This window comes from Oreochromis niloticus, linkage group LG23, assembly GCF_001858045.2.
Source record: "Oreochromis niloticus isolate F11D_XX linkage group LG23, O_niloticus_UMD_NMBU, whole genome shotgun sequence".
Lineage (NCBI taxonomy): Eukaryota > Metazoa > Chordata > Actinopteri > Cichliformes > Cichlidae > Oreochromis > Oreochromis niloticus.
Window position 1 is genome coordinate 32,301,530 of NC_031986.2, and position 69,519 is coordinate 32,371,048.

Below are 69,519 nucleotides of genomic sequence, written 5' to 3' on the forward strand. Positions count from 1 at the left end.
TTACTTGTGGCTTGTAGATATTTGTAAAAGTACAATCAGAGGCAGAGCCTTCGGTTTTCAGGCCCCTCTTCACGGGAACAAGCCCCCACTTAGGATTCAGGAGGCAGACACCTACTAGCCTTCAAACTTTCCTTTTTGATGAAGCATACAGTTAGGTTTGGATCAGGTGACCATAAACCCTGAGTATTTGTGTTCCACTCACCTCTTTTAACTCCTCATGCACTTATATCCCACTGTTGCATGTCATTAACATGCATGTGTGCTGTCTCATAGACTGTCTTTAATACGCTGTCAGAAAGTCACCCGATTTAATGGTGGCTAGTAAATGGGTTTGGCTTTGTTGTGAAAGAAAAATGGTGTGCAATAAAAGATTACATCACATAATACAGCAAAAAATTTGAAATACTGCTTTCATCTTGTCCATTTTCATTTTCTAATCTGAGACAGAGGGCTTTTTATTAACATTTTACTGTTGAACCGCCTCTAATCTCTGCTCTGTCTGCTTTCAGTTAACAAAATACCGCTCTCATGTTCCAGTATGATCCCACGCTTGATTTAATCACACACGTTTTGTTTCATTTAAACTACATTTAATGCTTCATTGCTTTCCACAAATCAGAACTACTTAAGTTTAAATTAAAATTTTCTTGTAGACACACCTTTATAAAATCAGTTGTTGATTAACAGCCGAGACACAACTGGGTCATGTCCTGTGTGTGTGTCTTTTATATGATGTGGATGGAGGCAGAGGGGCGGTGCTTGTGTTGTTAGAGCTTATCTCCGCCTTTCACTCCACAATAAGTTCCCTTAGAAGGAAAGCCTGCAGACTGTAAACTGGAAAGCATTTTTTACACTCAGCGTGGCAGTAAGTCACCAAAAGTCAGTGAAAACATTTTCTACTCACCGAGAGGTTAAAATGCAGCACACTTAGGATGTTGGGGTTTTTTACCTTCTCGACATAGTATTTCGGGTAAGTGCGCTTCAATGATGTTTGATGTCCGCACACCTTTAAGGATTCATACACAACTTTTCAGGTGTAGTCCCAAGCTTCTCCTTGAAGTCTCCATCCTGGGGTTTCGACAGACTTTGATTGCGTTTGCACCCTGGAGCTTTATCCAGGCTATCAAAAGATATTCACAATCTAATCCGCGTGTTTGTTCTGCAGGATAATCTCCACAAGTCTCCATTTCTCTTACCAGAGAGACGGGGCAGAAGGAGAAGGTTCGAAGAGGGGGGTCCACTGGGGAGAAGCAGCCGCTGAGCGAGGCGGTGGAGGCGGTGAGGTGAGGAGCGCACTCAGAGGAGGGTGACGGGGGCATGGAGATGTTGCGTCGCTCCTCTGTGTTTGCCTCTGAAGTGTTTGACCGCTCGCCCACCGACAAGGAGCTGGTGTCCCAAGCCAAAGCACTGTGCAGGGAATACATCCACTCCAGGCTGAACCGTGCCGGGATCGGCTGGTCCAAGCCTGAACACGGACTGGCTGCATCAGGTGGGACACTGGGAGAGATATCGTCGGTCCTGCTGTGGCTGGGTAAGTTTTCGGGAAACGTTCGTGCGCTTTTTGCGCACAATAGTACACTTAATTCAAACAGAGACCCGCGATCGCCTTAAAATGTGTGTTTAATATTCAAAAATGTGTCGTATTCCTGGTGAATCCTAATATGGTTTCCACTGAGAGCCCTGAGTTCACGTTTCACGTTTTTGTGCAGCCAAGTTCCACAATATTTATATTTTAATCATTTAAATTGATAGATTGGGATTTATGATAAAGATATAAGTCTTTATTTTACATTTATACTTATAAATGAATGAACACGTAAACGACTTTATCGGAGAACATCTTTATTATATAGAGAATCATGACGTGATTCCCCATAAAAAAAGCTAAGGTCACCGTTTTGTTTGCGTAATATTTTCCTTTCCGGATGCTGGCCCAGTATAAAAACTGGTGTGGTGGATTTTCTTTCTCTGGGAGGATTCACTTCGCCATGCGTGGGGATCTTCCCACCTCCAGATAATTCACTGGAACTTCACGTTGAAACTCGACTGCTCAGGTTTGAAAATCCTGAAAATCCTGGAGGGGGTACACTGTTGCTAAATAGTGAAACTGAACAAAACCACTTGCGCCCTTCAAAGTCTTCTAAGCATAGAGTTACAAAACACTTCGACATTAGTGAGACTTTTTTCATAAATAGTTCAACATTTTTAATAGCAGACTAATATCTGGCAAAATAACAGAAAAACTAAACAGAGAGGACCAGTTTAGCCATGTTCTGACCAAACTCACTTAATTCCAGCATCTTAAAAGCTCACTAACTGATATGTCATATCTGGTTTGTTTAATCTCAATGAAAACTATGTTGTGTAAAAACATTTATGTCACAGAGTTTTTTGGCCGGGTCAGAGACTCCAGGATGTTATTGGTATCTTTGGAAAGTTTAGCTCTTTTCCTCTGCTTTCAGTCTTTCTACAGTGCTCAGTTAATACTTTCACTAAAGTGTTTACTATTAAAAGGGTTCCATTAAGATTCAAACAGATGATAAACCCGTGTTTTATTACTGGGCAGTGTCCCTTTGTTTCTCAGTCAGACCCGGTGCTTGGCTGTCATACCCTGATTTAAAACACAAAGATGGGAACAGCCAAGAGGTAAAATGAATGTATGTAACAGATAGAAACAGCTTCTGGGTTAGAAAAGTGAGACCAACACAGAAGTGCTTTAAACCGGATTCTTTTGAACAGCCGTCTGGTTCTATAGAAATCTATGAGCAAGTGTCTCCGCTGCTCTCTGCACCTATGACTTCTACAAACACTTTCCTGATGCATTTATGAAATTAATCACTAGTTTCAATTCTTACTAAATACAACATGATGTTCATTAGATAAATTATGATCCACACTGGAGTCCAAAAGGACAATAAAGCGTGATATCCTTTAGGGCATGGCTGTGTTGTGATTGTCACCTCTTGCTTGTCACTTATAAATGGTGACGGTGAAAATGCTCAGGTTGAAGCTTCACAACTTCACCAAAGAATTTCTGAAAACTCAGAAACTGACTGACTGGCTTAATAGGGGGTTGCCTGCGAGATAGTCCAAGCTCAGCTGAACGCTATGTAGTTGTTGCCTGTTAATATTAATTTTATACTGTAAACATTTTTTTTTCAATTTTCCTTATTTCTTTGATAGAAGAGGTTGAGTCTATAGATTAGATTTGTTACAGTGTTTTGATTGCAGTAAAATATATTTCTGTGAGTATTACGGAATCACATATAGGACACCAGGCACCAAGATGATTTCACACCTCAGGTGAGCAGGCCATTTTCAGTACCAGCCTACTGACGACCGGTCAAACCAGCTGCTTCTTATTAACATGTGACTTCCTGTTTTGATGTAGCTACACTCCCAATATATTTGTCATAATTATTATTTGAAAACAGTTCCATGAAAGGAGGCCCTGTTGTGAAGTCTTAACCGACCAATTGGCCCAGATTAGCAGAATGTAGGCTAACCAGCAGTTTGTTGGTGATATCAAAATCCCTGTATGAGAAATTAAGAAACATTACTATTGTTTGCTTTCAATTAGGCCGCATAATTTAAACTATTTTAGGTTTTTTTGGCCAGAAGTAGATTTGCATTCAGTGAGGTCAATTTCAGCCATTTTCAGGAACGACATGATTAAGGAAATGGGTCTCCTTACACTGGGTTCAACTTCACAGTGACCTTGTCCATGTTTAATATACGATCTTTGCTCTTTGACCAAGCCAGGGTGTCTACCTGAGCAAAAGTGCTTCCCCAGTAAATCAAAACAGTTGACAACATTTTTCCAATTAGATCAAATACAAAGTATTTTGTAAAATGCTAATATTTTATTCACTAATATCTCTCAAAAGTCATATCTTTTATACGGCATTATCTAAGGTGGTCAAAATTGCCTTTATTAGCCATATGACCAGCTACTAGACGAGATAGCTCTGGCTTATAACTGTGTAATAGTTAACTTTTAAAAGCCACACAGCTTTTGAGAGTTTTTCAAAGTGGGAGCTTTGACTGAGTTTGCTTTCTCTTGTTTTGGACAGGCGATGAGTTGGAGTACCTTCGTCCCAATGTGTACCGTAACGTCGCCCGACAGCTGAACATCACAGTGGCATCGGAGAGCGTGGTGTCCGACGCTTTCCTAGCTGTCGCTGCAGACATTTTCTCCACAGGTAGGTCAAAATCTGGAAAATCAAGCCATGCAGATCTGCATCACAGAAACTAATGTTGGTGCTTTCTTAACTGGTCTAACCTGTACTAACTTGGACTTCAAAATGAAAGAAGGGAACTTATTTTGGTTATCACTGGGAAGGAGGAAGCCTGAGGCAAGACAAAATAAAGATATACTGAAAGTTTGGAGAGCTGAGTTACTTTACTTATTTTTACAAATTACAAATGACTCAAAGATTTTGCTTAAGGGTTAATGCCGCCCGTTGTCATGTAAACACTTCTTATTTAGGCTCACCGCAGGATTCTCCATTAGTGAGAAGCATTTTTAGGGCTGCCATTATCCCCCTCAAATGAAAGGAGCTGGAGGGAAAACTTTCAGTCCATATTAGGTTAACACGATGGTGGAGCGAGTGATTGTTACAGACAGTTTGGACCCCACCCAAGGAGTTCAGTCATGAGTCCCAGCTGGGTTATTCTTCGGGGAATTTTAACAAAGCAGTCTGATGAAAAGGTAATGAACAGTCGGCTGGAGACGAGAAAAAAATCCAGTCAGTCTGGTCCTCAGTAATGTTCAGAGTTACTTAGTAATTCAAACGTAGCGAACTTAAAGATTATCTTCCTTAATTCTCACAGTTCACAACTGATTATCTGTGTCCTGTGTACTGTTTGTTTGTATATGTGTCTTTCTGGCTGCTGTTACAACCAAATTTCCCCTTGTGGGACAATTAAAGGATTATTCTGTTCTATTACAAAGGGAATTCAATACCACGAGCGAAAAAGGGGAAAAAAAAGTCTCACGTCTCATGTTGAAAACTTGCGTATCAGTGAATACAGTGTAAACATGGACAAACCGCAGTGCCGACAGAAGAAGAAGAGAACAAAGAGGAAGTCCTGAGCAACAGCAGATTATGACCACAAACTTGTGTAATCTGCACGAGCACAGTTAGAAATGTCATTTGGCTTCCCGCACGACAAAGATAAACTACAGCAGCAATATATTCAGGCATCGTAACGCAACCCGCGCAACAGTGTAGTTATAGTCGTCTAGCCGTGTAGTCGACACACACACACAGACTACACGACTACACTTTTACAATTTCCATTTCCTGTAGTACTAAGTATATATTAATTATATAAAAATAAACATAGATAATAATATGATAATACATACACACATAAAGACAGTTTTGCATCTAAACTGTAAAAAGAATCATTTTGTTAAATTGTCTGAAGTTGTTCTTTAGGTTTTTCACAAAGGGAAAATACTGGTGGTGCTGCCAGCACAGAGCATGTGTGCTACAAGTGTGAACTGATTGTTTTAATTTACGAGTGAAAATGGCCTCCATGCTCAGTGGGATATCAGCTTTGCAAAAACAAAAGATTTAGTTCAGAATGATTTGCTCGAGTTAGGTATTTTACACCCCTTCTGATGTTGTGAGTCTTACTGTAAAAGTAACCACAAGTGAAAGCCTTATTTAACTCCAGCTGATTTCCTCATTCACAGCACCTAAAACTGACATAGTGTTGTTTTTGTAGCAGCAGGGAGATCATACTTGAGTATGGCTTGATTGTTTTTTTTGGTCTACTTCCTTTACTTCCTATCGAGTATCGAGCACAGTTTAATTTCCATTATATTTTACCTTCATCCTATGTCCTTTTTAAACATTTAAAATCTTTTCTGAACAGTTTAAAAAACTAAATTCCTGACCTGTCAGATGTTGATAGTAGTATGAAATATGCAGAAACTTTAGAGTATCATCCTGCAAGTTTCCAGATTTCCTTTTCAAAGAGATCAGACGACAGTTAGAGGAGATGGATGAAGCCGAGGCTCGGTTTGTATGTGTTGGACATATAAACACGACAAAAATAGTCCGAAGCACTGACTGTAAATGGTGTGGCGGCAGAAAGCTCTACTGAGCACGCAAGCTTAGTGGGAGAAATGATGTGCTCACTAATCTAGCGAGGCGTTCTGCCTGCCTGCCGTCCCAGGTCTTGTGTTTGGGTTTTCCCCGTTGTGGGACAGAAAGGCATGCAGGCCTCCTGCTGAGATTGGATCATTTGTTCATCCACCTTTAAAGAAAGCTGCTGACAGACACATTTGCTGAATTAAATCCTACTGCAGTTATTCAAGTGGAGAGCAGGGTCTCTCCATTTATGAAATAATGACTTTCAGTATGCGCTCACACATCAGACAGCAGGACATTGATGCTTCCATAGGTTTAAGTAAAGATGTGGTTTATTTTCTCTCATAAGGTGTGACATGGGGAAAGGTGGTTTCCTTGTACGCTGTGGCGGGAGCCTTGGCGGTGGACTGTGTCCGCCATGGTCATCCAGCAATGGTCCATACCATTGTCGACTGCATGGGGGAGTTTGTCCGCAAGAGCCTGATTTCCTGGTTAAAAAAGAGAGGAGGCTGGGTAAGGACGACTTATTATTACTTGTTTGTATGTTTCCGTAAGTATGTGTTAGTCTGTACGAATGTACGGCTATGTGGCATCTATGAGACAAGTAACTGAAAATGACAGCCGGCATCTGTGGGTTCGGTTAAGTGTCAGTAAGAGCTCATAAAACCAAAGAAGAGAGGAAGCCATCAGCTAGTGTAGTCTGTTAAGTTAATGCAGTTCCCCAATGACTATAACTTTAACCAACCACAGCCTGCTTATGCGTTGTGGTTTCTCTTTGCCGCTCTTTTCAGTCTTCTTTTTCCCCCGGGCAAAAAAAATGACCGCCCCTCCCTGATCCTGATTCTAGTGAAGCTCTCTTCCTGATAAAACGGAGTTCTTCCTTCTTACTGTCACCAGTTTCTTGCTCATTTATAATCATCTGATTGTTGCATTCTTTCTCTGATGTTGTAACGACTTTTTCTTCCAATATAAAGTGCCTTTAGACAACTATTGTTACCTAGTGCAATATTTCAATTTATTATTTAATATTTAGCTGTTCTATTACTAAAATGGCTTTCCTAAATGCAAAGTAAGACCTCTGTTACATATTCAGGTATCTGTGTATGTACATTAGGAAACCACATATGCTGAGAAATATTTTATTCTTTGTAAAAATGTACTGAACTGAGACGGTGAACATGTAGAAGGGATTTATGGTTGTTGTAAAAATAGTGTGACGCTCACCTGCCCCTTTTCCCACGCTATGTGTGATTTACTTACATGCACTCAGAAACTTTGCTTTAGGCTGTTCAAGCAGGGTTGAAATTGAAACTGGAGCCTTGTGTGGACATGTAACTTCAGAGTCCCGCTTTTCAGTTTTGTGCTTTGAGTTGACGTGAGGCGATTTTTTTCTCTTTTTTTTTTTTTCTGTTCACACAGCTTTTGTGATACCTCTCAGTTCATCGCCTGCAGGTCTTTTCTATTCGTCATACGCCGACAAATGTTAATGAACAGTTGCATGTTTTCAGAAGCTTTCTGAAGATTTAACAAGCTCAGAATTTTCCTGACAGCTTGATCTCACGTTTTCACTGAGAGCGCACACCCTCCTGTGCTGGGCGTGGTGGTTATCATTCGCAACGTGTGTGTGTGTGTGTGATTCAGCGTACAGTGATTTTTATTTCATTAGATAACAACTTTATTGAAGCAAATATTTATTTTAAAGAAAGACAGCACATGCACACTTTTAAATCTAAATACTCCCACTGAAGCAGCATTTTCTTATCATTCGGTCCAAGCTACTGCTGGTCTCCCTGGCTCAACCTCACTGCTTTGTGTTTTCACTCACAGCTCTTCCTTTTTTGAACTTTTTGGCATCCAGGTCAACTATAGTGGATACATAAGGTCAGTTACTCCTAAGGCCCTAGCAGAGTAATCACAGCTGATCACATTAATTGTGAGCATAAATCAGTTTTAAATAAAAACATTTTTGTTGGTCAAATAAACTTAAGAATTCCCTTAACCCTTTCACACATAGTGGTCACTACAGCGGGCAGCTATTCAAAGGCTATTTTCTTGTATTTGTGTCAGTTTTGATGGTATACATGCACATAAACCACTACATTGGACACTGATGTGTCACTCCATACCCTGCCACCCACTGGTCGTTTAATGTTACTATAGATGCATGATGTGTTCAGTTGTAATTATTGTTATTTAACCCTGTCATGCATGAATTATGACAACCTCAATCAGGATTTTTTTCTTAAGTTTCTTCTTTTCTTTTCATCTTTTCTTTTTCTTTTCTTCTTTTCTTTTATAATTTCATCATCCTGATTGAGGTTGTCATAATTCATGCACAAAAGGGTTAAAGCTTGCCGAAAGTCTGACTGTTCAACTACTTTTTTTTTTTTTATTGCGGGCATATGGACATAACTTTTGATTTTAACTTTTTTGATTTTAACCTTGATTTTATCGTGTGTGTGTGTGTGTGTGTCTTTTGTTTTGTTGTGTTTTATACGATCTGCTTTGAGCAAATTGCCCCTTGACGAATTTGGCTTAATTGAAGTTAAACTAAAAATATTGTATTTAATAAATCAAATTAAATTCATTTCAAAAAGAACATTTTTATTTTATTTAGCTGTGATGAAGTTTGTCACAACAGTAGCAGAGGCTGGCAAATCAGTGAAACTAACTATATTTGATTGTTATTAATCCTCTCAGTGCTTGCCTAATTTTAAAACGGCATGCTCCGCCTGTGATCGGTGTGTCATATCGTGTTACAGCCACCCAGATCAGAACTGCAATATCCTTTTGTTTTAAATTAACTAGAATTCTTTGTTTACAAAAAATGGCAAAACCTGGAACAGATGGTTCAAAGAGAAAGGGGATGATCTTCTGCAGAATTGTGTTTACAGGAATAGCCTATCTGATAAAGTCCTGGACAAACATTAGTGTGTGAAATGGAACGATGCCTGACAACGTGCCTCTGTCCGTGTTCTGCTCTGCTGGTAAGAGCACATTAATGCCTTTCCAGCAGAGCGAACCACAGGCCCGTGCGCTCTGAAACATGGCACCCGAGCCTGTTTTGTTCAGAGAGAAGTGGAGTGTGACGAAATGGAGAGCGATGCATTGTATAACTGACCTCCTGAGTGCAAATGAGCGACCTGTTTTTCACTCTAACCCAGAGACGTCTGCTCTGACAGATGATGTCAGTGTGTGGGGAAAACCTAAATAACGTTGTGTGACTGGGAGAAGCAGCGCGAGCTGAAGGAGGAGAAGTGTTTAGTGTCAGAGCTGACACTAAACTGCAGTCTCTGTGGTATTTCATTGTCTGTAAAAGTCTGTTGAGTAGATGGCCTCGTATTGTAAGCAGTGCTCAGAATTAAGTGTGGGCTCTGGCTTTAAAATGGCATTCTTGTGGGCTAGCTGCATATCTGCAGATTGTCAGATTAGTGGAAAATGAAGGACACATGTTGAAATTGTAAGGTCTTCTTGTGTCTGTTAAATCCTGTGAGAACCAAGTCATCATTCACGAGGAGAAACTCTAACCATCTGTTTTGGAAAAAAACCCAAAAGCACTCTTTGGGGAAAAAAAGTAAAAATAGCTTTTGATGTGTGTCAGTCAGAAGGTTTACTTTCGTCTATTCGATTTATTTTTGTCCCCTGATTACCGAGACTTGGGAGAACAGCTTTCAAAAATAACATACTCTCATAGCCCGGGGACCGTGTAACTTAGGTTTCAGAGGGTTAAAACAATAGACTGTAAATAAACGATGGATATAGCCACCGTGACATCATGATATGTGAAATTCTGCTTTGAAAGAAAGCTTAACAGCCACTGACAGCTTTGATTTTTTTTGAGCTAGAGGTGTATTGTGCCAGGTTATTGATTAAAGTTAGTTAGCTGATTAGCAAGGTCCAGAAGGCGTGTAAAAAGCTGCAATCAACTGAAAAACAAGTCAGCTTTATAGCACTAGAAATGCTGCTTATAGCCTTCTCCAAAACAGTTTGGCCCTCTATGGACAGTGTTTAGTTTAAACTCTTAACTTTCCTCTGCCTTATTTCAACTGTCTCATCCTCATGATTAGCCCTCAGCATGTGAGTGTGTTGTCTCTCCTTTGTGTTTTGTCAGTATGTTGTCTTATGGACTTTGTATTTTTGGGACTGCTTATCAAACTCTCTTAAAGGTGTGTTTTGTGTTTAGCGCTCCCTGCCTTAGAGTTGGCTCCTGGGTTGTAAACCTGCATCATATGACAAGTATTTTATTAGTCTGCTGCTTAAAATTAATAGGCAGGTATTTGTGTCTTTGCTTTGCACCCATACAGACAGTGAGGTCAAATGCACTGCAAGTTAAGAAAAGACCAGAAAATACAGCAATGCTGTAAAAGCACACAAAACATAATGAAAGTTAAACAAAACAAAATAGAGAAAGGGGGGAAAAAAATTACGAAACAAACCCATAGTGTTTTTGGGGAGACAATAATGTGAAGGAAGAGCTGCGGAAGTGACAAGCTAACAGGAAAGGGCTAATAGCAAACATGTGTCTCCAGTATTATATGAATTATGTGATTATAAAACACACGTTACCTCAGATCTTTTTCTACCACACAACAGGGACGAACCTTCTGCTTCTTTTAAGCATGTCTCAGTGCAGTCATTCACGTTTGCATTTCTGTCACTTGCAGCTGGTCCGTCATGTTATTGTGTCCCCAGAAACATTTCCATGGCATTTGTTAGATTTTGTTGTTTTCTACTTCTGTTGTATTTCATGTAACTTCCTTTGTGTTTTGTGTTGTTTTACAGCATTTTCCTATTTGCTGGTACGTTTTTGAGTTGCAGTCTGTTTGACCTTTAAGGGCTACTGTACATACAGTATATGGATGCAGCTTGTTGAAAGCTAGCTTTAGCTAATAACTTAGCACTACAGTCTTTTATTCAAATAGGGTCTCTTCTAGCTTCAAAATATTTACATGGTGGCTTCAAAATGCCAAAACAAATGGTTGATGTTATGGTTGCTACATTCATCCTTTATATACAGTTTATGACTCACAGAAGATGCATCTGGAAGACACAAAAATCTACTTGTTAAATCTAAGTAACACAAAAAATATTTACATTTGACTCACCTAAGCAGTAGCACAACCTTCACAAACAGCTAAGATTGAGACTTGTCACATGCTGAGTGGGCCGGATTGTGACAAAGTGATTATAACCATACAACAGGTGAATTATGTAAAAAAATAAATAAATAAATAAATCAGTTGTTATAAGGGGGGAAATTGGCTCAAACTGTTTTCTGCAGCAGGTGGTGAAGATGTTGATTTCTCCTGAAAAGTTGGATATCTTGGTCGGCTTTTATTTTTAGCCACAACGGTTGCCACTTGTGTGAAACTTACTTATCTTTATTCCTCTGTGTCCCCCTGCAGGTGGATGTAACAAAGTGCGTGGTGAGCACTGACCCAAACTTCTGTTCTCACTGGCTGGTGTCTGCTGTCTGTGCCTTTGGACACTACCTGAAGACGGTCGTGCTACACCTCCTCCGCGAGAAGTGAAAGAAAAAGAGACGCAATGGATTGTGAGCACACTGCCCGGCACTGCACACCACCAACACCACTAAAGCACCCACTGCTTTGGAATATGTTTACACTTATTTGCACTGAGCCTCGTTGATGAACACCCACCCATTTCACAGACAGTGAACTTTCCTCACGTCTTTGGCTTCCCCTTGTCTATTTATTATTAATGGTTACATAATGGCACACATCGGATGCAAACGTATAAAAACTGCATCTGTGAGCAAGTTTAGCTTTTCATTTTTTGTCAAACTGCACAGCTTCCAGTCTTGGTGCCTGTTTTGCAGGGATTTGGCTGCTCCTAGTGGTACCAAATGGTAACTACTAGGCCTATTGAGGATAATCTGCGAGATCCTGAGGCCATTCATGAGAACTTGGTATTAGAGGAAATCTACACTTTTTGCCTGGACTGTTAAAGTTCATGCTAGATAAAGAGAAAATTGAACATATTTTTGACCAACTAAAGACTGTACAAAATTCCTTGATATCGAGTGATCAGAAAAAAGATGGTTTGTGTATTTTTTTTCCTTTTGACTTTGCAGTCTGAAATGCTCAGAACAGCACATTCTCCTTTATTTTTCTTATCATGATTGGCAGCAGCTTTGACATTTTCTCTCCATTCCTACAGTCACTCTTCAACATTGTTCTGAAAGCATTTAAAGTGACAGTTCGTCCCAATGTCAGATTGACAGATTTTCCTCTGGCCCTCTTATGCTGTATGTCAGTCTACATTATTCAGGCGTGAGTTGCTGTTTTTGGAGGTGACAGGTTTAGATATGTCTGCTTTCTCTTGAAAATAATAAATTTAAATGACAATGGCCCTTTGATGCTCAAAGCATTGAAAACTCAGCAGCAATGCCTCTTACGCTAAATCATCAGCCCTGTTTCACTATTTGCTTTTTACTAAATGAAATTTTACCATAGCATGAATATCTCATCATCGCTAATTCCAGCAATACAGTTAACAAATGTTAACTGTAAAACAAACAAACAAACAAAAAAACAGTTAACAAATGTAACCTTGAAGAAAGAAAGTCAGTCTCTCATCAAACTGCTCACAACAAGGTTTGCAGATAGATTTTATTTATTTATTTAATGAGTAACCCTGTCATGATTTCTGCAAAACGAGGCATGGTGTGCTGTTATCTGTAAAATGGCAAATGTGACCTTGGCCTTGATAAAAAAAAATTTGGATGGAAACCCATTAGGTGAGCATTGTATTTAAGTGTGATTACATTCTGATCAATACTCCAGGAGGAGTAATCCTCACTGTGGCATAAGCTCGTTGGTTCTACAGCTGGATGAAACAGGTGGCATTGATCCAAACTCTAGAAGGATCAATAAGACCACAGACCAGAGGAAGTCAATGCAGTTTTGATTTTGGGGTGAAATGTACCTTTGTTAGGGTAGACCATACATTTATTCTAACTGGTGAATCCATAGTAAACATTAAGATTACAAATGTTGAAGCTGAGATTAAGCTTTATCCCAAGTTATTTATGAATACTATTATATTAGGATATAAAATTAGAACATTTTAGTTTTTTAATGGGCTTTGATGCTTACACCAAGTCTCTATGTAGAGCCCCTAATTCATCTTCAGTGGTCACTGTGAGGGAGTTTGTTATATTGCTGTACCGAAACTGCAGTGAGTTGCAACATGTTTTTTTTTTTCTGAGCACTTTCATTTCATGAGTAGAATTTATTCCATGAATAATTTCACTGTTTATATGGCATGTTAAATACATAAATGTTTGTGAATGGTCTTTGACTGTAAATATGTAGACATAAATAAAATATTCTTAAAGCAATCTGTAAAGTCTGGAGCCATTAATGATGATTTTCAGCTGTTTTCCAAAGGACAAGCGCTTGTAAACCCTGAATAAATGATTCCTCGTTACAAAGTATTAATTAGTGGTCTGTGTGCATGAAATGAAAACACCTGTATTCACAGGTTTTTTTCAGTGTTTATGTTTCAGTCTTTTTTGTTTCATATCCCAGGACTGATCTCTAGTTGTACATCATTTATTTGTTTTCAAATGTAAACTTACTGTTGTATGTGTAGGCTGCAAAGAAACTGCATAAACACTGAAAGCTACTGTTACCGCTGAACCACGTTCAGTGGGTCAAAATAGCATGCATTTTTGCAAGCAGTTATTTGTGTTAAACTGTGAAATATCTGTTAAACTCTTTTAAATAAATAAAGTCAGATTTGGGGGTCTTCATTCACAGGGAAACCTTTCAGAAAAGAATTTGGCCTCATTTGACTCGATGTAAGCTGTTTACAGCCCATTCACCTACACCAGGGGTGTCCAACTCCAGGCCTCGAGGGCCGGTGTCCTGCAGGTTTTAGATATCACCCTGATTCAACACACCTGAATCAAATGATTAGTTCATTACCAGGCCTCTGGAGAACTTTAAGACGCGTTGAGGAGGTAATTTAGTCTGTGTTGGACCAAGGATGCATCTAAAACCTGCAGGACATTGGCCCTCGAGGCCTGGAGTTGGACACCCCTGACCTACACTCTTCTACTGATAACACTACTACTACAATTTTCATCATTTATAAGTCTGTATTTTCTATATAATCAACAAGCTTACAGTTGGGTTTATTTTTTTAATTAGTTTCCACATAAACCTCTAAAGACCGTGTCTCTTTAGATGATTTGACATTCAGTTGGTTGCAGTGGTTTTCAGTAGCCATCATTCTGCTACATCATTGCCTTAGAATCACACATGTTGCCCATTAAAAATATTGCTGATCAAATTGTTATGAAGTATCTTCCGCAATTTTTTAGAAATATTTTCAATTTAAAATCTCTATTAATATAATAAACTGTGTTATTATTAAATATTAATAATAGCTGCTCTATGGTTATATACAGCAGGGAAATAAGGGTCTCTCCTGAACGCACCTTTAGTGTTTATTTGTGTACGTGAACGCACCATGAAACCACTTTCCACGGGATGGTTACGTCACGCACTCCCGATTGGTCCTAAAGCCGCCACGCCAGATTCGATTGGATATTGACAGAAACGTCCCGGCTCTTTCCGGATTCCGCAGCAGGTTTCTCTTCCCATTGGTCCAGCGTGTCCGAGTGCAGAGAACAACAAACAAGATCGGGTGAAGACCGTCGGGATGGATGCAGGTAAGCGAGATTTTACAGGAAAATGTGATATTTTACTCCCATAGCAATCTCGTTAGAAGTCATAATGACTACAGCATCACTCTTTAACACCTGGCAGTGGCACTTCTGCTCTGTCGCGGTGGGATTAGCGTCGCCAGCTGGCAGCCTGCCTCGGTGACGCTAGCTGCTAAAGTGATGACTAAAGCTAACTGCTAATTACCGTTAGCTTGCTGCTACTGTTGCTAAATCTCCGGGATTCCCGCTTTGACAGCTTGTGGTGTCATCACAAAACGTTCATTAAGGTGTCGTTTCTTGTGATGCCATGCATTGCTCTAAATAATTTGTCCTCTATACATCTTTTGACTTTTTAGCTAACATTTTGTTACGCCCAAGATGAGCATCCCAGCTGATGCGCTGTCACCATCACATCAGTTATCAAGCTGCTGTTAGCCTGACTGTTGTTAGTTATGTGGGCAACACATAATGGTATTTTTAAAGCTCGGTGGGAATATTAAGTCATGTTAAGATATTTTCTAGTGTATGATAACAGGTTTAGTGGGAGTTGTATGCTGTTCTTAATAAGAACTCGATCATTTATTGATGTTTGTTACTGTTGTGCTGAAGTTTATCTTGGCTTTGAGCGCAGTGTTTCCAGCTGCAGTGAGAAGCCTGAATCTAGCCTGTTATTGTGGTTGGACATTGACCATCCTCATCAAGTCTTTAGGGACAAAAATGAAATTTTATGTTTTTTGTTATTCAGTTATTGAAAGTCCCTTAACAGTTCCTTGTATCTGCTCGTTTTATGTTTTTAGCTTTTAATGATAGAAACTCCCTCAGCAGCATTGTTAGCACTTGCTCCAAAATCACGGGGGTTAGGCACAGAAATTTGTGCTCAGTCATTATTAAACATCTTGACCAGGTTTTATCTTTTGTGTTCAGGAAGTAGCAGGTCGTCACTCCCTTGTAACCCACTGTAGAACAAGTAGAGATATTTAAAATCCTGCATTGTATAAGCTATTAAATCCCTTAACTTTTGCAGTGGTCATTTAGAATAACTTCGTTTTATGATTACTAATTTTTATACATATTTCTTTGTCAATCTATTTAATTTTTATGTATTTTTTGTCCATCTTCTTCACTGTTTATTGCTATTTTGCAAGTAGGTTGTGTAGGTAAGTTGCAAATGAATTGCTTTTTTTTGGATCAGTAAAATTATCTGACTCTAAGTTTAAAATAAGAGCATGGAAGAATCATTTTCAGGCTCATGGATGAGTGTTTTTCACTGACTCCATTGGCATGGCCTTTTAAAGTAAAGTCCTCTCAATATAAAAGTGACCTCTCCATACCGGTTTTCTTTCAAATATTGATTGACTCGTTGTCTCCAACTTTGTTTCGCATTTAAAATGAAGCACCGGAAGTTTACAGGATCCAGATGGTACCTGCACTTTGTTCCTTTTTAGCTCCAGTTACCCAAGTCTAGCTCCCAGCAAGGCTGTTACTTCCAGAGTTTAATTCAGCTTCATACATTTTCTTGGTGGTTACTAGCTGCTCATGACTCAAAAGGCAGTTTTCTGGTTGTTTTAGAGGGTGTGCCAGATTAAGCTTAGATAGGCTGGTTCAGATTGGGGTTAACTGATCATCGATGTAAACAGGAAAAAACTTAATTGAGAACAGTTTTTTATGGAATTTGGCTGTGTATGTTATGTAAGCAGTGAACGATCGTAAGAAGCAAATAGACGGTTGTTAACCACATTAACCTGACACTAAACAAATACAGGGTTTCCATGTCTTGTGGCAACATTTTTCTTTCTTTCGACTGTTCCTTTTAGGAGTTCCCATATTAGATAATCTACCTCCATCTTACACTATCTCTTCCTTCCACTTCTGCCACACCAACCATCTCCATGCCCTCTCTCACTACATCTATAAATCACATCAATTGTCTTCTTCCTTTTTTCAGCCTTCCACATCTTTTGCCCATATATCTGTTGTCTCTCAGCTGCACGTCAAAAACCTTCTCAGCCTTACTCTTTGACTTTGTCTCCAAACTGTGACATGTACGCTGCCCTTTTGACATATGTGTTCCTAATCTCATCCATCCTGGTCACGCCCAGTGAAAATCTAGCGTCTTCACATCTTCAGCTCTGCCACCTCCAGATCACCGTCCTGTTTTTTCATCAGTGCCACAGTCTCAAAACCATGCATCTCAGCAGGTCTCACTACCATCTTGCTAACCTTCCCTTTTGTTCTTTCTGCTACCCATTTGACACAAACCACTCCAGACACTTCTCCACCCACTCCGTCCTGCATGCACTCCCTTCACCTCTCTTGTGCATTGTCCATTGCTTTGGATTGCTGATCCTGTGCATGGCAGGCAATCTGCAGAACATTATATGTTGACTTAGAGAAGTTACTACAAACAAGAGGTTTTTTCCTGTAAAAAGGGAGATTTTCCTTTCCGCTGTCACCAAGTGCTAAATCATAGTGGGTCACCTGATTGCTGAGATTTTTTGTGTTATTGTGTGGTCTTTACCTTACAGTTTCATGTGCCTTAAGGCAAGTTTTGTTGGGATTTAGGTGCTATATAAATTGAATTGAATTGAATGGTTTGGATATTGTGCTTAAAGGCAGGACACTGCAACAAATGTGAACACTTGATTTAATCAGTTTCTTAAAAGCTCCCAAATTTTTGTTCCTGGAAGTGGTTGAGAGTCCACTCCAGCAACTAATGGATACTCCATCTGAACTCCCTGAGAGATAGCTTCATGTTTATCAGCTGCAATAAATGGGCCGTGATAATGCTGGTGATCACCTGACATTTCCTGACAAGTCTGAATATTGTCCTCACTCACATGCACTGCACAGCAAGAGATAAACCACCTCAGCTGTCTGCGTGTAAGCTGCCTGAGTAGAGTAGAGCGAAAACAGCTTTATCTTCCCTCAGACTCGTTCTTTTTTTTTGCAGCTACCTTGACATACGACACACTTCGCTTTGTTGAGTTTGAAGATTTTCCTGAGACCTCAGAGCCTGTGTGGATCTTGGGTAAAGAATACAATGCACTCACAGGTGGGACTTGAATCTTCTCGCATGAAAATTTCAAGCACATCATAAAGTCAGCCACTGTGTTTTGTCATTATGATGTGGATATGTTGTAATATGGCGATGTCTGTATTGTAGAGAAAGATGAGATTTTATCAGATGTCACTTCACGGCTGTGGTTCACATACAGAAAAAACTTCCCACCGATTGGTAAGTTCCGGTCTTCATCACTTCTGTCACACGTTTCTAATGTGACCTCTGGCTTTCAAAAGGAGTTATGGATGACTCCTGAATGTGTTACAGGGGGGACCGGACCAACATCAGACACGGGGTGGGGATGTATGTTACGGTGTGGCCAGATGATTCTGGGCGAGGCCTTGGTATGCAGACATTTAGGAAGAGGTAAAGCGGACTTTATCTCTGCGTGGCACCAACAGCCCGTCTCCAGTGAATAGAAACGAGGCTCGTTTTTGACAGATTTCATAACTGACCTTTTTGTTTTCAGATTGGAGATGGGCCAAAGGCCAGAAACAAAGAGACGAGTACATCAGTCTTCTCAACGCCTTCATCGACAAAAAAGACAGCTATTATTCCATCCATCAAATTGGTAAGTAGTGAGCTTCAAACCACTCCAGTTACACCAAGGCTTGAGTGAAAGACTTCACAGGAAATTCTTCTTCTGTTCTTATTAAATGCTGCAGCTCAAATGGGAGTTGGAGAGGGAAAGCCTATTGGCCAGTGGTATGGACCAAACACAGTTGCCCAGGTTCTAAAGTAAGTACAGGAAAGTACCATAAGGCCCCACTGTGGACTTAATACAAACACACAAAGCCAAAATGAGCAAGAAATCCCCACATTTTGAAAGCTGGAACAAAGGAATTACTGGCTCTGTGCTCTGTGAATTAAAGATTAAAGCTGTGCTGTGCAGCATTCTTGTGAGCAAACAACAGGTTTTGTGTTCAGCATTTCTCTTAAGCACACATTATTTGTGTCTTTAAGGCCTAAAACATTTTTTTTTTTTTTTTTTTTTGTGCATTTCTGCTGCTCTCAAGTTTATGGGGTAACTGTTGACTCCTTGACAAATCTGGGATCCACCTGTTGCTACTTGTTGGTCTTTAATCCATTAGCATTTTTTGCAATATAGTTTTTCTGGTCATCGCTTAGCTATTTATTTTCATTTTTCAGACATTTATCACTACTGCAGGAAAATCAAAAAGAATCCTGGTAAGAACAGCAAAAAAAAAAAAAAACGAGTAAAAACCCCCCAATGAAATATCCCACTCTGAACCACACTCGTGTCATGTTTCTGTAAGAGCACACATCACTTAGTGTGCAGCATACCAGTGTGGTATTTCATTATTTGCAATTCAAATTCCTTGAAGTTGACTTTTATATGTAACAACAGCTAAAATAGTTCTTTACAACTAGTTCTAGACAAAAAATACATTTTTTTCAGTATAAATAAAACATCTGAATTTAAATTTAAAAAAAAATCTAACTTTTTTCCCCCCCCCATAGTTTTCTTACAGTGAATGGCAAGTGCACATAAATACCAGCAGTCTCCCAATGGATGCTGATTGGTTGGTTAATCATTTCTAACATGAAGTACCCCTTTGATGGTGTACATTTTCCAAACAACAAATAGAAATACTGGCGGTCACCAGGTCTACCCGTTGATGTCTGAACTTGACCTTGAGTTCAAGGTCACCAGTATTTGTACTGGTCCGAGATTTTTCATAGATGCACCTGCCTTTCAAAGTCCTACATTGACTTGTTTTGGAGATATCTCATTCACAACTTTGGTGTCCACGCCACCTGCCCAGCGGGGTGACATCTATACCCCATCACCCTTTTATGTCTGAGGGGTAACTCATATGGATGTAAAAGAATGTGCTGATTCGGATTGTCAAAAGTGATGCTGTCAGGAGTTTGCTGCTAAAGTGAATTACGGTGCTGTGACATCACATATAGTCTCAGTATTGGTATTTCACGCTAATCAAAACCCAAAACACAAAAACATTAGAAACACGGAACCACCATGTTTTGAAACTTGATGAAAAATTTCCTGTTTGCCCCATGAAATTTACATTTTTGGGCTGCACCTCCATCAGACTGACTCACAAGCCTTCCAGTGGACCAGGAGGTCCAGAGGGTGGGCAGTTCTCGAGTGTTTCGGAGCGCTGGGGTAAAATTAAAACGTGTGACTGTGCTGTGCTGTTTTGCTTTCAGGAAGCTGGCGGTGTTTGATACGTGGAGCAAAGTAGTTGTACACGTGGCGATGGACAACACTGTGGTCATCGAGGAGATCAGTGAGTGCAGCTGTGTTGCAACTTGGTGTTTCTTTCATTAGCTTAACCTGCATAAATGTCACTGTGGACTGTTTACACAGTTCCTGTTTGACCAAACCTAACAGTTTCTCTGTGTGAACATCTGCAGATTGATATGAGTCTCTGCAAAGAAACCAAGTTCATCCAAAGACGGAGTTATGCTGCTACTTAATTTACCAGTAGCAGCATAATTCTACACTGACCTAATTTGTATCTGGTGTAGTTTTCCTTCACTGTATTGTACTGGCAGCATGGTCGACAGTAATCTGAGTAATTTTCTGTTTTTTGTGTTCATTTTTCTGTAGAGCGCCTTTGTATGCCTTGGCTGGATGCCTGTGGAGAATTGGAGGGAGTTGGGGAGCTTAATGGATGCCTGGAGGGAGCATGTGCCATGGCTGAGGAGGAGACGGCGCTCTGGAGACCTCTGGTACTGCTCATCCCCCTCAGGCTGGGCCTGAGCGATATAAATGATGCCTACATTGAAACCCTCAAGGTGAGAAACTGGCATGTACAGCATAATGACACAACTAATTCTGTGAGTAGTTATGGCCACAGTATCATGAAAAATGAGCACTGTCAGTGCAGATGTGATTTGCAAAATGGGAAAAATGACAGATAACCACAAAGAAGTGACATAATGATGAACTATAGAATGTGAGGCATTTAGAAATCAGAAATCCAATATTGTTAAGGAGAATCACACAGGAAGGAAGTAGCAGCGTAGAGACCTTAGGAATCAGTGACACTGAGCGACTTCAGTCGACTACAGCTGATATAACAGTTGGTGAATTAAAGTGGGCTCAGGCAAAACTATTCTAAACTACAAGGCAAGCGATTAAAATGACAACCAATGAGAGCAAAGGATACAGTTGACTGATATGCAACAGCTTGGTACATACATTTACAGACAGTTACCTAGGCAACTGGAGCCTGGAGCAACTGTGACCAACCACCAGTCAGAAAGTCATGCACGATGAGCAAAATGCTCCCTCCATCTTTTATGTTAGTCACCAGGAAAATCACATTATTTAAAAGTTACCACAGTCTGAGCATGTAGTGTCCTCAGTTTTTCAGATAATGGACGTAGTCTCTGTGCGTCTGACTTTTATCCGTACTAAAATTCTAAAAGGGTTGTGGGTAGTGCAGATGCCTGTTTGGGAACAAGATAAATAATTCATCAGCAGTGCCAAGATACAAGTGTTCAAAAGCAGCTTCTGCTAATTTAAGTCTCTATCCACTTCCAGAATATAAGCCGCTTCCACAGATTCAATAGTCTCAGTGCAGTAGAATTTATGTATGCCACAACTCCAGGCACGGCCTCCCACTGCCCGCTTCTCTCAGCGTCTCTCTAACAGATGGAGTAAAAAAGCACATCTCTGTTCAGCTGAAACGGAAATAAAAAGCTTGATTATTAATTTAATGACCCCTCATGACTGACAGCATTATGGGATCGACAATGCAAGAACGGTGCCTGAATAAAACTCCCGTTAAGTTATCATAGATTTTAATTTAGTGAAAGGGATTTTGAGGAGACATTCAGTGCCAGCATGGTGTATATATCAGCCAAATTCAGCCACAGCTGGGGTGAGATAAACCCTCTTGTCTCTTTTCACAGCAATGCTTCATGCTGCCTCAGTCCCTTGGTGTTATTGGGGGAAAACCCAACAGTGCCCATTACTTCATTGGTTATGTCGGTATGTCTAGTCTCTGTGTTTGTGAAATAAACTGTGCATTCTAAACAGCTCATGTTCATCATGTGATTCTTTTTTTTTTCTTTCTCTTCTTAAAAACCTTAATTAAGTTACCCGCTTGGGTCTGAACACATGTTTTTGTCCCCAGGAGAAGAACTCATCTATTTAGACCCACACACCACACAGCCTGCAGTGGAGCCGTCTGAAGACAGTCAGGTCCCCGATGAGACGTACCACTGCCAGCACCCACCCTGTCGCATGCACATCTGTGAACTGGACCCATCCATCGCAGCGGTAGGACTGCCAGGGAGAGTTTGACAGTGCAGAGCTCTTAGAACAGTCTTCGTCTCTTAGACCAGCGGTCCCCAACCTTTTTTTGCGCCACGGAGCAGTTTATGTCTGACAGTGTTTTCCTCCTTACAGTAAGGAGGATTGTAAAGGGGAAAGCAGATCAACCACTAACTAAAGAAAAAGATCCATAGCTTGACCTTCATTACGTTAACAGATCTCATCTCGAGTTTCTCCAGCATTTGTTGGAAAGTATGAAAGTGTCTGATAAGGCAGTGGAGGCATGTAAAGAGCTAGTGGAATAGCGATGGGCTTGGAAAAAATGTCATACTGTGTCCAGATGTTGCCAAAGACCTTTCAGAAGTGCCTCCGGCTGATAGAACAGTCAACAGAACAACATATCAGATGACACACAGGCTGTTGTGTGCAGATATGAATATTAATAGTTAGACAAATGTGTTTTCTGTGCTCTTCCAGGGTTTCTTCTGCAGAACAGAGGATGAGTTTGATGACTGGTGTATGCGCATAAGAAGGGTGTGTCTCTCTCTGTCTGTAGCATTAATTTTTGTTTATTACTACTTAATAAAGGCATTGCTGTGTTATTGGAAAATCACAAAAATAATTGTCCTTGTCTTGTAGCTGTCCTGCAACAGAGGGACCCTGCCTATGTTCGAACTCGTAGACAGCCAGCCCTCTCATATGGTCAGCGTGGACACCCTTAACCTTACTCCTGGTAAATATACTGCACATTATGTTCTTAAATATGCTAAAAGTAATTAAACTCTGTGAAGGGAGTGTTGTAGCTACTCTTTAACTCTTTCTTTTGAGGGGGAAAAAAAAGAAAGTGGACCTTTTGGTAAGAAAAGTTAGTTTTTGATTGGTGTTAATTAAAATGTTATTTTTTTTTAACCCCCTACAACCAATCAGGGTAGCATCATTGCCCAGTGGCAATGATGCTACCCTGATTGGTTGGAAAGCTCACCAAACGAGAAAATGAATGACAGCAAGGAAGATGTGTGAATCCCCCCTAAAGATGAATAAAACACTGGGTTTCTTGTGTCTTAACTCACAGAGTTAATAAAAATGAATTTTGATTTTTTTTTTTAAATTTTCCTTTGCAGATTTCTCAGACTCGGACAGGTTGGAGCGGTTCTTCGATTCAGAGGACGAGGAGTTTGAAATCCTTTCCCTGTGACGAACATAACGAACAATGATTTGCTGTTCTCGATGGCGGACGGAAGATTCACCGTCTCTTCTCTGAATCAGAAGGGAAGCCTGAGTGGAGGAACATGAACTGGAAACCTCTTGAGCCAGTCCAGCTCCAGTGGTGTAGTCAGTGTGTGGCACACAGCCTCTGAATGCTCCATCATTGAGACTGCCTGAGGGAGGGGAGGGGGGGAGGGGAGCTGTAGCAGGAGCTCAGGATAAATTCTGTATGCACATCTTCACATACACATGTTTCCATTTAAGTCTTAACACTTTTAAATGTTTCTTCTGAAGTGATATGGTGCCTTTCCCTGACTCCATAAGTAAAATTGCCATAACAGTTTTATGTTGTGTAGAAACACGGTGCGGTCATGATGCCCACGGCTTACGCGGTTTGTCACTAATAACTGACGTCTGTAACAGCCTGTAACGAAACCAAATTTAGTCAAATCTGAAGACAAGTTGTATTAGTTGTATCCTCGCCAAGTCTGAAACATATACACTCATCCATTTGAAGATTATTTATTTAATCAAAACAGTATATAGGCAGGTGACAGAACAATAGATATGTAAAAGAATGAAAAAAGCAAAAATAAAAAGAGCTGAATTTCAATTTGTATAGCTCTCTTGACTTGTACAAGTGTGGGACGTAATATTTTACTCAAGTAAATGTGGGATAAAGTTTGTGGGGTGCAGGAGAGGACTTTAGTTTTTAGGAGTTTCACTCCAGAGCTCTCCAAGGGGCAGGTTCTGTGCTTTGTTGATGGCATTGAGGCTGTGGGCTGTGATGTCTCTGTGAACATTTTCAATATTCTGCGCTGCATCGATCACCTGAGGAAGAAAATTTAGATAATTAGAAAAAAATCAGTAATTTAACTCTCTCCCCCCCCAGATAGTTTAATGTTAATAAGATGCAAAGATAAGACTGTGGAGGTGCTTTCACACAGGAGGCAGCATTGGAGTGCTTGCAGACACTGCCGTCACAGTTCAGCAAATATAAACTTGGACTGCCCTCCAGTAGAAAGAAGACATCCAGCAGACAGAGTGGAAAAGTTCATATCAGATCCACAGGAGGAAAAGCCTTCCTTGGGTTTCCATCCAAATAGATGCAGCTGTGGAGTTTAATAGTGGTGAAGCTTTGCCTGTTTATCTTTTTGCTCTGCAGCTCTCATGAAACAGCTCGCTGATTCTAGTAGTGAGCACAGCTCAACACGTCATACATCCTGTGTGAAAGCCCCATAAGAGAACCTCAGACTGCTTTCATAACTTTGTAAAAATGAAAACTATCCAAGAATTCACCTTCTGAATTCTTATTTCTAAAACAATAAATAACACTAGGCCCAAGATAAAGTAAGGGGAACACATACTCTCATTGTTCACAGTATTTATTCACTCCAGTCTCATTTCAGAGCAGTGCAAGTCAAGCTTTATACTGCTCTCACCAACACCTGTCAGTGTGGAGTGGACCTGATGGAGACAGGTGAAGTAAAATAACCCTCAAGGTGGTAACATGATACATTACTGTACGTGATGGCACCTGTTGGTGTCGCAGGTGTGAAATAGAGTTTAGGTGGTGCTTCGCTGCTGACAGGTGGCACCTGATCACACAGATATCGGCCCGATGCATCCCCGTTTTAAACATCCTGTCGGAATAAATCTTCCATTCAGGCTTCCCTCATACCTGCCAGTTTACTGTCTGATCCTTCATCAGCTGTTCAAACCGCTGTTGCACTGTTCTTTGGAAGACGCTCGTCTCGTATCTCTCTTGCCCAAACTGTCCTCTGAGAGCAGCCTCGGCCGGGTTCAGCTGCAGAAACATTACAAGGTCTGGCTTTGGCAGTCCCACATCAGGCTGCATGCACCAGTCCAGGCGGAAGCCCTGGAGAAGACAAAAACCTCCATCTGTCACGCTCGACTGCATGTTGCAATACCGAACTGATGGATGGAGTTTGAAAAGCAGAATAAATGCACTTACCGGCTTAGCGCTGGTGAAAGCAACTCCAGAGAAAGCGTACCTGTCTACAACCAGAGTGATGCCTTGCTCCAGCTTCTTCTTCATTAAAGGCCTGTGGGTTAGAATCTGTTAGGCTGTGTAAAGACTTTCAGGAAATGAAACATAAAGGCTAGAAGAAACAAAAATGTCAGCACATTTGATACAAACAGCAGTGTTTGCTGTCGTGTTTGCTGTCGTGTTTGCCACTCAGTCCATTTGCACTTAAAAAACTGGAGAAGGAACCAATGCAAATAAAAAAGTGTGAAACTGAACTCACCACTATGCACTTTGAGGACCTGTGACTTATAACATTCATAGCATGAAGTAAAAAAATGAACATGGCTTATCTAATTGTACCAAACTTGCTGTAAAAAAAAAAATAAATCAGCTGATTCTAAGGTGGGAAGCACTAACTGATTTTTTTTTATAGAATGATTTACTTTTTAGGGAACCTTAAAAATGTGATATTGATTTAGGAAATATTTAGTCGTGCATCAATAAACAGCTAGTCCCTTCAGCCGTAAGGCTCAAAGCCTGTGTTACAGGGTCTCAAACCGTTTTAATTCACGTGCCACAGACACCCCAGTTTGATCTCAAGAGGACCAAACTGCTAAAATTATCTCCAAATCATGACTTTTCCTTTAGTAAACAAGTGTATGTTATAAAAAAAATAAATAAAATTCACATGTAATAAGCTATCGATTCATAAAATTCACAATGAACTTTCTGGGGTGTCCTATAAAAACTAACATCTGAGTTTTTCTACACTTAAAAAAAAAAAATGCTACTGAAATAAATTAAACAAAGCCATCAATACAAATCACTGGGTTTCTGCTTTGTTAGCCTTTTGCTCAGAATTTGTCCCATAATTTATAAAGAAAGACAAGATTAGAAATCTTTGCTCCCTCTTCATCCACCCGTTTGTCTGCTTTAGCTTTTACACCTGACATTAAAACACTCGTCCAGCTGCTGATCACACTGTTGGGTTTTATTAACCTGGTGTCTCCAGTTGAGCTGGACCATTAGTGTTTTGGCAAAGACATTTTGTCTCATTCTGTAATATGCATTATATATGATTAAAATAAATGAACTGCAGTAACTATACACCTTTCATATAAATATATTCTATAACTTAACTATTTTCTTTAGCCCACATAATTATATATTTCAGTTACATAAAACATGTGAATTTTGATTTTATGTAGTGTATAGCCTATATAATAAAAATGTATGTAACCCAATAACTATAAAATCCAGAAAGCTACAGAACATGGGGCGGTTCATTTACAATCACAAGTCTGACTTTCGTTTCACACTCATTTTTATATCAGAAATAATCAGATTGTTTTGTGCTTAAATGTAAACAAAATGCCAGAAATCTGCACTGTCATGAACACATTTATCACCAAAAATTTAAACCTAATATTTCATGTTTTATTAGGTTAACCCTCTGGGGTCCAGGGTATAACTACCATTTTTGACTACAGCTTGATCTTTCTTTTTGCCTTGCTTAGTTTGGTATCATTATTTTCAGCACAACCTCACATGTCTGAATTTATAGTTATTTTTTCATTGATATACTGTATTAATACATTTGATCTGAAATCACAAAAAATATGAAATCAGAGTAGGCAAAAGTTTAATTAATTTAATTATACACGTTTAATTAATTATTTTCATAACTTGAAATGCAAATATAAATTGTACATTTTAAAAATCTATGCACAAATTTTGTAAACAATGATATATACGACTATTTACCTAAAAATGCATCCAATGCATCTGGCGTTTTTTGTAAAACAATTTAAAACTACCAAAATTAAAATTAGAGAACAATCCGGTGTCACAATAAGATGCCACACAAATTGTTTGTGCCAGTGAAGTAGTCTGTCTGCCAAAACACCAACCCTGCAGGCCTAACAATATGCAGTATATTCAGTTTTAGAATTTATATTCATTGTTAATTGTAGCTAGGCTCAAGGTGTTAATCCTAGCTTTTTTAATAAACAACACTGTCATATGCAAATTTGGGGTGGCAAGAGAATATTTTAGGGTGGCACCCCTGTAGATCCGCCCCTGTATCATTCCTACTGTGGTGCCTGTCATTAGAGTAATTTGGGAACGTGTCACTTCCTACATGTTAGCTCGAGGATCAGTCCACTGACACTGATTTGCAGCCAATAGGAAGCCGACCTCAGGACACCGTCTGATTAAAGGTACTGAACACACCTGAGATTTTCTTTTCCCGCTCTGCCCACACAAACTTTCAGCGGCACATATGTTCACACTAACGTAGAGAGTCTTACACCATCTCCCAGCGGTTTGCAGAGAACAGCAAGTGCACCGTGTGGTCCTCCAAATCACTCTTGTTCTCCAGGTAAGCCCCAATCAGCTGTCCGATCGTCGTGGTCCTGTCTGCATGAAGAAAACCGCCACGGGACAACATGTCAGACACGTTAAAGCCAGAGGAGAACTTTAAGCTCCTTCCGTGAAAAACGGAAAGCGGTCTCACCGGGGAACCTCATCATCTCAGCCGGCCTGCCGCTCTGCTGCAGAGCCTGAACCAGCTTGCTGCACTGCGTGGTCTTCCCGGCCCTGTCCACCCCCTCCAGCACGATGAGCGCTCCTCTCTTCCCCGCCATCCCCAACCACTGTCCGTCAGTGCTGCGGTGAACGTTGCAGAAACCACGAACAAACTGAAGCCAAGCCCTAGACACGGACCTGTGCCCTATCACCATTTACCGCCTTTTCCTAAAACAAAACATCAACAAGGAAACACAATGACGCACTTCCTGTTTCATTTCGTCACGTTTCAGCCAGCCCATCAGCTCTCCGACTGCTGCCCTCTACCGTTTACCCATCATCCCCCTTCACAGATCATTTAGATTTTGCCTACAACACCGTGTGAATACTCCGTCAGTCTGTTTGAATTAGAATATCCAAGAAAAGCAAAAATGCAGGAAAGAAAACTACTACAGCTGTTCCAATATCTATGGAAAACTGCTCTCTACTTCCTTGGCTGTACTTAGAACTTCATACACTTAATCACAAGAAACAGTTATGCTGAATAAAACATGTTTTATTACCACAGGGCAATTTAATGACTGATTCACCTGTGAGTGTACAATGTCCCGAAGTTTGTCAAGTCTGTCAATTCAGTTTCATCACAACAAATCACAACAGCAATCTCCTTGAGATGCTTTTTATTAGGGAACGCTTTACATAAGTTAAAGACTACAATATTACAGCAAACAATCAGATGACAACCTCTTCTATAAGAGTTGGCATTGACTCTCCAGGTATCTGATAGTCTACTGGATGTCGTTTTAAAAGTTATTCCCAGATTTGGTGTTTTGTTGATGGTGGTGGAGAGCAAATACAAGATGTCACATAACTGTTTAGTTGTTTTAAGAGCTGGAGGTCATAAAGACTATATATTTTTATCGTTTGCTATCCCTTTTTTGTGCGTTTGTGTCCGGTGGCACCCTGGAAGGGACCACTCCCATCAGGATGAAGGTGATCACTTAGAACTTTTTGTTGATTTGTAGTGAATCTTACTTCCAAGGGGACGTGAATAACCGAAACATTCTAGCTAAATACCCATAGGTCCTGTAAAAGGTGATATTCAACACCTTTCTTACTCTGATAGTATGGAGGGAAAGAATCTGTTCCACTCCCTTTGACACAAAGACTGAAATTATTCATTCTTAGTTACATAATTAGGTATATATTTTTTAAAATTATAGCCTATTGATACATTGGTTTGTTTTGTGAATGAACACAGCAAAAACAAAAGACCATAAAGCAGATGGGAGGGGGTGGAATAGGTTGTTTCTCATTAACAGAGACTGTCGTGTCAAGTTACTCTAAATATTAAAAATGGCCAATATTTAACTGCACAACACACGAGCACCACATTTCTTCCTTATGGGAAAATGATCTTTACAGCATTAGACACGTGTTACACTTTGCTCTTGTGACAGTGTTTCAGAGCATCTTTCAGTGCTGCCAGCACCATGTCGACGTTCTCCCTGCTGCTGTTACATCCCATCAGTCCCACACGGAGCACCTGGAAAACGACAAAAAAATCCAATGTAAAACACACAGGCAGGAACAAATGTGTTTGGATGATGCATTTTGGCACTCGATCATCATTTTCTCTTACCAAACCAACTGATGGTCTGAGCCCCCCAGAAATCTCCAGATTGTGTGTTTTCATGATGTAGCTTGTGATCTCTTTCCAGTCATATCCATAAGGAGCAACAATTGTAGTGACTGTAGGCAGCCTCAGACGCTGCAACAACCAGCTCATTATTTTATCTTATATAAGAAAGAGCTGCATGATTGATGTAAATTCCCTTACAGATTATTATGATTATTCTAAAACTTACCTTTTCTTTGACAAAAAGCTTGAGACCCATGCTCTCCAGGCCAGCATGGAAATATTCGGCTACCTTCAGATGTCGTTCCCATGAATTCTCCAAACCCTTAAAAAAATAGAATTATAGAATTAAAACTAAAGATTCACAGACAAATTCACAGACACTCGGGAGCTGCAAGTCCTTTTCTCATCAACTATATCTCAATTTTCAGAGTACTGATCACACGAGTGTGCTCTACAGCTGTGCTGTGAGGCTGCATGTTCAGCTAAATGCTAATGCTGGATGACATGAATATTTAACAGGGGAAAGTGTTTCATGTTCACTCTTAGGCTAGTGTGTTAGCACTTTTCATATTAGCATTAGGCAGACAATAGTAAGTCTGGTGTGAATGTCATGTTGTTGGTATTCCAATCAAAGCAGTGGATAAATTAAATTTTGGCCTGATAACCGTTGGAGACTATAAAAATATAACAATGCTAAAGTTGGTAGGATTAATTCTCTGAACATGAACATCTGTACAAGGCTGAAATATTTTAGCCTGCAGAAAAACCAAACATTTGTTCACTCATTAATTAATTAACTATTAATGAATTCATACACTACCGTGTGGCTGTTTTGACAAATTGCCCCTGACGTCAACACTCTTGGGATCACTTGACGAAGTAAACTCCTCCACCATGGATCTAGAAAGCTGTGGTGGTTTGGGCATCTAACTACAAAAGCCACTTCCCTCTCCTCACCTGAGGAGGTGGCTGAGGGCTGTCTGATCATACCTGCTTTGACTCCTGTCCTGCAACTCAGACTGAGATAAGCAGGATGATAGATAATTTTTTCCCCTCTATGGGATTCTCAAGACAGTTACTGAACCACATTGGATTCAGCTGCTTTGAGCTATTGTGGGAGGAGCTTAACTGTATGGGCCATAAGAAGTGCTCAACTGGTGGGAGGTGTCTGCAGATTTCCTCAACAAACTCAGTTCTGCATCTGCAAAGCTCTGACTGCTGCAGCTGGACTAATTATTCTCTCTTTTTTGATTCAAGAAAAGTGAGGGGTCTTGACTATATTTTGCATTCACTCTGCAACTCATCCGTTTAATAAAAGTCAGGATTTTAATTAAAAACATTTCCTTAGTGACACCAAATGTTTCAGCTGCAGTGCTTTTATCTCAGGTTTCCACAGAGGAGATACGCTCTGTTTTCATTACTGTATTCCGTGCTTCATTAGTTAATTGCATAAAATGTTAAAACTGCAGGCTCATGAAACCTTTTAATTGCTAGACATGTCTCACCTCTTCAACAAGGACAGACAAACTTTCCCTCAGAGAGTAAAAAGCAGTGACAGGACCCGTGTGGTGATATCTATGAAAAGAGACAAAGCAATACCAAATGATCTTAGTAATAGGTTAAAAGTGAGCCTGAAACACGGTCCAGTCTGCAGAGAAAGTCTTACACTCTTGATGGCTTCCCATCACATCCCCAGTAGTTTGCCAGCCAACTCAAATCCAAGTAAAATGACACGGGCTTTGTCCTTCGGCTGAAGATTTTTTGGCTGTGGATAAATTTACCTTTAAATACTTATGGTACCCTATTATTCTGAATGAATAAAAATGATAAAAATGTGTAGTTCTTACCATGCTCTCTCACTGAAGGAAATCGGTGCTGTACCTGGTGGGGCATTCAGAACCTTTTGGGAGCCTGTATACAGGATATCTATCTCTAAAAGTACAAACATCAACAAAAAAATCCATATATATTATGTCATAAAATAAAGACTGGAAACATCTGGCAGGATTTTTCAGTGCACCTTGCTGGTCCATGTAAACGGGGGCTCCTCCAATTGAAGCCACAGAGTCAACAAGAAACAGGCAGTTATACCTGCAAGCAAATCACAAAACACCTATATCATCTGCCTAGCTGCAGATGTGGTGATGGCAAAGTGCTGTGTCTTACTTATGGCACAGCTGTCCGATGCCATCTAAAGGATGCAAGACTCCCGTAGAAGATTCTCCGTGTGCCACAAAGAGCAGCACAGGTCTGTGTTTGGATAAAGCCTGCGGTGAGATAACAGTGTGATTACACAAGTGGCAGCAGTGACAGAAATGATTAAAGTAGCCTGATAACTGGAGCATCAGGAAACCATACCTTTTCCATCTCTTCAATAGTGAAGCAGCCACCAGGAGGAGCCACAATAGTGTTTACTCTCGCACCTGTAGGTTTGATACACATGTTTTTTTTCTTAATTAACAGGTTTTTTTATTACACCAATGAAAGCCTCCTTTAAAAGACAGCAGCAGTAATACTCTGTATTTTTATCATCAAGTCTTGTGGAAAGACCTATGGGAGTTTATTTAATTATGTGCCACAATGCTTCGTTATTTTCCTAAAAGTCAGTATAATGCACTGCCTGTCATGTTCATTATGGTGGACGTGGCCACTGTAGTTTTTTTTGAGTGAGGCCCACTTGCTCTGCCATGCTGCAAATACTAGAGCAGCTAATGAGTATTCACCATAGACTGCATATATGGCTCATGGTTCCCTTATTGTATGACCTCAGTAAAAACCTTTCTCATGAGATTATAGGTTCAGCTGCTAGTACAACATTAAGTTAATGTTGTGAATTTTCTACCATATAAAATATGATAGTATGCCCACATTTATTCATAGCCTTCGTTTGCTCGTGATCTGGTTTTAAACAGCTATGATGGCGTCTGTGAAAATGTTCAGCTTGACTTGCAGTGTGCTTTGGTGTCATGCATGTTGTGCCTGTCACAGAATGGCCAGTTGCGTGAGAGAGACAGTTTCTTGGGCGATTTCAATGAATACCGATGCAGAGATTAGCAGATGGCACGCATAAACTTTGCTGTACATTTGGAAAAGGCGTGAAAGTATTCCACAGCAAAAGCTCTTTTTGAACAGTGCCCATCTGTTGTAGGAAATTATATTTTTGAATTTGGTTATCTTCCAGGATTTGTTAGGTACAAATGATACAATGAGCCTTACCTATCCTCTCTGCCATCTCTGCTGCTCTCTCTCCCCAGATTCCATTCACAGCTACAAGCACGCTGTCCCCGGGCTCCACTGCATTGAAGATGGCACACTCCATAGCACTGTGGCCGGTGCCACTCACAGCTAGAGTCATTTTGTTTTGAGTCTGGAACATATACTGGATCCCACTCTTGATGTCGTTCATTATCTGTAATTGAAAAAGGGCCAAGTTTGGTGAAACGAGTAGTGATCTATCTGATGTTAGAACCATTGGCAATCTTTGTCTAGCACAGACAGCATGCAACCCAAATATAGATCAGACTGGAGTTTTAATCATTGGTGTTAAACCCCTGAAGTTACCTCAAATATCTCTGGATGCATGTGTCCAATGACAGGGTTGACACCGGCCTCCAAGATGCGTGAAGGGACGTTTGAAGGTCCCGGTCCAAACATGTGACGATAGGGAACTGTCAGAGGTTTCTGCAGACATTTTGGTGGTGGTACAGAGATAGACGACATGTTCCCAGCAGCGTAACAAGCAAAACCAAACCGCAAAGAGCTGTGGAACCAGAGCAAGCACACCTCAGCTGAACACACCTCTCTTTCTGACCAGTGAGCACCGCAGGTCAGAAGACCATCATAACATGTTCTGCTTTTATCTTTTTCTTCTTATGTCAACACTTGTTGGTCTCTCTGCGTAATGAGCTCATGTAGTTTGATGTGTTCTCATTTTTCAAGATAAGGAAGTGATCCAGCATGTCCCGAGATGTTAATCATTGACCACCAACTGACCAGAGTCTCAGGTTTAACTATTAAACTGCAGTGTTCCTAAAACATTAACAGAGTTTGGTTGCTAAACATTCACTTTGTAAGATGATATTTTAAATGCATTAATGAACCTTAATTAAATCTATGACATCTCGGGTCATTAAGAACCCAACAATTCTCTTATAAGGAAATAGTTGATGAGGACAAACTCATTTTTAACAGGATGAATTCTCCAGTTAAAACAAGACTCACAGTGGACAGCCTTCTACTTTTAAATATCCTAGGAACCACAATTAAATCAGCAGTCTGTGAGTAAAGTGCTCTATTGGGAGAGTATGGTCCTTTAAGATAATTGTTATTATTCAAGACCTTGTATGTGAGGAGAAGGATTTAAAATTAGATTCTGGATTTAACAGGGAACCAATGAAAGGAAGCCCATATGGGAGAAACATGCTCTCACTTTCTACTCCCTGTCAGTCCTTTCACTGCAACATTTTGGATCATCTGAAGGCTTTTCAGGGAGCTTTTAGGACAACCTGATAATAATGAATTACAGCAGTCCAGCCTAGAAGTAATAAATGCATGAGCTAGTTTTTCAGCGTCACTCTGAGAAAGGATGTTTCTAATTTTAGAGATAGTGCACGGATGAAAGAAAGAATTCCTACATATTTGTGTGCATTGAAGAATATACCCTGATTAAAAACAACTCCAAGATTCCTCACAGTGTTACTGGAGGCCAATGTAATATCATCAAAAGTACCAAAGCTGGAGGGAGCAGAGCTGAAGATGGTAAGATTTTTACTAGGAGTGACCAGGATGGAGAAGATTAGAAATGAGTACATCAGAGGGACAGCTCAGGCTGCACTTTTTGGAGAGGGGGTGCAGAGGAGGGGTAGTGGATATACCGAGCTGGCAAGCAGGAGGAAAAGAGGAAGACCATGGAGAAGGCTGAGGATGGTATGACAGAGGAGGATGCTAAGGACAGGGTGAGATGGGAGCAGATCATCTGCTTTGGCGACCCAAGAAGGAGGCGGTAAAAGAGGAAGAAGAAATAAATTAGCTGCTGCAATTTTGTGTATTGTTTTGCTTTTGTTTTAGTATTCTTTTGAAGTAAATATGCGGCATCGTAATTACATTTTTCTGTGCAGTTAAAATGCTAAAGTTCAGCTGAAGTTTTAGTTTTTTAAATGACCCTTAAGCCAGTTTTTGTTATCCATTATTATGAGGTCAATAACTTTTTAACCATCACTCAGTGAGAATCCGTGAGCTTATGAATTGAATATTTGAGGTTTATTATGACAGCTTGTCATTGTGCTTCACAGTTGGGCCTGATTTGTCTTCTGAGGGATGAGGAGATGCTTCCCCAGAGGTTCGGCGCAGAAGCTGCCATCTTCGTACACCAGCCGTCCCCTCAGGATGGTGGCGCGCACGGCCCCTTGCAGTTTGAGGCCAAGGTAAGGAGTCAGCTGATTGCACAGTCACAAACAGCAAACTGTTATACAAACAACACTCGTCAACTCATACAGTGTGTATGTTAAATGTTTCTCAGTGATTACATTTACCTTGTTTTTATGATGTATGTTTTCTTCTTGAATCTGTGAAACACAGCAAAGGATGAAACACATCTGCCTCAGGATATGATGACTGTTTGTGGTTTCTTACCTCAAACTCTCTGTCTGGGTCCCATACGACCAAGTCGGCATCATAACTGGGGGCAAGGCAGCCCTTCCGGCTGTCGAGGCAACACAGCTGAGCTGTTTTTTGGCTCAGGAGCCTCACAACATCAGGGAGCTGAAAACCTCTTTTACTGGCTGAACTCCAGAACAGAGACAAGCCTGAAAACGATGAGAGTAATAAAGAAGATCACTGAGAACTGAGCTGAGACTAATCAAATCAGAGTTTTTCCACTCCTTAATTCTATTTATCCTTTAATAATAAGATTGTATGAGGCGAAACACTGCGTATCACTGTCAAGAGACGTGTTGGTGTCAGACTTTGACCACTCTCTCACTGAGGCAGAACAGTAAATGATTGCTTTAAACTGGAACTCGTTCATGTTTACCTTCCTGTGAACTTTGCCTGACTGTCAGTGATTGTCAAAAGCATTATGGGGATATGTGGGGGCAGGGGGCAGCTAATCCAACCCAAAAGAAAAGAAGCATATCCCTGTAATATTTCACAGATTAGAATTCATTTGTAATCCATCCATCCATATTTTTTTGCTTATCCTATTCAGGGTCATGGGGAGGCTTTGGAACCTAACCCAGCTTTCATAAAGTGAGAGGCAGATTACACCTCTCACTTTATGTCACCATACTGTCAGAGGGCTAACACACAGAGACACCATGTCTCTTCTATTCATATCAAGTGGTTGATTCCCACTAGAGCGTTCACTATTATATGAGGTACTACAAAAGTGCTGTGATTATAATTGTATTGTCTGAAACACTACGTTATGTTGCAGTAGCTGAGTAGAATAGTTTCTCCATCTGCAGTTATTACTGATGTGAATGCCTGTTAACAATTCACATTACTGTCATCCAAATACATTTTTGGCATTTGGTCTTTCCATTGCACCAAAGAAATACTTGGAAAGCTGCAGCAAGACCTCCTCAGGATACAGAACAGATCATGCATCTGACATGACATTAATTATGGAGGAGAGAGGCTTGCTGAGGCAGCAGTAACTGCAGGCAGGTGGCATCAACTTTGCGGGTATTATATGCAGAAGGGGTTGATGTAGGCTACTGAGGTCCCAGGACTGTGGCAGACATTAAGGTCTGCCTACCTTTTTGATAGTTGCTACTGTATATTAAATATTCTGCATCTGTGTTTGCATGAGTCAGTACCAAACTGTAAAGAAGAAATCCCTCCCCAAGCCTGTGTGAAGTCTCCACTGTCCAGTTTCTTCAAATTGGTGGTGCAGGGGGAGTGGTCTGAGACCACCATGTCGATCTGTCCAGCTTTCAGCGCAGACCATAGCTGCTCCTGGTGGGAAAAAATCAGTCAGAGAGTAGCTTTTTGTTGTTGCTGTTTACTGAAAATAGTCAGCTTAGTGTCTTCTGTACATATGATTGTTTACCCGGTTAACCGATCCTCTGATGGGCGGGCAGCACTTAAATTGCGTGGCCCCTGCAGGTATGTCTTCTGCACACAGGCTGAGATAGTGGTGGGTGGTCTCCACAGTTAGAGGAGCTCCAGCCTGCCGTGCTTCCTCAATCAGTTTCAGTGGCTTTGCAGAAGACAAGTGGACTATGTGGCAGCGTACCCTGGGATATTACAGGAAACATCAGCGTCTCCCTTTGGTTGATTTTCATATGGGATGACTGTATTTTTTCCTGCGACAAACAGAACCTATACAAATATATCAACTATGATATTATGGTTATTCATTAACATGCTGAATTTCTCACTGGTACTGCAGGCAAAGCTCCGTGACAACACGAATAGCTTCGGTTTCCATGACGTCTGGCCTGGACCGCAAGAAGGTGGAGTACTGGCAAGGGTCTAACATGGGGTTGGGTATGAAAATATCAGTGTTTATTAGTGTAAAAAAAAAAATAAAAAGACATATGTTCTGCATTGGTATTCCATAAGATTGAATTTTGGACACTGACTACATTAGATTTTTCAGTATTTTCATAAAACACTGTAATGAATGTTACCACCAGTCTCTCCTTTTCCTTCCCAAACGTCCCTCTCTGCATGAAACTGGAGGAGACAGGACAAAAGGCTTATTTTTTTATTTCATCTGGCAATCTTCTGTGTGCAAACTAAAGGCAAATCACACACAGAGTAAGAGAGCTTAATGTTACGTAAGATGTTTTGGTTTGTAAATTACCAGCAGGACGCTTCCTGTGCCTTGCAGCTGCTTCATGGCTGTATGTAGATCACTGTCATTTACATGGGGGAACTCATCCACCCCACTATGGATGAGAAAACACTTGAAGCCAGCCACTCCAGCCTGGATCATTGGACGTAGATGGAGCTGCAAGGAGACATTCATGGAGTGTTTGTTTTAGTCTTGTTTTTTAAATTTTTTTTACAACCTGGCCTGTTTGTAGAGTTCATCATGCTAAAGCCGTGCACACGTTACCTGATTGCCAGGGACCACGCCTCCCCAGAAGGCTACGTCCACAAAACACTTCCCTGTTGCCTCCCGCAGCTTCTCATGAAAATTGTCAAGAGTTGTGGTGGGAGGGATGCTGTTTCTGTGTGAATAACAAAGGCCTGATGGGAGCTTCACCTCTACTGTTTAAAAAAGAATCTTTCTAAAATGGTACTGTTTTCATTACTTGTGCTATATTTAACCCATCAGGCAAGACTGCATCGTTATGTTTTGTTTTCTAGCTTTAAACTTTTTCCAGTTACCCTAAACTCATTCACTGTAAGTATAATTCTTAGAATAAAGAGTTTTTCACAAACTAAAATTTCAGCCTTGACATTTTAAACCAAGCCCTGGACGTACTGTGCCCCTCGGATTCATTTGATGTTTGCCTGAGGAAAACAACATTTATTTTGCAGTCTGTTTACCCTGCACGTTCTACCAGTGACCTTGTATGATCAGTCTGCAGGCACTGATTTCTGAATTGGTGAAGTCTCCAACTTACAGCGGCATGTCCACAATCGTCGTCACCCCTCCGGCTGCTGCAGCTCTGGTGGCGGTCCAGAAACCCTCCCAGGAGGTGCGGCCCGGTTCATTCACGTGAACGTGGCAGTCTACAACGCCTGGCATCACCACGCTGTCACCCACATCCAGCACCTTCCAACCACAGAAAGGTTTTTTAACAACACAATGAGTCAAGCACCTGACAGAAATAAGATCTTCAGAAGTGTTAAATCAATTAATTACAATTTTACAGACAGGCGAATTATCCTGAGCAGTGTTCTGAGGAGTGAGACCCAGCTTACCTGACAGGCCACATCCTCAGAAAAACTGCAGCTCGAGGCTATTTCATGTATCTTCCCATCCTTTATAACTACAACTGCAGGACGTACTTGATCACCAACCAGCACCCTCGTACTCCTCACAGCACTGACTGTTGATCCGAGTTCCATGTTTTGTTTTTTATTGACTGTTATTGAGTTGAGTATGCTAGACTCTCACTAATATTCCTCTGAACTCCAGATAAAATCTGAGCAGCTCAGTTGCCTAATGTGGAGGCACAACCCTCTACTGAACGGGCTTATTGACCTTTGTTTGGCCACGTGACATGCAGGGCCAGTCATGCACAGTTTGTATGAAATTTCACAAGTAGGACCATAAAATGTACTGATTCTAGAGGACATATGAGGAATTGTGAGCATGTTGAGTAGTGGTGTCTGATACTGCATGTACTGATACTGATGTTTTTTACTTTTAAAGGCAGCTTATATAGAAGAGAACTGTGTATCATGATTTATGAAGTAAATGTAATATGCTTAATCTGAATACTTTTCAATAGCAGCTAAATGTTGGGATTTTAGCTTCCCACTGTTAAAAAAAACCTACATCTTTCAGTTTTTCCAAATATTTTTCATTCTGGAGGATTTAAATTTTTACACAATTTGTTGTTTTAAATGTGATGCAGTACAAGTGTGTTATTATACTCAGGCATTTTCATACTTAATGTTTGAGATATATTTCAGGAATATTTCATTTAATCTATTTCAGGGGGCTTATTTGAGTGTCTGAATATGGTATAGTAATAGATATGATGACCAATATCACTTTTAAAATTAATTCAATTAAATTTTATTTATATAACGAAAATCACAACAGGAGTCATCTCGAGGCACTTTATACTGTAAGGTAAAAGCGCTACAATAATCTAGAGTAAACCCCAGCAATCAGGCGAACCCTCTGAGCAGCACTTGGGGATAGTGGGGAGGAAAAACTCCCTTTCAACAGGAAGAAACTTCCAGCAGAACGAGCTGCAACAGGTTTACGGTTTTTTAAGTAAGCTAAAGTCAGCTTATTAAATAGACTCAGGTTCAACATGGTCACCTCTATGTTGTTAAGGGAGACCTGAGCAAGTTTTTGTTTGTTTGTTTGTATTTTACAATGAAACGGATTTAACTTAAAAATGCAGATTTACAATTTTTTCTTTTTTCTTTTTTAACCGAACCAGTTTTGAGCACACATTTGTGCCGATCGTGACAAGTATTTAAAAAAAAAAAAATCTGGTGCGCAAATCCGACAGATGTGATCCTCCTCACCTGTCATCACTGCAGGCTGCTGCTGGCTTTGGCTGTGTCTGTGAGCGTGGGGTGAGTGTGAGGGATGGAGGCTGACAGGATTCATCTTGAGCAGGCCTCCCCTCCCCTCATCCCTTCATCCTCCCGGCGATGCGCTGTGCGTTATGACGCCAGGCCGTTTGACGAGCGCATTACGTGGGGCTGTCAGAGCAGCACAGCAGCCGCGTTATGTAATGCATCGGGTGTTGCTGCACGGATCTCAAGATCAGGAGGAAAAACTGACGGATGGCTGATTTGGTAACAAATAACCGCGTGCTGGCGTTTGACCGAGCTTACAACTACAATGCTAACTGTAAACTGTAGGAGTGCGGTGTAATAGAGCCTGACTGGGGCATCGGTGCCCATCCCTGAGGTGCACAGACGTCTGGAGCCTGCAGAAGCTGCACATCTTTTTTTTTTTTTTTTTTTTTAGCCGGCCGCTGGCGCGTCTCTGTTCAACGTCTTCTCTTATCTCAGTGGAAATAAACCAATGCGGGTTTGGTTGAGGGAAGAAACAACATCGTTTTCTGTCCTTTATTGCGCTGGTTTGAGCCAACAGCCGCTGAGCTGTGGTATAAACAATGGCGGGTCCCGAGCAGTCCCAGCAGCAGCAGCAGGTAGAGGAGAAGGCAGAGCACATAGATGATGCTGAAATGGCTCTGCAAGGCATTAACATGCTGCTCAACAACGGCTTCAAGGAAAGCGACGAGCTGTTCAGGAGATACAGGTAATTATTTTGCGCATTAATCGCTGCAATCTTGCTGAAGTCTACAATATAGGGAAATGTTTTAAATCTGAAACACTATATACACAGTACAGTATGTACCTATGGATCCACATATACCTCAAACGGAAGAATAGTTTTTTAAAGAACTTTACTATCTTTGAGGATCTGTCTGATTTATGTCACCACCTTTAAAATGGAAGTCATAGCACTAGAGTTGAAATTAAGAAACCAGGTGACAGATATAAAAACAAGTTAAGAAATCAAAGAAAAGGTTAAACGATATCAGTTACTTTATTGCTGTATTTTCTATCATGAAAGTATTTGCTGATTTTGTAGTTTATTGTAATAAATGTACATCAGTTTAAATGTATTTTACCTTTTTGATCGAGATAAAACATTTTGGGATTTCAGCTTTAGCTCTGAAGAGTTGTAAAGGATATTTTTTCAGGCACAACAGATTAATGATAGTGAAACTACTTGTCTGTTGCAGCCCTACGTGGCCCCGGTAAATGTATGCACTGAGACACTTGCATTTTCCTCCTTGCATGTCAGACAGATAGTCCTTGGCAGCGGTCATGACAGCTTAAGATGAGACTTGTTTCTGGTCTGTTTGTGCCAGCAGAAAAAGTTACTGTCTGCAGCTCCTTTTAAAATTTTTCATCTTGATTTTGCAGGACACCCCAAAAATACACAAAAAGCATGATAAAGATTTTTTTCTTGTTCTCTGGGGTTTTTTTCTCCACAGGAGCCAGAGCCCATTGATGAGCTTTGGGGCCAGTTTTGTCAGCTTTCTGGTGAGTTTTCTCTTAGCCAGTAGTCCAATGAGTTGATAGAAAAAATAGCAATGCACTGAAAGAGGTGTAAAGATGCAGAGTTAAAATAATGGGCATCCCATCACAGTTCATAAAGGAAGCACCCAGGTATTAGGACCTCATTGTCACCACTACATCCTCTCCTTTGATTTGCTTTTAAATCCATTAACATAATGGATGCTTCCTCCTCTCAAGATCAGCATCACTCTTGCAGTGAAGCACATTACTGAAATGCTTCAATAATGGCAGAAGGAGATTTTTCACAGCATGGTTGTCACACACACACACACACACTCACAGACGCTGCTGTGTCACTCCCACTCGTGTCGACACTCGCACAGCATGATGTCATCCTCTGTCCCCAGATGCTAAATGGCCCTGAAGGCTGTTGGGGGTGCTGACATCTGACCAATCATTGCAAGCACTCACACATGCCCAGTGGCATTTAATGCATCATGCATAAAATTAATTTCTTATCTCAATGTAAGAAAATATTCTTGTTTTATATTCAGTATTTCATCCTGTGTGTGCTTTCTGCTGGGCTGCATCTTTTCAGCATCCCAAACACAGCTGCACAGATGTCACTGTGTTCCTCCATTCATTATTTTGTAGAAAGAGCCCTTTGTCCTTTCCTGCTTTTAAAGCTATTACATAATGCTCCTTCACTCTTAGATTGTAAGCTAGCTCAAGCATAAACGTGCCCTATGAAACAATACAAATTCATATCAAGATAGTACTAATGTAAAGCAATGAAATATCACCAGACAAGGACTTTTTTCCTGCCTTTCACTGCAGAATGCCATGATGACATTTGAGGAGGAGAAGATGCAGACTGCCTGTGATGATCTGAGGACCACTGAGAAACTGTGTGAGAGCGACAGCGCTGGAGTCATAGAGACAATCAGGAACAAGATTAAAAAGAGTGTAAGTGCAACGCTATTAAAAAAAAGAATTCAAAGTGTATATTATAGGGCTTTCTGGTGGGCGCTGAAAAAAAACTGTAGACTAAACTGATAAGAGAGCTTCCATTAAATTTGGGGCTGAACTGAAACCTAGAGATACTGTTAGTACAGATTTAGATGGATTCCACTGTTGCTGGCATCTTCTTGTATCACGGCCGGTACAGGCTGCAATTCAGATAACTATGTTAGGATCCTCAGCTTTAGGCGTAATGATGCAGGCAGCAATGAGATCATGCCAAACTCACTCGCAGATTCAATTAGTACTCCTGGGAAATTTAATCAACAAACTGGGTGATGAGTGGAGGGTCATTCAGGAAACTCCCCGTCCCTCATGCCTGCCAACTGCTGGGGAAACGAGATGCATGCTGGTAACTGAAGACGTGTGCCTGTGTGTGCGTGTTACAGATGGACTCTCAACGGTCCGGCGTTGTTGTCGTGGACCGCCTGCAGAGACAGATAATAGTCGCCGACTGCCAAGTATACCTCGCTGTGCTCTCTTTTGTCAAACAGGAACTCTCAGGTAATAGACAAAGAACCATCACAAGCCGGTATGATCTGAATCTGCATCACTCATGAAGTAAACCAGTGTGTGGGGAAGTGGGGGGTTAGAGTGCTGTTGGTCTATCATGACTAGGTTTGCTTGATTGTTGAACTTGTACTTGACATTATAATTCTGATTATTTTGCATGATTCATTAACTTAACGAACCTGTGGGATGTTCTTGAACTTTAAATATAATTCAACTGAAAAGCAAAGAGAGGTGCAAGTGGTGACAGACACAGGGTTGGCTGTTAGTGCCCTCAGAGGAAGAGTCTTGTTTTTTTGGTTAATAAAACCTGTCTTGCAAGTGCTCGTCTACGACCTTCAGTTTAAGCGTCTTACACCGGAGGTCAGGCAGCAGACTCGCCTGCCTTGGCGAATCTGTATAATAGTATCACACAGAGTGATGGAGATTTGTCACCAAACACCCACTTACTCAGATGAGTTTTGTTTTAAAAAGTGTTAAGCGATTAATGAAATAATAACACAGAAATTCAGCTCAATGGTTCTCAGGTGATCCTCATTTCTTATGTAATTTGCCGCCAGAAGGATGTGAGACTGCAAATGTTTGATGCTGTGAAGATCAGACATTCACAGATCTGTAGCACGGAGTCTGTGTAATATCCATGTGAGACTGTGTGAGATAGCGCAAGTAACTGTTTGGAGAGTTCGCAGTGATTAAATTGTCATCTTTTGTCCTGTCCTCTTGGACACTCTACCAGCTTCTTCTGGTTCTCAGCATTTTTGTTACAGATCATACACCAGCAGTGTGTTTCCAGTATTTCCAGCAGTGAGAATCTGGCTACAGCAAACTACATGAAGTATAGTTGTTTCTGGTCTGAAATTGACACAATCTGGCACTTAATAAAGTTAAATATTGAGTAAATAGTAAGAATTTATAGTCAGGCCTGAGACTTACATTCATGGATGGGTTGTTGCAACCAGTTAGATAAATTAGCAATAAATTAAAAACCATAACAAAAGATTCAGAGTTTATTATAGTTGTCTTCTGGGTTTCTGGGTTTGTTCTTCCACCTCATGTCAGTGCAGAGCATCCTCAAAAATATCTTGTTCACTGTTTTCCACTGACAGCGTATATCAAAGGAGGCTGGATTCTCCGTAAGGCTTGGAAAATGTACAATAAGTGCCACAGCGACATCAGCCAGCTGCAGGAGGCCTATCAGCGGAGGTCCTCTGGGAGCCAGGACTCCCTCTCAGCAGACAACGCCAACCACAATACACCCGTGGAGAATGGTGTCACAGCCGAAGCCCTGGACCGCCTCAAGGGCTCAGTCAGCTTCGGCTACGGCCTCTTCCACCTGTGCATCTCCATGGTACCGCCACACCTGCTCAAGATTATCAACCTGCTGGGTTTCCCTGGGGACCGACTCCAGGGCCTCTCCTCCCTTATGTATGCAAGCGAGAGCAAGGACATGAAGGCCCCTCTAGCTACGTGAGTGAGCGGAGGTCTTACCGTTTATTACATCAGGCTCATTTCTACAGCAGGAACTCAGAGCAGAAGTTTTATATGTGAGCAGCTCCCGAATCCGAATACTGCTATTTGAGGAATGCTGCTGCTGTTCTTCATCATCTTTTAGAAATGTTTTGTGCAACAAGCAAACAGTGCAGTTTTTCCATCGACACTCAGAAATACCTTCATCTAAGCATGTACCCTTTCCCTTATTTTAAAAACAATCCTGAAGAGGTCCAGTGGGGGCAGTTACTGTTACTCAAACAGCATGCAAAGATACCTGCATCCCTAAAATGACCCACAAGTTCCTGCGGTAGAAAATGACCTTTAGAAGGACAGAAATGAAAAGGAAATGTAGTAAATGTAATTAGTTACAGTTCGTGCATCATTAATCGCATATAGTTAATTTAAGACTCACAAGCCTTTTAATACAGCTTTGTTTTTATAAAACATCAAATAATAATAAACAAATTAGGAGTCTTGAGTGGTTCTTAATGGTTTTGTTTAAGCTTAATTACTTGTTAAGCTTTCACAAAATATGAAGCATATTGTAAAAGATCATCACATATGAGTTCTTCTTTTCCCCCTCTTCTAAATTTAAAACAGTCTCACCAACGGTCATTTAACAGCTATTTTGGGGTATTTGATTACATAACATAGAGCTTGTTAGCCAATCAGGGTCCTATCTTCACCCTGGAAAAAGCAGCTGACAATATAGTCTCACTAATGGGTTTATTTGACAGCTACGTGTCAGCTTTGGGAATTAATTTTTAATCTCAAGTTTTAAGCCACATTGACAAGACGTTTATAAGCTTAATTCCATTTCAGAGATTTAGACTGAAGTGGTGAGAACTGTTGTCTGACCACTCTGGGCTCAATCTCCTGTTTTGTTGCTCAGGTTGGCCCTCTTGTGGTACCACACTGTAGTGCTGCCTTTCTTTGCTCTGGAGGGCTCGGATACGCATGCAGGGCTGCTGGAAGCTAAAGCTATTCTGCAGAGAAAGTCGGTGGTTTACCCCAACTCCTCTCTCTTCATGTTCTTTAAAGGACGAGTCCAAAGGCTAGAGGTATGTAGCCTTTCGGTAATGATCAGCGACAGATCAGTCAGCAAGTCCATATTAGCTGCAGATGGTTTATTTGTGTTGTGCTCCATGAGAAATACACAGTAGACAAAACATTCTTCACTGTAGTAGAGTATGAAAAATATCATTCACCCCCTGCCTTGCAGGCTCTCTGTGTTTTGAGCACATGCAGTTAATAAGCATGTCAGACGGTTCATTAACTCACCAGCATCTAATCAACCACCTACTGATCCGTCACCCAGCGCGTGCATGTAGTCTGTCTAACACGATTACCGTTACCTGTTGGTGTGTGTGCTCTCTCCTCTGTCCCCAGTGCCATATCAACAGTGCTTTGGCCTGTTTCCATGATGCATTAGAACTTGCATCAGACCAAAGAGAGATCCAGCATGTGTGTCTCTATGAGATTGGTACGTGTTTCCTCATCAGGTTAGTCGTGACATACTGTCTGTTGGCGCAGACTGCAGTGATAGATTAATTGCACTCTGCCTGCTTGTCTTTGGAACAGGCTGGTGTAGCATGATAGAGCTGAACTTTGAGGATGCATACAGGGCATTCGAAAGACTGAAGAATGAGTCTCGCTGGTCACAGTGCTACTATGCTTATTTGACTGGAGGTAGGTCTGGCATACACTAACAAGAGGCACTGTTAGGATGCTGTTCCTTTTGCTTTAGCTCCTAAATGGTCCTCTTTGTGTGTTTTTTCAGTGTGTCAGGGTGCTTCAGGAGACCTGGATGGAGCAAGTGGAGTTTTCAAAGACGTGCAGAAGCTCTTCAAGAGAAAAAACAACCAGATTGAGCAGTTTGCTGTAAAAAGGGTGGGCACTCTGATGACACCTTTTTATCTTTTCTTTCTTTTACATGTCAACTCTAGCACAGACTAGAGCCAGTGAGGGTCACAGGTGGCGCTTCACTGCACAGCTGAAGTCAACTGTGACATTTTCACAGGACAGAAGTTACATCTAGTACCCGATTTAATTCATGGACGGTACAAAACATGAACATAGCCATCACGACTAATGAGTAGCCACATTATTCTTAGCCATCGAGCATGCCCTGGATAAGCCTCATTTCTATAAGGATCATATTTTACAAGCTGGACTTGTATTCAAAATGTTTTATTCAAATTGACTGTGAGCTTGTGAGGACGGTGTTTATTGAGGTCAAAGGAGAAAAGAGCCATTTTCCTATAGTCTTAAATACAACTTAGAATAGAATACAATAGAATAGAATGACTACTTTACTGTCATTCAGCAAAAACAGACAAACTGCACTGTCCTCAGCATTCATTCATTTAAAACAGTGCAGGAACAGTGTTTCTGCCACACTGGGCACCACCTGGTGGCCAGTAGAAAGAATGCAAGACTAAGGCGACTTGCTTTCACTTTTCAGATTCAGAGGTAACATTCATTATAAAATTTAGTTTCTATGGATTTTTCCAGCACCCTGGTGGCTTGTGAAGGTACTGCATGCGGACAGAAAGGCATTATTTATAATAAACTAATAACTTAATGCTCATAAAATAAACCCAGTGTATATAAGTTAAATAATCACTTCTCTGGTCTTAGACCTCCAAACATATTTTGTTTTTATTTTGGGTTTAAATCATGGAAGCTCTCAGGTGGAAAAACATAAGCTGTTAAGAGAGAGTTAGCCTCAACAATCAACTCAACAGAGGACAAAAATGAATCCTTTTAATCGAAAAGAAGGAAATATTTAATCTTACTCTAGTTTGTTTATCAGAGTTTAAAGGTTTGGGTTTCACATTGGATTGAAGCTTTCTTCAGTTTAGAAATGGAACTGTGTCCTCTTCATTCTGGCAGCTATTCCCACACAGACACATTTTAACAGCACAATCAACCATTAAAATTGTAATTAAAGGCAGTAACATTAGCCTTTCAAGTTTGTTTTAATCATTTGAGATTACATTTAAAAAGCTTTTTTATGTAGCAATCCTGTGTAGTTCTACGTATAATAATGACTGGAAGTGACCAATAGGACTTTCTATTAAAACCAAAAGAAATCAGTTTCTGTGCCAAGTAAGTGTTTGTGGTGGTAAGTGGTGACCTCTGGTGAAATGTCTGACTCTTCCACCGCACGAGAGCCTCTCTAATGTTTTTCTATGTTTTCTGTCTCCTGCCTGCAGGCTGAGAGACTGAGAAAGATGTCGCCCTCCAGAGAGCTATGCATTCTTGGCGTAATTGAAGTTGTTTATCTGTGGAAAGCACTGCAGAACTGCTCCTCATCTAAACTGCAGATAATGAATCAGGGTGAGCGTAGCCCATATGATTCAGATCAGCATTACCTTTGTCATCATCTATCCTGTGTAATCATTTCCTGTTTTTTGGGGGTTCAGTGTTGCAGACTATAGATGACACTTCGTGCAGAGGCCTGAAACACCTCCTTCTCGGTGCCATTCATAAATGTCATGGAAATATGAGAGACGCTGTTCAGGTAGCAATCTGCAGCAACACACTAAGAGGCTTTGCAGTGGATCCACACTGGCAGTTTTACTCATTTTGCTCTGCCTTTTCCTTTTGTGTGGCCTTCCAGTCATTCCAGCTGGCTGCTAGAGATGAGTACGGACGACAGATCAACTCATACGTTCAGCCGTATGCCGTCTATGAGCTGGGATGTGTACTCCTTGCAAAGCCAGAGGTCAGCTTGCTGGTCACAGCTTTTAGATTTTTTTTATTTGTCTGAGATGTTGGATGTTGTTGCGACTACGTGCCTGATTATAACCCCATGGTTTCTGTGCTGCTATTCAGACAGTGGGAAAAGGCAGATCACTGCTACTTCAAGCAAAGGTAAAATAATAACTTATAAGTTATTTGAATTAGAATTAGAATAAAAAAAAAACATTTTAATACATGTCTATATTATGTTTTAGGAGGATTTTACAGGCTACGACTTTGAGAACCGGCTTCATGTTCGCATCCATTCAGCCCTGGCCTCTTTGAAGGAAGTAGTGCCTGTGTGACTCCAGACAACTACGAGCATCAGTGGCTGAATTTTTAAGCTGTTCAGAGTAACTGTTTGATGTCTTAGTGAAGGATTTGGGGAAATACATGTTTGTTACCCCACCCAGTCAGACTGACAACCAAGTGTCATCTCAAAAATAGCTAGTGTGGCTATTACTAGCAGGCTTAAAACTATGCCGAAAGTTTTCAAAGTTATACTTTTATAGATGTATATTGTTAGCCAGCAAGTTAGCCACCAAAAACTATGTTGTTGCTGCATGGTGCAAGAAATATTAAAAACTTTAGGGCAGATTTTTTTCATTGTATGATGAGGTGAATTATAGACATCAAGCTAAAATCTAAATCAGAAAATCGGGGAGCTTTACGAATGTGTTTCTTTTAGTTTACGTCCAGCTACGATAGCTGTTTTCACCTCTAACGCATCCATGTCCTGTTTCTGGATATGATCCACGTAGATGAAACTAAACGAGTCCTTATCCCTGGGGAAAAATAACAAACAAACTCACTTCCTCCAATCTTTAACTGTTCCTTTAAGTGTTTTTCTCATGCATATGTGTAAGCTAGCTTGTAACAGTTTTCCTCATTAACTTGTGTATTTGGATGACTTTAATGAAGCCTCTCCCTTCAGTGAGCAGTTTACTCAGCACACAAACTCTTAATGAGAGTGAAATTCCCTCAGTAATAGTTTTAAAATGGATAAGATACAGTTAATATTGCTTTTACATTTGTGCCATCTCACTCCAACTATAAAAAAAGAAAATGCTAAATTAAAGCCAGTTTTTTTTTTTTTTTACCACATAACATATTGTGAACAGGAATGAGTAAAACGTAATATTTGATACATCTAACATATTCTTAAACAGACAGATGACAAATTAATGGAAAGAGCAGTGGTGTTTCTATCGTGTCACCTTTCGGAAACAATTTTTTAAATCAGCAGTTTTGAATAAAAAAAGCAACTAAGCTGAATTTTAGTAACAGACAGTTCAGCACTATGACATCAGCAAACTCTTGTTTGTTTCCCTACATAAACCTGGTTTCACTTTCAACCTCGGCCTCTATGCGGTTATGTGCCTCTCAAGTGGGGCCCGAGGGGATCCAAGAGATCTGTTATGCTGTGGGGGGTTATTTTGATGTCTTGGTTTTGATTCACTTGTCCTCTTAGAGATATGAATCACTGCAACTACTTCAAAAAACTGCTCAAATAAACCCTAGATTTTTGCATTTCAGTACGGCTTTATCCTATAATGAAACAGTTTAATCCTTAAAGGCGATTCCAGGATGACAGTGCCTCCGTCTATAAGACATGAGGGTTACAGAGTTGATGGATAAGTACAAATGCTATTCGAATCCCATCGTATGGCCTCATTAATTACTAATATTGTCTTTTCCTTTAATTTGTCACCTGTCTGTAAATTATTAAATAGCTTGCTAATGTTTCACCTGTCACTTCAGTGTTAAAATCATGCTTTTGGTGACTAAATCTTAGTAATCTGCCCGTGGACTTTGAACAAAATGGACACTGAAACAAGTCATACCGTATCACACAGTTTCATTACTATTCACAGTGGAAATAAACTAGCAAACTAACATGGGAATAGTTAAATAATGTCACTGGTCACCTAATCTTACAGCGGCTCGAGTAGCTGGACCTTTAACAAATGAGACGACCACACTTCACAATGCCCTCATGGTGTTGCTATGTGAAGACATTGGGCGTGGCTCCTGTGCACTATGCATGGCATGGCAGGGTAACAGTGGCTTTAAGACTGTACTGAAGTCAAATGTACCTGTGTGTCCAGTCCTGCATATATATATATGAAGGTATTATAATACAGTACCTTCAGTGCTGTCATGTTACCTCTTGAAAGGTGCTGCTAAATGTCAGCGCAATAAACATATATTACTAGTGACTTCCTTTGTTAGTGTTTTAGTGATTGAAGCTTTTGAATTAGTTCTTAATAGTGGCAAGTTTATATATTACATAAGAGGAGGTGCACTTTTTACAAGCAGTATTTATGCTGTTTTTAGTTTGACTGCTGTGATGGCCGGCGTTAGCAGCTGAACTGACTCAGTATGATCTTGTATTGGACAAAGAACATTGGTGAGAGTGGTTTTGACAACCTTTTTAACCAGTTTGACACTGTACATATGAAAACTTCTGTGCAGAGAACTGCCTTTTATGAACAAGCACTCTGAGGCTTTTGTTATCCGAGCAATACAAGCAAATGAAGGGTATCATATAGTCATTTAAAAAGGCTTTCCACACTGACCCTGTGTTTTTCATCACATCACATTGTAAAATTAAAGGTTTATTTTGCTGACATATCTGGTAAGACAGTGCTAGTCATCCCTTGTGGCTGTGATGGATATAACATGTGGTAAATGTTGAGCAGTTGAATGCACCCAGTACTTCTGTCACCGAAAGATTTCCTTTTGTCACGAGATTATGTTGGAATTAAAGTTACAAGTCAGGATGATGGTGTTCCAATGTGTCACTGAACAATAAACTGTTCTCCATTAATCCAGGTAAACAGTGCGTGTTTTTCTCTTCCCTCTGGACTGAAATTGCACCTTCGAAAAGTGATGTTGCACCGATGACTTTTGGTAGACACACAGTAACTGCACTTTCAAGAAAAGGTCTGTGAAACTGTTTGTTATGCTGTTGTCTTGCAGGCCTTTCGGTGTCAAGTTTCTATGTATTTACTAACTCCAGCTTCCTCCCACGGTCCAAAATATGCATACTAGGTGAATTGACTTGATGCATGATCTATTAATGTAGTTGAGCAAATCCCAGATAGTTGATTCAGTAGTTCTGGCAAAACATGAAGTGGGAAAAGCATTTCATTACTCATTCAGGTCATTTATTCAGTCATTATATCAACTTTTTGGGATTTGGTGAATTAGTTATTCTAACTTGGCCTGAAAGTGCTAAATGAGTTCATGGTTTGAATAGTCAGTATGACCAGAAACGTATTATATAAATGCCAGTACAGTACATTCATTAAAATTTTAATTACATTCATGTGCACTCTTATAAATATCTCGCACTCATATTGGATGACAGGCTCCCTGAATACCGATATTCTCTGCAAGAAGGGGCAGAGCCGCCTCTTCTTCCTGCAGAGGCAGAGGTCCCTTGGTGTGTGATGAGACGCTGCGTATATTTGATCATACCGTGGTGGCCTGTGCTGTGTTTTATCCTGCTGTATGTATGTATCTATCTATCTATGCACTTTCATTTTTTATATCTCAAAGAAAGCGTGGAGAATATGACAAACTGGATTTTTACCACACCTTCATCACAATGACAGCCGAGCACAGTCATGATAATAATGTGAACTCGCTGAAAATATGCAGTGATGGAAAATTATTCAAATGTGCTCATTTTCCCCAAGTACTGTTGTTGAATACAATAATCTTACTAGATCATAGAGAAGGAATTATTGCACTTATTGTAATTATATTTGACTAGATGCCAAATTTTGTTTTTGCATGTGTTTGCACTTCCAGATTATATAAACTCTTTAATAAGCAAAGCTGCAGCCCAGCTCAAATGTTTTATTCTAACATTTCTTTGAATCAAACTTCAGTATTTAGTAATTCCCAATTTATTTATTCCTTTTTTTGTGTTTTGGACAGGTTAAATGAATAGAGTTAGGGATCATTATGTCCGGGCTTTAAAATAATATAAATAATCATATAATATCGTACACCGTGTATCAAAAACAAGAATCCATGGTCTGATTTTGTCATAACGATGCATCAGACAGATGCATAGTCATATGAAGTGATGTCACTAAACCCAACAGAACCTAATATTAGTTACAGACAGTCAGTGAGCATTTTCTTTTAGCTTGACTGATCACTGCTTCCAAATAGTGCACATTTTATTCATAATATTGTCAATCCAAGCCCATTATGTATTAATTATTTTTCCAGGGTTGTATGAAATCCCAGGGGGAAAAAAAATTAAAAACTATACAAGGTGTAGGTCTATTCGTCTATTAGATTATGCTGGGGGTTGGGTGTTGATCCTCGAGTGCAAAATTACTGATGGAAGATGGACAAGAAAAGGTCAAAGCCATCAGGTCCTCAGTTTAGAAAAAAGAGAAGCATTGAAGTTCACTTTTGTTCTTAGTGGGGTATTCCAGTGGACTTGTGAAAAATTGTCTTCGAAGTGTCCAAGACTGTGTCCACCCTGGAGTGAATGGGGCATGTGAGGCTCCGTTAGTAACAGGGGGAAGGTTGGCCTTCCCCCAGGATAAACGACACCCCGGAACAGAGGCGGAGATTAAGCCTCCCGTCCTACTTTTAAATACAAGTAAGCAAGTGAAGTGTTCTTTTGGGGTGATATAATATTATAAGGTCTTTGAGATAAGACGGGGCCTGTTTATTGTAAGGAGAATGATTTTGAGAGCTGATGAAGAGAAGCCAATAAAGGAGAAATATGCTGTCTCTCTCTAGTCCCCCCCAGTCAGTACTCTCACAGCAGCATTTTGGATCAACTGAAGGCTTTTCAGGGAGTTTTTAGAACAACCTGATAATAAGGTATTACAATAGTTCAGCCTAGAAGTATTAAATTAGAAACTAAATATAACAGCTGCTGGCTATGCTTCTAATTTTTGGTTGATATTGTAGTATTTTATTACGCTGGATGTCCAAATTGGGTGAGACGACTTTAGGTTTGAATAAGAGTTACAAGTTCAATTTGAGTCCATTTGATTTATAAAGCACCAATTCACAATAATAACTGTTATATATGATAAATAAAAGACCTTCAAATAATAGAGACAAAACCCCAACAATCAAATGGGGATGGTGGGACGGAAAAACTCCCTTTTTAAGAAACCGGCAGAATGAGGCTCAAGGACGGTTCAAATGGTTGGGGATGAAAGAAAAGGCAAAATAAAAATAAAAAATATCAAGAGCATACGAGGACAGGAAAAACCACATGATGGGAGGAAGAGGACCAACGTTACTGACATGCAGTAGTGATAAATTAACACACTGAGAGTAAAAGACAGAAGTGGAGCTGAAGTGCGCAGTGCATGATGGGAAGTTAATTAGCAGTTGTGTCCTATAACAGCATAACTAAAGGATGGGTCAGGGTCAGCTGATCCAGCTGTAGCCATAAGATTGATCAAAAGCAAAGTTATAAATTTAATGTTAAAAAGAAGAGAGCATGTCTGGTTACACAGGAGAGGGACAGGACAGCTGAAGGCTCAGCCTCCCATTAGACTTTTGGAAGCTCAAAGAATCAAAGTGAACAACTTTCTCTGCTGCCACACAACTCATAACTGTTATTCACTCCCTGTCCTGATACTTCTATATCATTTACTATAAACAATAACGGTACACTATTATTGCAATCTAGACTACAGCTCAAAAGTTAATAGAGAATTAGAAAGGTCTTATTTTCTGACAACAGTGAAATTATTTTTTATATTTTACTAAATTAATCAGAAGTATAAAGAAATATAAACGATTAATGGTAACATTTATCATAAATCACGAATGAGATTTAGTGGAATGTCTACATAGGTGTACTGTTATGAAAACAACGGAATGATCATGAGACACTGTGGTAAAGTTTAGCAGGTTTATTTGCAGATAGTTATGAATACAGGATAAACACTGTGGGCTCCAGGAGACGGGGCAGAGGTCCTGCAGGTTGTCTGAAGGCACACTCAGACTCTGTCACAGAAGAAGATTGCAGGGATCCGAAAACGCTGAAAGGTCTGCACAGAAACAAAGAGTAAGCAAAGAAAAGAACTAATGGAAAATATGACATGACTGTGGCCTGTTACGTTACCTTGGTGATACAATGATCTGGTTGTTGAGAAGACAGCATAGACACTGGGGAGCAGGGGAGCAATCAGCTGATTGTTGACAAGTGACCGAAGGAGTGGAGGGCGGAGGGGCATCCCCTGAAAAAGATAAGCACACGGACAACAACACGGACAAAGGAGAGAGAGAAAAAAGCAGGCAGAGAAGAGAGGGCTCTGGAACCATGACATCTACAGAGGCCCATTCAGCAATTATACCTGCTGTGTTTCAGTGGTACATATTGTTACCAGTTGTCAGTTTTCTCATGTTAAATCCCAACTTGTCAGTCAAGAAAACTTTTTGTTTAAGGTCTGATTGCTCTCCCTAACTAGTCCACTTTATGCATGCTTCCTAATGTGTCACGCTTATCAGTGGCTCATGGTTGCTTAAGGCCTATGTCTGTACTTGACCACAGAGGCAGTGCATCATTCGATCCTGCCAGCTGCCTATCTAGAGAGCATTTCAAGGATGACAGACTCCACTTTCTCTGCAGCAAGACAGCTCATGACTTTTTAACAGTGTCTCCCTGTCCTCATATTTGTATATTATCTTCTATAATACATAACTATACACTATCATTGCAATCTAACTGAGTTGCAGTGTTTAAGGTCTGTTGGGAAACTCTCCCTAACAAGTCCACTTTATGGCTGCGTGCTCATTTTGTCCTATTAGTGGCTCATAGGTGTCTAACTAGTCCACTTTATGCATGCTTCCTAATGTGTCACGCTTATCAGTGGCTCATGGTTGCTTAAGGCCTATGTCTGTACTTGACCACAGAGGCAGAGCATCATTCGATCCTGCCAGCTGCCTATCTAGAGAGCATTTCAAGGATGACAGACTCCACTTTCTCTGCAGCAAGACAGCTCATGACTTTTTAACAGTGTCTCCCTGTCCTCATATTTGTATATTATCTTCTATAATACATAACTATACACTATCATTGCAATCTAACTGAGTTGCAGTGTTTAAGGTCTGTTGGGAAACTCTCCCTAACAAGTCCACTTTATGGCTGCGTGCTCATTTTGTCCTATTAGTGGCTCATAGGTGTCTAACTAGTCCACTTTATGCATGCTTCCTAATGTGTCACGCTTATCAGTGGCTCATGGTTGCTTAAGGCCTATGTCTGTACTTGACCACAGAGGCAGAGCATCATTCAATCCTGCCAGCTGCCTATCTAGGGAGCATTTCAAGGATGACAGACTCCACTTTCTCTGCAGCAAGACAGCTCATGACTTTTTAACAGTGTCTCCCTGTCCTCATATTTGTATATTATCTTCTATAATACATAACTATACACTGTCATTGCAATCTAACTGAGTTGCAGTGTTTAAGGTCTGATGGGAAACTCTCCCTAACAAGTCCACTTTATGGCTGCGTGCTCATTTTGTCCTATTAGTGGCTCATAGGTGTCTAACCAGTCCACTTTATGCATGCTTCCTAATCTGTCACGCTTATCAGTGGCTCATGGTTGCTTAAGGCCTATGTCTGTACTTGACCACAGAGGCAGAGCATCATTCAATCCTCCCAGCTGCCTATCTAGGGAGCATTTCAAGGATGACAGACTCCACTTTCTCTGCAGCAAGACAGCTCATGACTTTTTAACAATGTCTCCCTGTCCTCATACTTCCACTACAGCTACACTACAGCTCAAAAGTTTGAAGTCAATTACAAAACTTCTTATTTTTCTAAAATACTAAAAGTCTTTTTTCATATTGTTTAAATTAGTCAGAAATACAAAGAAATATCAATGTTTAAAACCCACACTGATCACAAATTATGATTGATGTTTGATAAAATATTTACAGGTATACTGATCCCCATTTACAGCAATTATACCTACTGTGTACATTATATAACCTACTCTCAGTTTATCATATTAAATCTCAACTTATTATTGACCAAACCTTTTTCCAAAGACATCAGCACAAACCAAAATCATTGTGCAGATTAAAAACAGTAAATTTGTGAGGTTTGTAATGGATCATCCCATTTTTGCTTTATAAACGCATTTTATCAAATCTGCACCTGGTTTATAACCATGTGATCTGTCCATAAAGGAGTGATTGATACTAAAAATGGGCCCATGTATAATTAAACACATTTAAATCATATCATATTCAAATCACATCACATTAAATCTCAACTTTTTAGTGACCAAACCTTTTTCCAAAGACATCAGAGTTAACCAACATCATCTTTCCAACTAATTTAAAATTAAATTTGCCATATTAACTTTTTAAACATCCCATTTTTACTTATTAGTGTCATTAAAATAAATTTGCACATTTGCATAACAACAGCTGGGCCTGCAGATCTGTAAGTTAACCACGGCTTAGGTACTTTGATCTGCAGTGACCTTTGGGGTCTGGATACCTATTATTTATTTTCACAGGCGCAGAGCCTTTTCTACAAAATTACAAAAAAACTGCATTTTTTAAAAGTTCCATTAGTATTAACGGAGATCGACAAGTAACTAAAGATTTAACACAGTGATCAGTGGAGAAAAAAAGAAAATAACCCATTTCAACATTTTCAGTTCAGATCAAAATTATTGTTTTGATTAAGGAAACAGTAAATTTTTCCACATTATTGTCCTAATCTTCTAATTTTCTTTTTCCTATATGATTAAACCAAATTCAACTTTAAATAAATAAATAAATAAAAGCAGATACACACCCAGATATTCAAACCTTCTGGGTTTTTTTCTTTTTATCAGTTTAACACATGGATTAATTTTCATTTCTTACAGTAAGAATCCTCCAACAACCTTTTGAAAGAAACATTTTTTTGTCTTTCCTCAATTTTGAGACCAACTGAACCCACAAACCTGAAGCTCCAGACCCCAAACTAACCAAATTTAATGTTTCCTTAATCAGCACAGTAATTTTAACTCTTGGTGTGTGATTTCTACTCACAGTTTTGGCGCTTGCTTCTTCGACTTGATCCACGATTAGCTCGACACCATCTCTCTGCTGTTTTTTCTCTCCTTGTGCTTCTCCTTCATGTGTCCTGTCGTCAGATATAATCCAACAAGCTGCCTCCTTGTTTCCTCCTTGACTTGTGTTAAGAGTTAAGTTAAGAGAAATCCAGAAAAGTTTTCCCGCTTCAAAAGCTCTTCCAGCTGCCTGTCTTGTTGTCCTCCTTTAAATGTTTTCTTTTGCATTTTTGTATTTGTATTTTTTTGACTTCATATTGCCATGACAACACAACACAGAGCATTATGGTAGATTAAATCAGGGGGTTCTGTCCTCCTGCAGAAATGTTGGTGATGTCATGGGGAGCAGAAATCTAAAATTGTGTTAATGAGGTTTATCTTTAAACAGACACTCACTGATCGTGCAAGAGCAGGAATTTAACTACAAACCCTCATAGTCCCCATCAGGATTGTTCATTCTGCTCCGCAGTATCGGTCACAGTGGCTGGTTTAAGTAAGTTTGTCCCATAGAAATCCTTCATAACTTTCAGGGTGCATGAGTGTTAGATTGTATCTCCATCTCATCCTAAACGTTTTACCAACATGTAAAAGGCATTCATCCACAAGATTTTAGTTTGTTTGTGCTGAAATTCAATTTTTCAGTTTTTTTCTTCAATCAACAGGCAGCTTAAATATCTTGAATGACATCACTCATTATCAGAGCTCACATACATGTTTTTTTTTCTTTAACATGATGTCATTTGGATGTCTTTACATACACAAAATTAAAATCCATGTATGTCAAATATACAGTGTATTATGCTGAGATTTTTATGAACAGTTGTCTGATGTTTACTGGGTACTTGCATGTGTTATGTTGACGTCCCCCAGGAGACAAACACAAAAACCTGTTTTATTCAGAATAAATCTGTGAGATGGCCCTCAGGCCTCTATGTCCATGCCCAGGTTTGGGTGACTACTTGGATTAGGGGAGTATTATTTAGACCAATGTTTGTCACTTTGGTTAATTGTTCAATTGAGGCAGTTGTTGTTCAGTCTTTTTCTAACTGAACTTTACTTGTTAATAAGCTCAAAAAGATGAGCACGGTACACAAATCTGCTAAACAATAAAGTCAGTGACATCTGTTTTCACCAACACTTTTTCTGTCTACACTAGTTTAAATGTTGCAGATTCTACAACTCATCAGACTTCATGGCGCTTTCTTACTCTAAAAACTACAACAATACATTTCCACGACGGGGCTGTTTGAGCACTGTGGTGGAAATGTATATGTACTAGCTCGGTAAGGACAGTTCAAAGTAGTAGAAAAAATTAAAAAAACATTTTATTCTTTATTCAAAATATTTTTATAATTATGATGTCTCTTTAATCTACACCCACTACACATTTTCTTTAGACAATCACTGGTTGCTTCCCAAAGATCTGGAAGCTGATTGACGATAACACCACTGCTATTGTGAGAGTGGCGCTCAGGATTGCAGCTCTGGAGGTATGACACCACTGTTACATTAAGATGAACTATATGGTGAATGGATGGGATTTTTTCTCCTTTTGGCACCTTTTCTTACCTTATTTTTGAAATTTTAACCCCTTAGTTATGTGCCATGGCTTTCTCAATGATCCTTTTCTGCAGGATAAAATCTGAACGCGTCTAACTACAAATGACAAAGGCCTCAGAGGAATCCCCTAAATCACTGGAATCTTTCTACTTCTTTTATCACTTCCTGCAATGAAAGTCTTATGCAATCAGATTTAATAAATCACGTAACAAATCTATTTTGGTACATTTAAATCTAGCTAATAGATGCAATTAATGAATGTATTTTATCCATGTAAACATCTATGTATGTATGCTATCTACTTAAGAACATTTTGCATTTATAAAATCAGCTAAGCACACTGCACACACACACACACACACACACACACACACACACACTGTGTATTTGACCAGTGATTATTTATTGTGTTTTTTAATGAGGAATTCATTGATAAATGTATTCATTGTGATAATGAAACATAATCTGTCATCAGTATTGGAGACTGAAAGGACTGCTATAAAAGGAGCAGGTTTTTTGTTTGGTTGTTTGTTTGTTTTGCACAATTCAGCTTGTAAAATAGCACCAAAGTTGATACATGACATGTTTATATGTTCTAAAAGTGACTGATTCTTAAAGTCCATATTTCTGGGAGTTTTTGAACTGGCTGCAAGCATCTTACAGAAGCTCTGAGGGTAAGTGCAGGGAAGAAGTGACTAAAATCCTTTAGGGTTCTCATTTATTACACTTTATTACAGAAGAAAACACATTGGACATACAGAGGTTACCTTTTGCTTTTAACTACAGAGTTTAACTTATCCAAAAACCATTAAGACAGAAAACATGAGCTCAAATGTGAAATTCTACATGTTTATGTATAACCTGGAGCAAATGGTAGCTTTAATTTAAGGCAAGAAGGCTTCTATGTTTGACTCAGGCAGCATGAATTACCTACATAGAAACTGTTAGCAGAGCTGAAGTTTCTCATCCTGGTTTAGTTGTGTATAAATTTGGACTCTGGCTTCATTGGACACTTAGAGTCTGGATAAAAACTTCCTGATGCTGAGTGAACAGTTGATGTTTGGAATTTTGCTAGGTAATAAAAGTGCAGGACAAAGGTTAAATGACTTGTCTAAGACAATTTGCCTCGAATGATTTCCACCATGTAATAAATACACTTAACGGCCATTATATTAATTACACCTTGCTTGTGCCAAATTTCATTTATATATATATATATATACAGAAGAAACTATATTAGTTTTGGCTTAACAACAGGTTATATAACATACTTTCTTGTTTTTGTGACGGCTCAAAATTAAAACCTTGAATCATCACCACTGTTGTGAACTAAAGTGTGTCATTTTCTTTTCAATCCATTAAGTACCACATTTTGTAGACTGAGCAAGAAAGGCAGTAAGCTCTTCGTTGTGACCCCAGAAAATTTCATGTATCACTTTCTAGCATACAGCTGACGCTGCTCGACATCTTACAGTGTAGTGTAAGAGTCCCGCCACAAGGAGGCACTGCAGCCTTTCAAACCAACTGTTTCTGTTTCCAAAGCGGCGCCAACCATCACCACCGAACTGTATTCTCTATACAACATAGCGTATGCTTTTCAATTCAATTCAATTCAATTTTATTTATATAGTGCCAAATCACAACAAAAGTCGCCTCAAGGCACTTTATATTGTACAGTAGATTGCACAATAATAAATACAGAGAAAAACCCAACAATCATATGACCCCCTATGAGCAAGCACTTTGGCGACAGTGGGAAGGAAAAACTCCCTTTTAACAGGAAGAAACCTCTGGCAGAACCAGGCTCAGGGAGGGGCGGCCATCTGCTGCGACCGGTTGGGGTGAAAGAAGGAAAACAGGATGAAAGACATGCTGTGGAAGAGAGACAGAGATTAATAACAGATATGATTCGATGCAGAGAGGTCTATTAACACATAGGGCCAGCACGCATCCATAGGGGAGGATCGCCTGCCACGCGCGAGTCTTGAAATCAAAAAGATGGGAAGGCTTTCCACCGGCAGAATGATTTGGACTGTCACATACCGTGCAAACGCAGTGCTGAGTCTTGTCCTGTTGAGGTGGCTCTCCTAGGGTAGGGCCATGCAGTTGTTTGGGTAAAGCTTTCTAACGGTCAGATCCTGCCTGCTGTCACGCCTTGGTTCCTGTGACGGTAAAGACCTGCGTTTCACACCTGGGCTTAAGTGATGACTAATATGAATAACAGTGGGTCAACAACCCTCAAGAGGACAACCCCAGCAGGGATTAAATACCTGACAGTCTCCATCAATCGCTGCAGGCCTGAAGAAGCCTCTTGGATGAGGACTGAAAAGTCTTCACGCACCACAAAAGGAATCCAGTCACCTTCTTTGCAAGACCTCAAGACTACCGTGACCGAGAACCTACACAGACATCTGATCTCGTTAACCCACCTCTAAACTCTGGGACGCTGCTAGCTGCCCCCACAAGCAAGAGCCCGTCATGTGATCTTGCGGAAATCTTGACGCCGTCTGGCAGCAACCGAGAAACAAACTCAATGCCTCATGCATAAAGGAACTGTGCATTGGCCGGGAATCGAACCCGGGCCTACAACATAGTGTATGGGATTGTTTAGCTCAACGGCCCTAAACCGTTTCCCATTCATTCTCTATGGTAGTGCTAAACCACTATGGATGTAATATAATTTTGGCCACTATGGTCTTCCGGCGCTGTTGCGAGTTTTAGACACGGCACTTTTAAAAAAACGAATTCCACTTTTAAATTTCGGGAGACAAAACAAGCAACGCACCGCTCGCAACACATCTCCACAATCCTCGTTGATTGATCAAAGGTAAGAAACGTAGTTTGAAATAAGAGTAAACCAACAGAATACATTTTCAGGTGTATATTACAGGTAATAGGCGTGTTGCGATTGCTTGTGTTTGGAATGAATTTTGTTTAATATAATTTTTTCCCTGCATGTCAAGATGCACACGAAATGTGTGTCCTACCCAGGGAAAATCTCTGTGGTGTTCAGCAAGGGGCCACTTGGATACCTTCTCCATGACCCGTCGAAAGGAGCTAGACAGATTAAAAATGACCCCGAGCTGCAGTCGAGGAACACGGATGCATAAGCTGCAGCAGTACCTGCGGAAGAAGCAGCAGTCTGCGTCTGCTTCCACAAACGCCCCAACTAAACAACCCCTTGGTAAGTTGTTTTAATAATATTTTAATAACAATTTTGGTGTGAAATATAAGTTCAGTATATATTTATCTAATTGTTGACTGCATCACAGGGATGGATGAGGATAAAGACCTGGAGGACGCAATGCTGAGCATCTCACCTGCAAAACTACACATGCAGAGCTGTAAGTACTCCGTTATTACATGGACTAAATGTCAGAAGTGATAATGGCTAAGTCTGTTTTCTATCTCATATGACCCTATCCTCTGTCTCTGCATAACTAGTCACTGTGCCAGCAGCAGCAGAAGGGTCCACACCCAGAGGATCTTCAGGAGCAAACAGGTTTTCAAATGAAAGGTTTCAGAACTGGAGTACAATTGTTTTACATGACAAATTGCTCTCCAAAGCTGAGCCTGAACTTTAACTTTTATGTATTGTCTTGTTCTTGTTTTTGTGTGTTCTGGCCACGCTCTGGCGATGTTCCTCTAATAGTATAGTTGTATGCTGGCATTATGCTAACTGTCATAAGGACTATGAATTGATACCTACCATCATGAATTGATACCAAACACAAAGGATGAGTATGTGTTTTTGTTCTCTATGAATGTATTAAAAACAAATTAAGTAGCAGTAGTTACTAACACCTGAATGCATGTTGTTCACTGTATACCGCTCCTCCTGCTTCGATGAGAAGAGGTTAAAAATGATTTGGTTTGGCGTCTCTCTTGCATATAAATATTTGACATTTGTTTTGCAATGAGAAACAGGAGAAGTAAGAGTATGGATGTGTGAGCTCCTACAAACAGCAACACTCACATACATTGTAAATTATGAAGTGGCTGACAAGTTTTTCTGTTGTAGATCCATCTGCGGCGCTGTGCATACCACCGTCCAGTACAACTGCTGAACCTCAGGCATCTGCAGCCGATGGTAAAAAACAACTATAATGTTTTTCATATAATTAAATGTTCTGTTTATTGTGTCTAGAGTAAAAAAAGTTTCTGTTACTCTTTTCTATTACTATACCTGTAGGTGCAGCCTCAGGTGTGAAGATGAAGTCACCTGTGCCCCTCCCACAGGAGCTGGCATTTCTACTAAAGGAGACCACAGGCCAGTCAAACACAAAGGCCCGAGTCAAATCCTAGTCCCTCTCTAATTTTCATTTACAGTTGATGTTCAGTTAGACATCTGCTTAATGCATAGATCATTAATGATAGCATATTAATTACGATCACTTTACATTTTGTCTTCTTTTCATCTTGCTCAGAATTATCACACATGAATTACAGAATGACTGCGTTCATTTTTTTCAGGACCCAGTTCAGATGCTGCTTGCACATCTGTGCGCAAAGTGCTTACTTTTGAAGACAGCAGTGAAGATGGTGAGCGTATACAGCATGTATACAGCATGTCCTTTATGTTTTTTTCTGTGTATTACCAGTAACGATGTAAGAGTAACACTGTTTTGTCAAATATTTATGTTTAAATCCTAGCTCCTTCAGCTCAGCCAGCCATTCCAGTTCCAGTGCCTGGTTATGAGCATGACCTCAGCAGCTGGAATTGTTCTCCACATCAGAGGTTGTGGATGAAGATTGAGCTTCAGGATCTTGGACTGTGGCCTTGGTCTCGACCAGTGCGTCACCCAGGGAACGCGATTTCACTCTGGGGTCTCCCTCCACAACCTGAGCTCATAGATACAGTGGCTGACCTACCATCGCCAAATTTCTTCCAGCTCCACTCCTTCTTTATTTGGAAACCTGAGAGTGCTATCATGATCAGGTTAAGAAACAATTATATCTTGCCATGTCTCCATGGTTGCTTTCGTCCACAAGTGGTTTCTGCTGGTGTGGGCAGGCCATGAGTAATTGTTGGCACCAGTGGTCAGTATTACATCCTCTCCTCTTGACTCTGCTGCAGGGCTTGTAGCAGGAACTGGTTTGCTGACAATCCACGATGGCTGGAGAAACTGCCCGAAAGGTTTACCAACCTTCTCCCTGCTTTTCTGATGTGCAAAAAGGCCATCTGCCTATGAATGAGCTCAGGTGGACTGGTAAATCTCCAGCAGACATGGCAAACCAAATAAATGAACTCATGCACCTCAAGTACGAGCGAGCTCACCTGGCATACCTCCATGCCATAGAATCAGTCTGGGATTCTGAGGTAGGAGCACATGGAGAGAGGACCATTGGGCAGTTCCTGAGGAAGGAAAATAAACCACAGGAGTTCGGGTCTTATGAAGACCCACATGCCTGGTGTGGCGTCTCTGTGTCCAGCCATTACCTGACTGACTACCTGCTTGACGAATTCCGACGTCAACATCCAGCCATATCCAAACTCCTCCAAGGCACTTTTGGGCACATCTTCAGGTCTGACCACACCAGGAACCTGGCACGAAAAGTCACACTGGCATCTGGGGTCATGTCCAGTTATTCCATAATGAATGAAAACTGGCTGATTGTTTCATGGGTCATGGTTCAGTCTGAGACGGAAAGGTCCTTGGAGCCCATGTACCAGGGAATGGCCAAGAGATACAGTGCTGTGCTCCATTTGAGATCCCAGACTGCATCCCTGGTGAAAATCTATCGTGGGATGCCTGGAAAACTACTCCTGCTATTGTTGCTACGGCCACATCTGGACCAGTGGCAAACAGCTGTGCCTCTCGAACCCACTACAATAACAACATTATTGTGAAACTGGACCTGTTCCACTGCCTGAGGCGATTTTCACGGGAGTGCACCTCTGAGCATCATCCTCTGGTCAGCACTTTCTGCCAGCTTCTCTCTGCTGCCTTCTCAGTGGTTGATCAGGCGGACCTGAAGAGGCTCCAGGATGCTTCTGTGGTATCCATCCTGCTAATTCCACTAAGCAACACATACGAGAGCACTGCATGATCAAAATACCACAGCCCACAGAGCTGCTGAACAGAGTGGAAAAAGTCCTGAACCATTTTCACCTGGCCACAGACCCCACTCTTCAAGCCATCCATGCTGAAGGCGTGGCGCATACAGAGAGTGCACATTCTGCATGGCTGCCTCAGTGACCCTGAACTCTCAGAGGGTGTAATGATTAGGTATGGTGGGACTCTTCAGACCCTTCAGAGTGACCTGTCAGGAAAAGTACCCGGCACTTCACCTCTCTGACAGAGACACTGGAGAGCGATTTGGACTTGAATACATTGAGCCAGGCTGCCGTCCAGTCCCTCTGAACTGGGACAAACACAAAACCCTGAAGAAAGATGAACCGGCTGCCCTTCAGCCCCCGTCCTCTGTTCCAAAACCTGTGTCTGCACAACTTCAGGTTCCAGCAGCGGGACCCTCCTCCAGTTTGGCACCGCTAGGCGTGGCATCCCCTGCACCAGCACCACCTGTCACCCACCCTTTCTCTATTGGTGCACTTTTAAAGTAGGAGATACCATCAGAAGACACCCAGCAACCTACAACAGTCATGGGTAAGTTAACATAATGGTATTGTCAAACAATTCTCTATACATACTACTATTATTAATGTATTCATTATTATTATTAGTTTCATTGCATGATATATGAGTAACCAGTGAACTATTACTGTTGTTTCCCAGAAATCTTTGAAGCTCTACCTCTGCCGATGCGGTCCTCACCAAGGAGTGCTCGCACTGGACCTATAAAGACAGGTGGACGGGTTTTTGTGCTGGACCACAGGCAACAGGCAATAGATGACTTGCTGCAAAAGCACCATGGGAAGAAGGACATTCTGAAGCTTGTGGATCAAAATTATGCAAACATGGTCCATCGTTCTGCTACAGATCCCAACAGCTTTCTGCACCCCACATCCAAGGTGCACATATCCCGTTATGTAAAGCACTTGGCTAAGCTTCTCAACACCAGTTCTTCTTTGAACACAACCCATCATAGCAGAAGGAATCCCAGCAGTGACAGGAGTTTGCATAACCCCCACCCCAGAGTCAACAGGCTGATAGTGATGAAGATGAAGATGGAGGCTGGGACAGGCTTCTGAGTGACCACGGTGAGGAGGAGAAAGGAGAGGAGGCGGGCTGCATGGCTGAGGATCTAAAACACAGAATGGCAGAAGCAGAAGAGCAACGGATTTAAAGCATGCAGAGTGGTGGCTGACTTGCTCGGAGAAGGCAGGCAAGAGCATGACTGAAATAAAGTAATGATGTCAATACTGAGTTTGATTGTGCTGGAAAATTGAATAGATATAAACTAGCAGCCACCAGGAAGCAGGCAAATGACTTATTAAAGATCTTCCTTATTTGAATTATGCATGAGCCTCATTTTCTATGTCATCAGGATGTATCTGAATTATAGTTTTCGTTTTAGTCTTTGTTTTAAAAGTTGGATGTCTCCATAATTGTAGATTATATGTCTGGTATGTATCATCTCAAAACTGTGATGATACAGTTTATTCTGAGTTATGTTCTTTGTGACAGTATACGTACATAATGCAGGAAAATTGCTCCACAGGCCGTAACAATATATATTAATAAATCAAATGATGATCAAATAATAAGAAAAAGCAAAGTGAAAAATAAATGTTATCCATTTATTTTTAACTGAAATGTTATTTGTGGACACGTGGTAGCTTCAGTCCAGTCAGGAAGCAGAAAAGCAAAGACAGCAAATAAACGGAATATTTCACTACCAAAACTTTTGAAGTGCTGAAACCCAAACACATGACGCTAAAAGTGATTGTGATTTTAACCTAATAAAACGGAATAAGACCGATCTAGACCAGCCGGAGGACAAAGCCAAAGCACAAACAGGGGAGACGCGACTTCACGTCTCCTCGCCCCCCAGTGAGTGGCCGTGGCTCTTAGTCCGTGAGGGCAGCGCTCTCCTTTGAGGCCACTTGCCTTACGCCAAGCGGCTGGCCGAAGACACACAGGCAAAAGTCCGATGTTTTTGTGCTATTTTCACCATTCAAATTTTTAAATATGTAATCGCTCGTGATGACGGCATTAACGCGTTAACATTGACAGCCCTACAACAAACACAAAAACTGAAGACATTATGATATAGAATTTGCACCGATGTGTTTTCGAAATTCTTTCACACAAATATATATGCGAAAAGTGAGCGCAAGGGCCCTCGGTGCTTGCTGCTGCTGTGCTGAAGTCTCACACATAACCTGTCGAAAGGGGAGGGGGTGTGCTGCTGTACCATGAGAGATACAGCATTTAGCTATCAGGCCCTTCTACTAGGCAACAGGCTCCCAGTTTAGATTCAGGACACAGACACTCTCTCAACTTTTAAGATTAGAATTCAAACTCTAATAAACTTATAGTTAAACCTGGATCAGGTGACCCTGAACCATGCTTTAGTTATGCTGCTATAGGCTCAGGCCCATTATGCACTGTTCATTTCTTCCTTTTTATATGCCACTGCCTTTTCTCACTGCCCAGAGTTTGTATAATGTCCTGTTTGTTGTTCATCGTCTCTAATTTCTCCTTTTGTTTTTCTCTCTTTGGTTTCCTCTCACCCTCCAAACCAGTCACTGCCTCTCCTTGAGCCTGGTTCTGCTGCAGGTCTCATCCTGTTAAAAGGGCATTTTTCCTTCCCAGTGTTGCCAGGTGCTGCTCATAGGGGACTATCCTGTGACCTATCCTGGGACTATCCTTACAGTAAAGACAACTGTGGTTGTGAACTGGTGGTATATAAATACCTGTCAAATCTCAGTGTACCGTTGTAGTAAAAGGCACCTGTAGCTGCCTTTATTAGCAATAGATTGTTGTTCAAATACACACTGAAGAAGTGTTCAGATACTGTGTGTAAATGTACATAAAGTACACACACTTGCTTCCTTCAATCATGACCATGACCTCCTTTTACATGATCTCAAGTTCATCTCTAAATTTAATATTCAAGCCATGATATTATTGTTTCCAAGTGTGATGAGGGTGGGAGTTTTTCTCCACACGGTCTGATAGGTACACACCAAGAGCATCTCTATAAGAAAGCATGTCTGTCACACAAGGTTTGAGGCAACAGCTCACTCTACCAATAAATTATTCAGGCTCCTGTGCCACTGAATTTAGACATGGCAGAACAGAGCTGGAAGGCTGGGCAGAAACAATACACGACTCCTTCTGTGTTTTCCTCTAGTGGACACTAATGTGCCGAAGTAATCATAAAAACATTCCACTTAAAAAAAAAAGTACATTCATCAGGGAGTGTCTGCCAAGTTTAGCATGTGGTGATTCATGGGAGTGACATCATCCCGTTTTATTCACCTCTGTGATTCACACCACTTACATTTTCTGTGTGCCGTTTGAAGCATGTTCGTTCTGCGAGGAGATTAGACCTTGAAATCTTAATGCTGATGAATTAAATAAAACATTTGCATGAGAGAGAAGTGGATGAGACAGAGAGAGCCCAAGAGGGATTTTATACATGGTCTAAATGTGTGTGAGAGAGAGCAGTAGGAATGGTAGGACTGTGCAAAGAGCAAGGTCACAAAATTGCATTGTGTTTCACTGAGGCTGAAACCTGAGCAGTTAAAGTATCCTTCCACCAGACAAAGAGTTCCTGTTGACTGCCCTTTATTGCCTAAACCTTTTTGCAAATTGCTGCTAATTATTTTCAGGGAAAAAAATCATTTGTTCAGAAAGCTGCTGCTGAGATGCCAAATTATAAAATTCATTTTTTAAAATACACACATAAGATTAAAAATATATATATACACACTGGCTGTCAGTGAAAATAAAATGTATTGATCTGTTAGCATCGAGCTTTACAGGCACTGAATATTCATGGTCCAGTAGTGCGGGACTGATCACTCACAGCGACATTATTTTACAGCATCCTGTCATCTTTTTGCCAGTCATGTAGGAAGTCTACACATTCCCCTAACAAATAAAAGCTCCCCGGTTTGATCCCAGGAGGAGGCACGAGTCTCTTTCAGGGCTGTGTCGAATCAAACATGCAAAGTTACCTGCTGTGGCGACGCCGTGTGAATAAAGGAGCAGCTGAAAGAAGCTTCTTCTTCTCTCATCTCTGTTATCATGATGCTACGATGCTAAAGTATATCCACAAAACATCTCTCTCCAGGCACTTTATCTGCTCTTTTTTTCTCTGTCTCTGATTAAATAGTTCTGCTTTAGTAGATATGATTTAGTTTCTCAGTGAAATTACTTAATTATTCTTTATTATTAGTGGTCCATGAAAATGAATTATATGAAGAAGATTCAAATTCATCATAAGACACAGAAAGAGCGCTAGTAAAGGTTGGTAAAGGCATTCTTATGGACTCTGACAGTGGACTTGTGATTGTTATTGTATTGCCAGACCTCAGTACAGCATTCAGTGCCACTGAACATATTTTACTACAGAAACTGAAACACACTGTTGGTTTTACAGGAAACATGCTGCACTGGTTTTAATCCTGTCTTTATGATAGATTCCAATTTATTCATGTAATCATGGAGATCCAAAGGGTTCAGTGCTGCATGCTTCTTACATTATCCATGCTTCCCGTGATAATGTTATTAGAAAATACAGCATACACGTTCAATTGCTGTGTATGCAATATCCAGCTTTATTATATCCATGAAGCCTGGTGATGCAAATCAACCAGTGAAACTAAAGGTTTTGCTTAAAGACATAGAAGCCTATTCCAGCTGCCATAGGACGAGAAACTGGTACACCCTGGACAGGTCACCAGTCTGTCACAGGGGCCTCTTATTTACCACTTTTAGTACCAATTCAGACGAAAATTGAGGTTATTGTACTCAGTCCTAAAGTTCTTAGAAACATGGTTTCTGGGCAGATACCTCCAGCAGCACTGAGG

General features: G+C 40.5%; 7 protein-coding genes across 8 annotated transcripts; 4 read left to right on the forward strand and 3 right to left on the reverse strand.

Moving 5' to 3' along the window:
* The first annotated feature begins 788 nt into the window (after positions 1-788).
* On the forward strand, positions 789-13,467 carry boka (BCL2 family apoptosis regulator BOK a). 2 transcript variants are annotated; one of them, XM_013270736.3, is made up of 5 exons: positions 789-970; positions 1,166-1,531; positions 4,074-4,202; positions 6,454-6,617; positions 11,510-13,467. In XM_013270736.3, exons 2-5 carry the CDS (start codon positions 1,318-1,320, stop codon positions 11,633-11,635), a joined length of 633 nt encoding a protein of 210 aa, XP_013126190.1. In that variant the 5' UTR covers positions 789-970; positions 1,166-1,317; the 3' UTR covers positions 11,636-13,467. The 2 variants fall into 2 exon arrangements, with proteins under 2 accessions (XP_013126190.1, XP_003444315.1); XM_003444267.4 differs by having other exon boundaries at positions 1,200-1,531.
* A 1,181-nt stretch (positions 13,468-14,648) lies between these two features.
* On the forward strand, positions 14,649-23,885 carry atg4b (autophagy related 4B, cysteine peptidase). The gene is made up of 13 exons (XM_003444208.4): positions 14,649-14,805; positions 17,750-17,851; positions 17,963-18,034; positions 18,128-18,226; positions 18,330-18,431; positions 18,526-18,598; positions 20,054-20,133; positions 20,457-20,644; positions 21,767-21,845; positions 21,991-22,136; positions 22,608-22,664; positions 22,770-22,863; positions 23,252-23,885. The coding sequence occupies exons 1-13, from the start codon at positions 14,796-14,798 to the stop codon at positions 23,323-23,325; spliced, it is 1,176 nt and encodes a 391-aa protein (XP_003444256.1). The 5' UTR covers positions 14,649-14,795; the 3' UTR covers positions 23,326-23,885.
* dtymk (deoxythymidylate kinase (thymidylate kinase)) lies at positions 23,843-28,368 on the reverse strand. Its single transcript, XM_003444210.2, has 5 exons — positions 27,842-28,368; positions 27,636-27,744; positions 25,312-25,402; positions 25,018-25,215; positions 23,843-24,167 (listed from the first exon to the last, which is right to left on the reverse strand). Exons 1-5 carry the CDS (start codon positions 28,065-28,067, stop codon positions 24,042-24,044), a joined length of 750 nt encoding a protein of 249 aa, XP_003444258.1. The 5' UTR covers positions 28,068-28,368; the 3' UTR covers positions 23,843-24,041.
* A 149-nt stretch (positions 28,369-28,517) lies between these two features.
* Positions 28,518-33,417, reverse strand: agxta (alanine--glyoxylate and serine--pyruvate aminotransferase a). Its single transcript, XM_013270735.3, has 11 exons — positions 33,056-33,417; positions 32,711-32,903; positions 31,853-31,917; positions 31,661-31,761; positions 31,515-31,585; positions 31,342-31,426; positions 31,161-31,259; positions 31,000-31,069; positions 29,721-29,816; positions 29,495-29,623; positions 28,518-29,398 (listed from the first exon to the last, which is right to left on the reverse strand). Exons 1-11 carry the CDS (start codon positions 33,212-33,214, stop codon positions 29,291-29,293), a joined length of 1,176 nt encoding a protein of 391 aa, XP_013126189.1. The 5' UTR covers positions 33,215-33,417; the 3' UTR covers positions 28,518-29,290.
* Positions 33,418-34,726: 1,309 nt separating this feature from the next.
* zgc:103559 lies at positions 34,727-38,646 on the reverse strand. The gene is made up of 11 exons (XM_003444268.5): positions 38,375-38,646; positions 38,074-38,225; positions 37,560-37,674; positions 37,305-37,451; positions 37,129-37,174; positions 36,877-36,970; positions 36,546-36,732; positions 36,313-36,451; positions 35,126-35,298; positions 35,026-35,058; positions 34,727-34,929 (listed from the first exon to the last, which is right to left on the reverse strand). The coding sequence occupies exons 1-11, from the start codon at positions 38,519-38,521 to the stop codon at positions 34,780-34,782; spliced, it is 1,383 nt and encodes a 460-aa protein (XP_003444316.1). The 5' UTR covers positions 38,522-38,646; the 3' UTR covers positions 34,727-34,779.
* Positions 38,647-39,677: 1,031 nt separating this feature from the next.
* Positions 39,678-50,784, forward strand: LOC100690369 (tetratricopeptide repeat protein 39C). Its single transcript, XM_003444269.5, has 14 exons — positions 39,678-40,406; positions 41,152-41,200; positions 42,014-42,142; positions 42,586-42,700; positions 43,813-44,173; positions 45,090-45,258; positions 45,587-45,680; positions 45,779-45,886; positions 45,978-46,087; positions 47,416-47,539; positions 47,626-47,723; positions 47,823-47,927; positions 48,038-48,076; positions 48,160-50,784. Exons 1-14 carry the CDS (start codon positions 40,261-40,263, stop codon positions 48,247-48,249), a joined length of 1,737 nt encoding a protein of 578 aa, XP_003444317.1. The 5' UTR covers positions 39,678-40,260; the 3' UTR covers positions 48,250-50,784.
* A 10,519-nt stretch (positions 50,785-61,303) lies between these two features.
* Positions 61,304-65,731, forward strand: LOC109196928 (uncharacterized). Its single transcript, XM_025902798.1, has 10 exons — positions 61,304-61,464; positions 61,538-61,758; positions 61,847-61,918; positions 62,019-62,315; positions 62,596-62,664; positions 62,767-62,844; positions 63,048-63,116; positions 63,228-63,513; positions 63,652-65,182; positions 65,312-65,731. The coding sequence occupies exons 4-9, from the start codon at positions 62,312-62,314 to the stop codon at positions 63,764-63,766; spliced, it is 621 nt and encodes a 206-aa protein (XP_025758583.1). The 5' UTR covers positions 61,304-61,464; positions 61,538-61,758; positions 61,847-61,918; positions 62,019-62,311; the 3' UTR covers positions 63,767-65,182; positions 65,312-65,731.
* Positions 65,732-69,519: the final 3,788 nt, after the last annotated feature.

Bases quoted from the DNA above. Each gene is read 5' to 3' on its own strand.
- boka (XM_013270736.3), top strand. From the start codon at position 1,318: ATGGAGATGTTGCGTCGCTCCTCTGTGTTTGCCTCTGAAGTGTTTGAC. The intron at 1,532-4,073 runs GTAAGTTTTCGG...TGTTTTGGACAG, and splicing joins GTCGGTCCTGCTGTGGCTGG to GCGATGAGTTGGAGTACCTT. The intron at 4,203-6,453 runs GTAGGTCAAAAT...TTCTCTCATAAG, and splicing joins TGCAGACATTTTCTCCACAG to GTGTGACATGGGGAAAGGTG.
- atg4b (XM_003444208.4), top strand. The intron at 18,035-18,127 runs GTAAGTTCCGGT...AATGTGTTACAG, and splicing joins AAAAAACTTCCCACCGATTG to GGGGGACCGGACCAACATCA. The intron at 22,864-23,251 runs GTAAATATACTG...TTTCCTTTGCAG, and splicing joins CACCCTTAACCTTACTCCTG to ATTTCTCAGACTCGGACAGG.
- dtymk (XM_003444210.2), bottom strand. From the start codon at position 28,067: ATGGTGATAGGGCACAGGTCCGTGTCTAGGGCTTGGCTTCAGTTTGTT. The intron at 27,745-27,841 runs GTGAGACCGCTT...TTCTTCATGCAG, and splicing joins TGAGATGATGAGGTTCCCCG to ACAGGACCACGACGATCGGA. The intron at 25,216-25,311 runs GTAAGTGCATTT...TGTCTTCTCCAG, and splicing joins CTTTCACCAGCGCTAAGCCG to GGCTTCCGCCTGGACTGGTG.
- agxta (XM_013270735.3), bottom strand. From the start codon at position 33,214: ATGTCGTCTATCTCTGTACCACCACCAAAATGTCTGCAGAAACCTCTG. The intron at 32,904-33,055 runs GTAACTTCAGGG...TTTCAATTACAG, and splicing joins TGCATCCAGAGATATTTGAG to ATAATGAACGACATCAAGAG. The intron at 31,918-32,710 runs GTAAGGCTCATT...TCAAACCTACAG, and splicing joins AGAGATGGCAGAGAGGATAG to GTGCGAGAGTAAACACTATT.
- zgc:103559 (XM_003444268.5), bottom strand. From the start codon at position 38,521: ATGGAACTCGGATCAACAGTCAGTGCTGTGAGGAGTACGAGGGTGCTG. The intron at 37,675-38,073 runs GTAAGTTGGAGA...TTATTCACACAG, and splicing joins ACGATTGTGGACATGCCGCT to AAACAGCATCCCTCCCACCA. The intron at 35,059-35,125 runs GTAAGAAACCAC...TGTGTTTCACAG, and splicing joins ACCCAGACAGAGAGTTTGAG to ATTCAAGAAGAAAACATACA.
- LOC100690369 (XM_003444269.5), top strand. From the start codon at position 40,261: ATGGCGGGTCCCGAGCAGTCCCAGCAGCAGCAGCAGGTAGAGGAGAAG. The intron at 40,407-41,151 runs GTAATTATTTTG...TTTTCTCCACAG, and splicing joins GAGCTGTTCAGGAGATACAG to GAGCCAGAGCCCATTGATGA. The intron at 47,928-48,037 runs GTCAGCTTGCTG...GCTGCTATTCAG, and splicing joins TACTCCTTGCAAAGCCAGAG to ACAGTGGGAAAAGGCAGATC.
- LOC109196928 (XM_025902798.1), top strand. The intron at 62,665-62,766 runs GTAAAAAACAAC...CTATACCTGTAG, and splicing joins TCAGGCATCTGCAGCCGATG to GTGCAGCCTCAGGTGTGAAG. The intron at 63,514-63,651 runs GTTAAGAAACAA...ACTCTGCTGCAG, and splicing joins GAGAGTGCTATCATGATCAG to GGCTTGTAGCAGGAACTGGT.